This window comes from Cinclus cinclus, chromosome 12 (genome assembly GCF_963662255.1).
Source record: "Cinclus cinclus chromosome 12, bCinCin1.1, whole genome shotgun sequence".
NCBI lineage: Eukaryota > Metazoa > Chordata > Aves > Passeriformes > Cinclidae > Cinclus > Cinclus cinclus.
In genome coordinates this window covers 15023635-15086395 of record NC_085057.1, presented here as the reverse complement: position 1 = coordinate 15086395, position 62761 = coordinate 15023635, and the positions used below count along the sequence as shown (strand labels likewise).

The 62761-nt window shown below is 44.0% G+C and overlaps 2 protein-coding genes across 10 annotated transcripts; one reads left to right on the top strand and one right to left on the bottom strand.

Annotated features, from left to right (window-relative positions):
- Positions 1–2572: 2572 nt before the first annotated feature.
- Positions 2573–31807, bottom strand: NISCH (nischarin). Of its 9 annotated transcripts, XM_062500426.1 has the most exons (22): positions 31685–31807; positions 26253–26336; positions 25380–25562; positions 22070–22118; positions 20284–20447; positions 18836–18931; positions 17106–17201; positions 16636–16794; positions 15394–15462; positions 14759–14944; positions 14421–14549; positions 13880–13993; positions 12964–13072; positions 10258–10379; positions 9365–9420; positions 8804–8874; positions 7558–8290; positions 6965–7139; positions 5605–5758; positions 4953–5081; positions 4451–4612; positions 2573–3973 (listed from the first exon to the last, which is right to left on the bottom strand). In XM_062500426.1, exons 1-22 carry the CDS (start codon positions 31772–31774, stop codon positions 3345–3347), a joined length of 3759 nt encoding a protein of 1252 aa, XP_062356410.1. In that variant the 5' UTR covers positions 31775–31807; the 3' UTR covers positions 2573–3344. The 9 variants fall into 9 exon arrangements, 8 of the variants coding, with proteins under 8 accessions (XP_062356410.1, XP_062356407.1, XP_062356408.1 ...); XM_062500423.1 differs by having other exon boundaries at positions 7558–8874; XM_062500424.1 differs by having other exon boundaries at positions 7558–8865.
- A 5617-nt stretch (positions 31808–37424) lies between these two features.
- On the top strand, positions 37425–43419 carry TNNC1 (troponin C1, slow skeletal and cardiac type). The gene is made up of 6 exons (XM_062500762.1): positions 37425–37448; positions 40775–40805; positions 41113–41259; positions 42432–42546; positions 42655–42791; positions 43388–43419. The coding sequence occupies exons 1-6, from the start codon at positions 37425–37427 to the stop codon at positions 43417–43419; spliced, it is 486 nt and encodes a 161-aa protein (XP_062356746.1).
- The last annotated feature ends 19342 nt before the right edge of the window (positions 43420–62761 follow it).

Sequence of the window (62761 nt, the reverse complement as noted above, 5' to 3'; positions counted from 1 at the left end):
CTGTACATTTTCAAGAACACCTCACTTAAATCCCAGTATTTAAGAACAAAAGAGTACATTAAAATTAGACAATAAAGACAACAGGTTGGCACTGAAGAATGACAGTTTATAAAATTTTTCAGCTTAATATTGCACTTAAACGAACAGAAATGCACACTTAACAAAACACTGACTCCAGGAGGTTCTAACACAGAGCACATGTCCTCTGGAGACTGGCTGGGAGAATTTGAGATGTTCAGGCTGGGAAAAAAAGCAGGTCCAGAGAGATCTTGCTGCAGCCGTATCAGTATTTAAAAGTTGTTTGTTTTTTTTTAAAGGGACTTTCTTACCACAGCAACCAGTGATACAACCATGGGGAATGTTTTTTAATTAAAAAGCAGAGATTTAGATTAGATGTTAGGAAGAAATTCTTTATTCAGAAGCCCTGGCACAGGTGGCCCAGAGATGCTGTAAATGCCCCATCCCAGGAAGTGTCCAAGGCCAGGCTGGATGGGGCCCTTAGAAAAATTATCAAGTGAGTGGCTTCCTTGTCCATGGAAGGGGGGCTGGAATGAGATGACTTTGAAAGTCCATAGCAACACAAACCATTCTGTGATTCTATGAAAGCAGCAAGGGATCAGATATCTGGTAGCAGGAGAGAGGGAGATTTCTTGTTTGGGGTTTGGTTGGGCTGTCATTTCTAATTTCTTTTCCAGGTAAAAATAGAAAAAGAGGTGAAGTATCAGGAAAAAAGCTTTATATAGACCATGTTCTACTTAGCAGAGAATAAAATATGATTTATTGAAAAAATGCCCTGAAAATAAACAATTCTGATAGCACCACAGGTAAGATAGTCAATGGAAGAATGAAAACATACTGCAGTAGGTACTGAACATCTCATTAATTTTAAAATGTGATCAATGCTTAGCAAGATATCAAGGAGGAACTGCAGCTACTTCCTGGATTAATAATCTGATCCAAAGGGACAGTTTCTACATTTTAAACAGCTGTGATCTTAAAAAGAATTTCAAATTCAACCAGAGATATTTTTTTTCTGCAATAAAATACAAAAAAGAGGCCTTACCTGCTCAAAGTATATAACAAGCAGGGGGTATCCCTGCTTACTCTAATATAGGATTCTCTGATACCCAGTACCATATTAAAATACCTTTCAACAGTTGGGTTTTACAGAAGATGCTTAAAACAGAACTCATGTCTGTCTGAAGCACAGGGCACCCCACAGAACAGCCCTTATAAATAAGATGGAAGCATGGTTGACTTACCCAGGAGCAATAACAAATATAACCCTCACATGAGAGACTGATCTGTCCATGTTGGATCAAATCCCAGGCAGTTCCAGACAACTCCTTACAGATTCCCTTTCTATTCACTTAGAAATTCACTTGTAAATTATCTGTTCATCTGGTAAATTCTCAAATGCTTCTGAAAATCAGATTAAGTTGCCACATGCTCCTCAAGTGTTACCTTGGACAATTATTAATAAGTGATTAACAGAGCTACTTCAGAAAGAACTAGTGAAGACTTAAGATTTCTTTTAATTACTTTATTCTTAGGATGTTTAATTTAGAAATTATTTTTTTCTACCTAATGATAATTAAGCTCAAATGAACATAAGCAACCTTGAGATTTCAGAGAATAGAAGATCTCTAAAGTATAGGAAAACTTAGTTTTCTCCAAAAGCCTGCAGTACTTACCTTAACTGTTCAGTTTAGTCTAAGCTTAGGAGTTAAGCTTCCTCTGCCAAACTGGGAGCAGAGCTTCACTACAGTAATGCTCCTCATCTCTGCTTGCTCCTTGCATCTCTGCTTGGGAACTCCACTGCATCCTACAATACTATTTGACTTTGGCTGCCTCTGTCTTTGTCATCCTTGCACTGACTGCAACATTACTGGCTTCTGAATCCAAAAAGCACAGCCAAGCTCTGCAACAATGGAAAAATACTCCATGAAACCACCAAATTCCTAACACCACTGTGGACTTGCCATTCTTGGAGAAAACTCATAACTTGTTTGAACCAGGCCCTGAGCAATCTGTTGGAAAATTGCCCTGTTTAAAGCTAGACTGTTGGACCTCCAGAGGTCTCTTCCAACCCAGATTTCTCTATGTGTTTAAGGGGCATCAGTTTTAAGCAGCATCAGTTGCCACATAAGTATCAAAACTGTTCTTAATCCCATTGGATATAAAACATTCTTTTTCAAAGTCTCAGTATCTGTCTTCATGATAGCAAGTAGGGATTTTACTGCAATGGTGGAGGCTAAAACTCGTTGGGCACAGTAACCATCAAGTTAAACATGACAGCTTAGAAAGAAAATCTCTAATATTTAATAGAGAAGCAAAAGTACTTGAAATAAATACTCAAATTGTGTTTAGAGGCTGCAGATCCTCAGTTTCCATGACTCAGCTGTGTTTATGAACTAGCAGTCTTGTTATAGTAGAATGAACTATTTTCTTTCATCTTGCTCCACATTTCATACTTTACAATGCACTCTAGGAACAGAATCTGTGCTGCTGAACTGCCATATGGTATCCTGGAAACACAAGGTATAAACTTGAATAAAGACAAGGCCAAAAGGAAACTGTCAAATTACACTTTATTTGTATTGACAAGATAGGCAAAAGAAAGACTTTGTGTTCAGAGATACAAATCCATTATTTGCTGACATAATGCTGATATAACCACATTGGGTATTTCCACTTTCAGGACAATACTGAGGGGATCTTTACCAAGCAATTTTTTTATCCTTGGATAAGGAAAATGAATGCCTGTGAAAACAGTTCCATATGAAAATTTGTTACCTGCTTGTGGCTCAAATTTTACTATTAAGTTCATGATTGGCAGCAAATAATTACACTTGGCCTCAAAGAAAAACATATGTAAAACTGTAAGATCATTAAATAATAAGCATTAGCAGCATACCCAAAATACTTCTTGTACAAAGAACATTGCACTTGAACATACACAAGCATTTACCCTTATTTACACATTAGAATTTGTATAGAACAGCAAGACTGATATATACAGAAAAATAGTGGAAACCTTAACAGCCCCAGACGACAGAATATCTAGTGTTGACTCCTTAAATTTTCCATACAGTTTCCCAGGATGTCTCATGGTTTGTTTGCTTTTTTCACTATATACTATTGCATAAAAAATAGACTGTACAAGAAGGTCAGTCCCCAGTTAACACTTCAGAATATTTCTATGTACTATGTTTACTGCACCAGGGAGCAAGGGAGTCCAGGTCAGCTCCTCATAAAAACAAAGAGAACTTGACAGGTGCTATCTACTTAAACACTGTGCTTTACCTTGTAATACACACTGAAATCACTTGGCTGTGCAGTAACTACCCAGTGAGTTCCAAAGGCAGTTCCCTACCACACAGGATCTCCCACTGTCTTGCAAGCAATGAAATTAATTTCTCCCTGCTTTCTGCACTTGGGATAAAAATGTACCACTGGATCTCTCTGCTCCTGCTCCCCTCTTGTTTGGAGTTTCCCTTTGGGACACTATCAGTTTCTCCAAAGTGATCCAGTGTTAAATTCTGCATCAGGTCCTGATTCTGAACGTCATCAAACACAAATGTCAGGGCCTGTGGATATGTCTGATACCCCATGAGTACTCTGTCTAAATCCCGGATTCGTCTTCCATCTGCAAGCTGATACTTATCTCTCTTTGGTGGCTCCTTAGCAAATTCAGGTAGTGGGTAACTGATATAATCTTCATCAAAGAGGAATAAATCAGAGCTGGTCAATATCAGTGTTTTAGGTTGAAGTGAACTAGTGTTCTGAGCAGATCCTTCAAAGTGATTTACTTGAAATGCCAACACATACAGAAGAATGTTGAGGGATGGAAGATTGGTCAAACCATCCATCTTCTCTGCCACTAGAAAAGCAAGGTCCCCAATTTCCTCTTCATTTGGATAAATAAATTTTACTCTGCTAGAGTGAATCAGTTCATAATTCTCCATTTTTCCTGCAAGAAACATACATTATTATATATCTATTTAGTGCTATACAATACTTTTTAAATATACTAGGATAAACAACAATCCTTGACAGCTGGCTGCAGCTGGAAGAATTTAGGCTTTGTATCCATTGATACATGCTTTTGCTTATAAACAATACTAGAATAATTTTTATTTGGATTGCAGATATCTGCTGGAGTCCTTACATTACCAACACACTTTTCTGCAAATTTCTAACCATGTAAGTCAAGGGTGAACATAAGAATCCATCACTAACTTCACTTGTGCAAGACTCTTACATTTAACAATTCTGCTCACATAAGGCACATCTAAGATAATTAAAGTCAGGGAGTTTAGTTAAAGTATCAAATAGGAAATGACTGATGCATAAATGTCCCTCAGAAGAGTTTTTAATCAGTACAGTTTAGGTGAAGCCTTAAGTATGATGCCTAAATAAGTCATGGTGTGTAGAAAAGACCACTCACCTGTGTTTTTACTCCCAAATTCAGAGTAGAAGTCCTTATCTACTGGTTCAGGTGAAGGAGTGCGTGCAAGCAGTGACAGGACTGCCATAAGCTGCTGTATGAAGGTGTGAGTGTTGTAACTGTCTCTTGTCAGGCAGGTGACAATGTGATCTGCAGAATGTCCTGAGCAGAACACAGAACACACTTCACTCACTGATTTGTATGTGGCTTTACCATTTCCTGAACCAACATGCAACTGTCATCACAATTCTGAAAATATGCATCATTATTCAGAAATCTTTCCAATTTTTGAGAACAGCAACAGAATCTTCACAAATCCCTCAAAAATACATAATTTTTCTTCACTTAAAATATGATGCATACTTATGATTCAAATATTGCTCTAGGGATTCAAGAAAAAGAAGCAACAGAAAACCTCTCTTCCATCTAAGACAGAGATACATCTAAAAAAGACAAGAACAAAATAGAACTGGGAAAACTTAAAAGCACAAGATGTACTCACCAGTAATTCGGAAGTATTGGTCGAACAGGCCAACATTTACTGATTGAAGGTCATTAAGTTTTAGCACAAAGCAGCAAGAGAGGAGGAAAGAACTGTTTTCACAGTCTGAGTTTTCTTTGTTCCAAAAATCTGTTAAAGTAGTATATATGATAAAAAGGTTGAAAGAAAAAGATTGTTTGGTCCATAAGCATAATTTTTATATTACAATCTAATACTTATCTCACACTTGAAGAAGGAAATTAAGAAAAAACTGGGTAGAGTGGCTAAAAATTATTGAGCAAAACACAATTTTATTATCAGCATTTTTTTAAACATTTGTCACACACCAGTTTTAAATCAGCACATGCATTAGTAACACACTTTAACTGAATGCCCACCATGAGCTTCATTACTCTTCACTGAAAGGGACTATGAAATGACATCAGAGAAAACCACAGATCCAATGGCAGCTAAAAGGGTCTGTGCGAGGAGAAAACATGACTCAAGACCTTGTTATTTTTTTAACATAAAAGCCTTATGCAAATACTGACCCCTTCAACTAGGAGGTCTAATTAAGAATATTGGCCAATACTGGTACTTAGAGTGAGGACAAACACACACACACAGGGATTAAGTTTGTAATGTGGTGAAAGGATCAGTGCAACTATTTTACCTGACTGGTGCTCATCTGCATGAATAAAAGAATCATCCAACAGAAAGTAAATAGCTTTTGTTGAGAGAAGCACACAAGACATCACTTCTACATTGGGAGTCTTGTAAAACAGAACTGAAGACCACATGAGGTGTCTCAACTCTTCATTTTCCACCTAAGATGTAAATTTTATTTCATAAACAAATAAACTTTGGTATTTCAGAGTTTCGTCACTGTAGAGGCAACTTAAGACCCCCAGAGAAACAATTTCAACATCTTAAGCATCTGAACATGCTCTGGTATTTCACCTCCACGCTGCTAAATGAGGTCACAATGGCCACCACTGAAAACATCTTGTATTTATATAAGAAAATTATTTTTCTGTTATAAGAAAATTATTCCTGGTTTTCTGACCAAAATTGGGGGGGGGGGGGGGGGAAATAAAAACATCTCATTTATAAGAAAGACTTTTTAGGAGAGACACTGCAGACAAAACTTTGATCACCAGCTGAGCAGTGGCATCCCAAACCTCAAGTCTGCTGAGCCTTCAGGTGCCCCTGAGGGCTGGATTCAAAGACCCTGGAGAGAGCACAGGAGCACACCTTGCCACTGCAGGTGCTGTTCCAACTCAGCATCTTCCCAGCTTCTAACTTGATGGGCTTACTGTGAACCCTTAAATGAGTCACCCACTTTTTTTATCAGCTTCTCCTGATGTAAAAAGAGAAGCACAGCTTGTAACTGTGCTCACTTCAAACATTTGGAAGAGAGGTAAGAGAATAAGAAAAATGTATCTATTTCTCAAGCTTTTCAATTGACATTTGTACCTAGATCATAGTGATTTATCAGTCAAAAAAACATATTATAAATTTTGGGTAATATTTTTACTTTTCAATCCGATGTTCCCCAGATACATTTTAATGTTTTTCAGAAATCAAGTTTATCTCTTCCTGTTTCTGCAGTACTTACAGCCATGCACATGCGTTGCAGTCATGCACAGTATTAAAAATACAAGTCAGAACACTTATTGATTTACCTAAGAACCATTCCAAAATAATTTAATTCCTGTTATTTTCTTTCCTTTTGCCACTTTAAAGAAAAAAAGAAGAACATTCTTGGAGCAATCACATCTTCAAGACATACACTAGCATACTCTCCTGTTCAGCACCACAGATCCTAAAAGCAAAATATGCCTTGCAGGATCCCAGCTGCTGAAGCAGGGAACCCAAAATGGAGTAACACACAGATTCTTTATCAAAATGCTTCCAGATTTCCCAGAGTCTAATTCTTGTAGCTAAATTTGATCAGGAAAGTTTTTATAGATACTGTGCAGTACAGAAAAGTCACAAAGCATGTTTTTGTACACTTGGTTTAGATATGATACCTCTGCAATGTTGCTATGGAAAAATTCAACAAGGGCTCTTCCCTTCAGCCCAGCCACATACTGCAGAGACACAGAAACATGAAGGTGAACAGGAATCTGGTTGTCTTCTGTTATCTTCTGCATAAGAAACTCAGATGGGTAAAAGGATGACAGTGTCAGATGAGGCTTGCAAAAACTAGAAAAAATCCAGAGCACAAATTATCTAAATGTAAATATCTACACACCTTTTCCCCTACAAGAATATTTAGATTTAATTCAAAAATTAAAACCAGGTAACTTCCATTTTTAATAGTTTCAATTATTTATATCTTGAGCATAGCTGTCAACCTGCCATGACCTCACGCTGCAGGCACATGAAACAGGAAGTTTCCTTCCACCAGAAATTACATTTTAAATTGCAGCAACAAAACAGATTAAAAAAAAAAGATAGACTGCTACAGTCCAGGATAACCATTCACACTTACTCCAGACTAGCATGATGCAGAAGTATTTCATCAATACTACAGTCCAAACCCAACCACAGTGACAGCAGCAAAGACAGGGGGCAGGCCACATCAAGCACTGTGCCAGAGACCTTTGACAGGAATAATTACCTGGCTGCCTGACTGTGTCTGTTTGCCTCCACAAAATGATTTTTTACAGCATCCGATTTGCTTGAAGCTTTGAAAATAATAATAGTCTTAACATCCTGCAGGAGTGTCCTTAAAAGGCTGTAGATTCTTAGGAAGTGGAATTTCTCATGAGGTAGAACAAACACTGCTGTAACAAATCTGTATCCAACAAGCAACTCCAGCACGTGTCCATCCAAAAATGAACCCTTCTGCTGGGTGGCACTGTGAGTTGGATGCAGCACAAGTGATGCCAGTGGAATTCTATTCAGCTTAAAAACACTTCCCAACTCTTCTGTGCCTACCCTTTCACTTGGCAGTAAACTGAAATCCACCTTTACTATGTACAAATGCTGGGGTGTTAGAAATATCCAACATGGATGGACCACACAGGGACCCTGGTCAGAAGATTTATACACTGAAGAATAAAGTGCAGAACACAAAGCATTCTTTGACCATTCGTTCTTATTGCTAGCTGACTCTGGTTGATGCAAGACTTTCTGAATACTGGTTTTACCCCCATAAACAAGATATGTTGGGAAACAACCTTTTATTTCAACATCTTCAGCTGAAATGCAATTGAATTCCATGAGCTGACAGAGAAATTCTTGGAGATTTGCTTTTCTACAGCACCATGTGGAGCTTGGTAACACTGATGTGTAGTGTTGAGAGCAACATGTTTGTAAACAGGAATAAAAGTCTTGAAGATTCTGGGAGTCTGAAACAATAAACAAGCAGTGGTCACTGTTTTTCAGCTTCAGAGTTAAACAGATTTCTGGCAGGAGAAAGCCAAATTCTATTAGATCAGTGTAGGGAAAACACAGTGTTAATTTCAAGGCAGAAGGGATATGCTGGCAATTTCCTCTCAATTCCTGATGAGGAATCTCAAATACAGCTAGCATCTCATCAGTCAAAACCAAACAGGAAGCAAACTGTCTGAGTCCTTTATGAATGTGAATTGAAAAGCTCCAGAGAATTTTGACTATGTAAACACCCTCCACTGCTATGTTGTCAGATGATTGGGTATCCCAAGTAGTGCTGAACTCAAAAGTCTGATCTCCTTCATGAAGTCCCATTTCAAAATATCCATCTTCTTTGTCTGTGGTTGTGGAATTACCAGTAGGGCTTCCTTTGTTCACTGTGAGGGAGGGGGCAGATTTCTGCACAGCCTGCACTATCAAGGCAGAAAGGTGCTGGATAAAGTCTTGGTTGGTGGCAGTGTAGGACATACAATTAAAAGGCAAGATGATTGTGTTACAGGGGTCAGGCACTGCACAGTGCTCTTCCTCCAAACTCTCCAAACTTCAAAAGAGAGAAGAAACCACAGTAAATACAAACTTGAGTTTAAAAACAGTTGTTGCTACCTACAATTCATGGTGCTGCCTCTCAGAACTCTGATATTTGTTCTTGTTAATACAGTTAAATCAGTGTAATTTTGTAGAACATCTTTGTACTGCACAGCCATTGCTTTTAAAGGCTGGTAGTGTGTAATACTATAGAAAGTAAAAACTAAAATGTTTAACTCCTCTTTCCTTTCCCATCCCCAGGAAGCACAATCTCATGACCTAAAGGACTAGACAATGCAGCTATTTCTGGTTTTGAAACCACCAAGAGCATTCGAGGGTTCAAAGGTTAAGAACACTGCACACCTTATTTTGGTACAAAAACCCAGAGGCAGGATACAATGAAAGAGACTGTTTTGCCTTAAAGGCTGGGCTTAAGAAAACAGTATCCACTGTTATTACCCAAAAGCTAACAAGGATTGAAACCAGAATTTATTTATGCAGCTTACCACACACGATGATCACCACCATACTCTTTGCATGAAGCCAATAAAGAGGCAGGTGCCTAAGGAGAAGAAGTAACATCAGGAAGCTGTGAACTACTTAAGAGTTCAGTACACAGGAAAAGCAAAGTTAATGCTGGCTCATGCTTTTTAAAGCTGGTCAAGCCTTGCTGTACTCACAGGCAGCTTAACAGCCATGCTTTGAGGGCTCACAAATACTGTTTACTTTAGCTTGGCATTCAAGGCAGAAGAAGAATGAACTGTGCTGCTGACCTGAGAACAGATCCAACCTGTGACCCAGGTACTTCAGCACTCTACAAACTTTTACTGAATTAGTGTAACATGAAGCAAAATGGTAAAGGAGCCTGACAAAGACCAACTACACTGGCAGTAAAGGAAGAGACACCCCCAAGTCTTGCTGTCTTATTCCTTGAAGCCATGAATATGAAGAGTGCTTCCAATACCACAAATGAAATCTCAAAACAGAAGTTATCAGACAGGAGGATATTGAAGAAGACAAATTAAGGCCACTGCCTATTGGCAAGGAGAAGATTCTTCCACTCGGCCACCAAGAGAACTGCCTTTCAAAAACTGATACTGTGATATGATAAGACACAATTCTTACACTCAGCATCTAAATGGCTATTAAATGATATTATACAAGTACTGGGTAAACATCTCAAAGCCATAGTGGCAACAGTTCTCTACAACTCTGGTAAAACTTGGATTCTGCATTTAATTTGTAAGCTGGACCAAACCCCCTTGAATGAAATTTGGGGCTGCCTCCTTTTCCATTAAAATAGCTATAGATTACTAAAATAATCTAAGTTTAATATCAGAAAAAAAGTTTGCAAAAGCTTTTTAAAATACTATAATATAAACAGAAGTGTGGCAATTACCTGAATTTTACATCTGGAGTCTGGTATTTCAAAGCATCTCTGGGGAACTGTATGGTCTGTAGGAGTCAAACCACTGGATTGCAAAAGACTGCTGGCTAGGACTGTTTCTTCACAAATTATTTCTAGAACAAATACAAATGGCTCTTCAAATCACTGAATTAAAACAAAAATAAATACCTAATAGTAACTGCCAATCAAGTGCAATTAAAACTGTACCATCAAGATCTAATAATAAATCATTAAAGCTGAAAGGTATCTTCACACAACAGCCAGGACAAAAAAAAAAGCAGAATTTTAATTAAAGTAGTAACTGAAAGTTGCATTACTTTCTACAGCTTGTTTCTCAAAGTAACAACCAATTTCAATCTCAAATTCTGGTGTAAGCAATCTTCACACAATTCAATTTGAACAGAACTAGTTAGCTGCTAGGCTGGCAGAGCATTCTTCATGAACTTCGTAGCATACTCCCAGATTTCTGCAAACTTCAAATTAACAATATCTGTAATGTCTGTGTACAGCCTTCAACCAGACTGAGAAGCTCTGGTCTCTCAAATGCCAGCTATTACCTCACCTTATGTGGAACCTCTCTCAAGGGTTCAAAGCTGAATCATCAGTAAAAACGTATCATGAGTGAACACAAGGCAACATTCTCAAGGACATTTGAATTTTTGCCAGTTTGTTGTTCACAGCATTGAACTGACACAACAGAGCAAATCAATGTGCAGTATTGCCACTGAGTCCAGAAGCTGAAGTATTTAAATATGCAAATAATCAACAAAATTACAGTGTGGACATGTTTCTGGTTTGAGCATAAAAACTCCTGTAGGTATCTTTCCAGACTGATGGTAAAGTTCAGCAGATCATCATAAAGTTCACCAAGACATCTCATGGTCAGAGGAAACACAAAAGGTATTTATTACTTGAACAAAATACTGTGTTAGCAAGAAGGAAACTCAATTTGACAGGAAAACCAGAACAGGACAGCATTATTTTTGATTTTCTGTTTCCTATATAAATATTTAATCTTTTTCCATAAGCCATTTCCCAATGACATTTAGTATGAATAATATGTTACGGAAACAGATGGTGTCTAGAAAATGCAGAGAAAACAATTCATAGAAATAGCATATCAGGAAATTAATTACATTATTCATGACTTAAGGTCTAACAGTGAAATTAACTGCTTAGCATATTTCCATTTTTTAAAACAGATTTCTCAAAACTGGTGTTTTGAAAACAACCCTGAATAGTTAGATATGCAGCAAATAATCAATTTTTATTGTTGAAGCTGAGAAATAGCCTGCACAGTCCTCATTTTCCCTTTATTTATAACAGCCTTCCCCAAAATTCTACTGAAGGAATCTTAGGAAAAAGACTACAGTAAATAAACCTTTAACATTATACCACTCTATAGAAAGTCCTAAGTCCTTTAGAAAGATCTACATTTTCTTTTCTCCCAAGATTCTTTCGCTCTTTAACATTTACTGTAGTAGAAAAAAAATCTACTGATAAATAATTTAAATAGTCCCAGAGGCTGCTGACATGCATTTTTAGAGCAAGTCCTGTATAAAACTGCAGGTTGCTATATAATTACACAACTGAGACAGTTTGTCAAGTGTTTAATACTTTAAAGCAAGCATTGACTTGATTTTGGAAAAACTGGCATTTTTTTCTGCAGATGAAAAAATATCTAGAAGGGCTACAAAGGCAAAGTACATAAATAGCAACTAAATCTGCATCAAGGTGTCTGCCCCTTAAAAACAACTGCTATCAGAACAGTTTCATTTTTCTAGAGTGACCTAAGAAGCCTCTGCTGATTCTGCAGAAGTCATAGCAGTGGACTTTTTCCAAAGATCAAGCACCTCAGGGATGTTTCTCTCACTTACCCACCAATCCAGAGATTAATGGTAAGAGGAAGCTGTGCCACCCCAAGAAACTGAGAAGACAATCCCTGCTCTTTTAGATGGGTATGAAGTCTTCTCTCACTATGCATGTTATACTGCACTTTCCAATCAGACAAAAGCCAAAAACAGAAAGTATTTTTATCCTTTTTTCAAAGTCATAAGTGAATATTCATATGAAGTCAATCCTATGGGCTAAAGAGGAAAGTCAAGTCAATTCTCTAAGTTCCTAATGCAACAGGCATATTTATTTCAAACATAGATTAAAAAAAATCTTGAGGTGAGGTCAGCAGGTACTGTAGAGCACAACAGATGTGCTGAAATCACCAGCTCAGCCAGAACACTAATCCCACAGGTCTTTTCCTCATCTCCTTTATCTTCCACCTGGTGTGACAGAAATGCAGCTCTTGCAAAAAGCACTAATGGAACATATGCTGCTTGAGCTCACATTTTGCAGACCAAGAATGGGTAGAGAAGCAATTTTAAAATATGTCTCTGTATCCCACAGTTTTCCATTAAGGCATGACTCTAGACCTGGAAATGGCATCTAGTCCTCTGCAGGACGATGCAGTAAAAAGTCCTGTACCCAAACTCTCACTCCAGGCATTTACCACTGCTGGGAACTACAGGTCAGTTCTGCTGAGTCACATTCCATACACCTTTCATTTTCAAAGCCAATTTACAAGGTCTTTGTGCTTGTCTTTAAAGTCCTAAATCCATGCACATAATATTCATGTATATCAATGCAGCTCAGAGAAGCAGAACCAAGAGGCTCAGCCCAGCAGCACGATACATACATGATTACCTTGGCTGGAGCTGACAGGACGAGGCAGAGAGGGAGAGGAAGGACGAACAGTAAGAGAAGAACAGTTTGATTTGGAGCTGGCAGCAGTGAGCCTGGAGTCCTCACTGATCTAATAAAGAAAGTATGCAGCAATTAAAGGAAAAATCTAAATACACAGGACACATGAGATCCTGAACTAAAATAAGTCTACACAAGCTTTCTTAATTTTAGTAAAAAGAAAGTTAGTGCCAGCTTTTTTTTTTTTTTTTGTGGGGGTTGTCACCTCCTCTAAGTCTCAATTTTCACACTAGATGGAATTCCATTAAGAATTCTTTTAGAGAAGTCATTCTGTTCACTGACTAATCACTGCATTTATAGAATCAGCAGTTTCACAAATCAAAAGAATGAAAACAGGACTTCTGCACTGTAGGGACAGAACCTCTTATGTCCCTAAGTTGATTTCCAAACCAAGAATAACCAACTACACAACACACAGCCAGGTATGAGGGAAAGCGAGGAGAATTCAGATTTCTGCTTCTCTCCCACTGCTGAATACCCACAGGAAGAAAGTTTGGGGAAGTAATTTCAGTATTCTGTAATGCAAGCAGTAAAATCACAACTCTTCAATACTTCTATAAGATATAAAATATGGCTGTTAAGGACTGTGAATTCACTGTGTACACTATTAAGTAATTTTATCTTTTTCTCCCACTTCCTCTCTCCCAAGCCAGCCCAAAAAATGAAAGTCATATAACTGCAAAACTGCATTGAAAACTAAACAGGAAAAAGAGGCAACATTAAAAGTTCTTACCACATTATAACACAAAGTATAAACATTTTAATTCTATGGAAAATTTAGTGCATTCTGCTTACACCTAACTTGTAGAAATCATTTTGTGTGCTGCACGTTCTGCTTCTCTCACAGCACCAGACTCACCTTTTTATCAGAATTGCTGAGTTTGTACTTCACCTCCTTTGCTTTTTGAATAGCTTTTAGCACTTCCACTGTGTCTAGTTCCTTTTCTGTGGTAACAATGTTATCCAAACAAACCTAAAAAGAAAAAAGTTAAAATATCTAAAAGTACTGAAAACTAGACATTCTGCATTTTTTATTAATGGAACAATCAAAAATTACCACATCTCAAGGCAAACCACTTGGATCTTTGTAACCATTACACAGAAACAAGTATCACACTAGACCTTGAGATAACATCAATTTAATGCAAACTCAGCAAGGTTTGGTAAGTGTAACACACTTCCAGCACAAGAGTGTTTCAATATTAACAGACTGTTAGCCAGTGAGGGCAGGGTAAAATGCCATTTACAACCAGGAGCACAGCTGAGTAACATTAATGAGGTTTCATTCTTCAAACACCTTCTCCAGTATACACTAAAAACTCCTCAGGTTTTTAGAACAATTGCAGCACTTTGCCTCACCAGGCTGAAAAGGGGATTAGAAGAGCAGCACTGGGGCTCACCTCTGAAGCCCTGTCTCCAAACTGAGCGAGCACTTTGGTCCGGTAATCAGGGATGATGCTCAGTGGGTTGCTGGATAACATCACCTTTTCTAAGCACGGGAGGTTGCCGATGTTTTTTACTTCATCAATCTGAAAGTATTTGAATAAAACCATGAATTCATACTGGCAAAATGAAAATGAGCACATTTGAGCATAAAATGAGCATTTATCCCATAGATTAACACGTACAACAATCAGGAAAAATCACTACAGCCACTTTTATTTATTTGCAATTTAATCTACTAAAAGAAATGGCTTGTGAGCTAAAACACATTTTGACACCAAAAGTCAACAGTTACCTGTTCTATTTTGTTGCTGCTCAGATCCAAGTTGACCAATGAGTACAGTTTGTTAAGACCACACAGCCTTTCCAGCTGGTTTCCTGCTAAATTCAGAGTTTTGATGTTTCCAAGTTTTGTGTGAACACCTTCTAGTGATGTAAGTTTGTTGTAGGATAAGTCCAGGTGAACAAGGTTGTACAGATGCTAAAACAGCACAGAAAATTCACGTCATACACCAATTAGAACTGAATAAAGACACTATCTTATGGCTGGTTCATTTTATTGTGCAACACTTACTTTTCACAGGGGACACTATGTAGTGTGAAAGACATGACATGAAGCTGTTCATTGCAAAGATTAAAGCTTGTAGAAATTGAATTTCCTCCACTGCATTTTTCTTAACTCATGGATACAGCTTGCAGTGAATGAATTTAGTTAAGAACTAATTGTATGTCAATATTGGCAAAGAAATTAAAATATCCAGGAGCAGTAAAGAAATGCACCATTAAAAGAGTATTTGATGTTACAAAGAAGATATTTGGGCTTAAACTATCCTCCATGAAGATGAGTAACAAAATTCTGAAGCATGAAAACCTGTGTTCTAAGGTCTCAGGCAGTTGGGTTAAAAAAAAACCTTCAAATGCATCACTCACCTGTAAATTTTCTACCAGAGACACCCCATTGTGACTCAAATCCAAGAACTCAATCTTTGGAATTAATTTCTAGAAGGGAAAAAAAAAATACAAGCTGTCATCTAACGCAGTGTCTCTTCCCAGCTTTTGGCATTAAGAAAACAGAATGTTTTCTGACTTGGTGCAAAAAAAAGAGCTGATTCCTGCTCTTAAAAAAACCAGGTTGCTCTGAGAGGCACAGTTCAAGTTTTAATCTGAAACCAGGTTTCCTGCTGAAGACAAATAGTTATCCTAGTTTATCCCCACTAACTATAGATCAAATTCACTAATGATGCTTTGGTCTTATCAAACAGATAAAGCAGGGGATTTATGCTACACACAAACCTGGATAAAGACAGCAGTACCAAAACCCAGAACAAGTCAATTACTGATTGTACCAGCCAAGAACTACAAGGTCACACAAACTTGTAGAAAATGCACTTAGAAATCCTTTTACTGCTGGAGGTCTCAAACCTTGAACTTGATGCTGAACTCTGACATCAGTGTTTTGCATCTCCTTTATTTTGGTTGCAATCTCAGCATTGATTTGCCTTATTGTTAAGACCTGCACACAGACCTGAAGCATCTTAAATATACATCAAAAAATATCATGAACAACATAATCATGCTCCAAGTCTATGATGTCTGTTTGAGCTACACATGTAACTATTTCCTGCTTCACAAAAGTAGCTCAAGTAAAAAGCTGTGTTCATATTTTACCATGTTCTTGTGATGAATATTACTTTTTTTCTTAATATCTGATTTAAAAAACAAAATTCTAAAGTACTGACAAAGTACCCCAAGTTTTGTTTTCATGCACTTCATATTATTTGGATTTCAAGAAAGCTGCCAACAAGTCATAAGTTTTTAAGTATTCAGGAAGCTTCAGCCTTGATAACAGCTCCAAAGTCCAGCCATGAGGGGCTTTTTTCTTTTCTAATTGGCTCCTACGGCCAAGGCAAATGGTAAAAGCATGCTTCAAAAAGTGAGAATTCATGGAAATGTTGCCTACAGAACACAAAATGACAAAACTATTGTCCTTTAGCAAAGAAAATTAAGTTCTTATAGAACAAATATCCTATGCAATAACTTGGGTAGATAACCAACATAAAGTGCAATTGAAAATTCCCAGAAAAAGCAATAGAGCAAATCCAAAATCATTGCTGTGTATAAAATGCCACAGGTAAGTCATACTTTTTTCCACAAATTAAAAATATTTCTTACCACTGAGTCATCAATCTCAGAGATGCTATTGTGACTCATATCCAAGGTCGTTAAAGTTCTCCAGGTTGGGATAATTGCTGTCACTGGACAATTTGAATTGTCCAGTGCATCCTCTGGCTCCCACTGATCAAACTCAGAGGCCTCAGGTGCCAGGATTTCCTATTTAAGAGAAGGACACCAATATTTGGCTTACATCTTCATGGAAAGCTGATGGTTTTGGAAACTATCCCAACAATCTCAGCAACCAAGCATCAGCAGTGTCCCTGTGATGGGACACATCCAACACTTCCTTCACTGAAACTTGAGACTCTGTAAAGTTAAAAAACCCTTAGAGTTCCATGGTTTTAAAAACAGAACCTGAAATAGGCAGGACAGAAAACTCCATGGACTCCAAATGGATATTTCCCCATTGTGCATGCTGGGTTTGCATGTGCTTTGAACACTCCCCAGAAGTAGGAACTTGCTCTTACCTTCATTGATGTTGCTGAAAATCGAACACTTAGTGTGGCCAGAGCATGTTTTGATGAAGTCAGCCCTTTGATAAGCTTTCCTCCACAATGACTGATCTATTTTTAAAAAAAATCACATTACGAAGTCAGAGATATTAGGACAGAAAACTGAGACACAAAAGAGGCAGCTAAAAGCTTCAACAGCAGATTCTACAGCAATCTGCAAAGTAGTTACAGCACTCCCTTAAAATCTCCTGAGATTATTAGGTCAGAAATACTGACATTTGGCAAAGCTAAAGGAAGAAATTAGAGACGTAACTACAGAAAAGTGAAATTCAAACACATTTAAACAAAGCTTCTCCACTGACCTTCCACCTGTCCCATATATACAAGGTGAACTACCCAGGTGATTTAACAGCATTTCACTGTTACCAAACGGAGAGGAATCTCAAGCTATGAATCTACCTGCATTAATTTGGATATCAGATGATCAGATGCCATTTTTATCATTAGAAAAAAGAAATGCCTAAAGAGCGAGGACACTAATCTAACAATTTAACCCTCTAGTCAACTAAGTACACAGGCTAAATTTAAGATTACACAGTCTCTTTTTCTGTAGCTCAATTTGAAACATTACTGAAAACCTGCTACAGTGTTTGTCCATGTCTTTCTCTGTAGACAGTCACAGACATTGTGCAACCATGAGAGTTGGCACATTTGCTGGTGTATCACAGAAAACACACTCAACTGACAGAGCTCCTCCAATTCTTGAAAAAATTCTTCCCACATTACCACTGTTAATTTTTGGACAGTGTTTACTTTGGGATGAAATTCATCTAGTGCCAGTCAATTCAAAACTTTTCATGAACATGCAATTTTCAAAAGTCTTCAAGATCTAAAATCCTTTTTCCCCACACTCATGCTCACAGAAAAGCAGAAAATTAATACAATTCTGCAATATCCTCTCTGCTTTGTTAGACTCTCTCACTCTACAGCCCATTGTAGTTCCCTTCCCACATGAAAACCACAATAAATCACTGACTCCAGAAATACACTTCAGTTCTCAACCAACAACAATCTCGTATCAATGAGAATGGCATCCACGTACTAGAAAAAGTACAGCACCCACCAAAAGTACACAGAATACAGACTGTGTGACAAAACTGAATATTCTCTCTCTCTGGAAAGACCTGAAGTGGTCAAGAAGGTATTTCAAAAAAATACCCATTGAAAACTGCTAGAAACCCTGGTATTTACATTGCAAGCAGAGCAACAAAAAAAAATCTGCATATTATGAAGCAAGCAGCACTACACCCAAAAGTGCACTTTCACAAACAAATTTCATGTCAGGACATTTTCACACATATTTGACATACTTTCATTTTCCAAATAAAAAGTACTTTGTAATAAGGGATCCTACTAGAACCACTTCTTAGGTTTTTAAGGCAGTGGAAAGGTTTAATTCGAGTATAGGTTTTGTGTAAATACTGGAAATAGTTTGGTTTTTTTTCTTTTTTTTTTTTTTTTTTGGAAACACAGTGCAGGCTCTTCCAATTTAAATGTTGTGTCCTTATTTACAAAACTTATGAAAAAAACCCACTGTTTCATAAATCAAACGGTCCTCCTAAACCCTGCATTCCCCAATTCCAGCTGCAAATTAAAGCAAAGAATCACCAGTTCTGAAATATATGCAGCAGGCCTGGCATTTGCAGAGGACCTATGAATTTATAAGCAGTATCTCACAGCCCTACCTCTATTTGATGAAGTGATTTGAAAATAGACAAATCAAAAGGCAAAAGATGCTCCTGAATGTTACTGGTTCCAAAAGGTCCCCCTGTTCCAGTGACCTGGTATTTAAGACATTAAAGAACTGAGTTAGTGTACACAATCCAACTTGTTCACATTCCAGTCTTACACAGGCAATGGCCCAAGGGCAGTGGCTTGGAAAGACAGCCAAAGTTCCAACCCACTTTTCAAATATGTTATGATTCACAACATTTGCAGGTTAACTCTTCAGGAAAACAAATACTAGCTGTTCCAGCTAAGTGCTCTGAACTTGAAGTGCCACCTTGTGCTTGCATTCTGTAGCACATGGGGCATGCAAAAAGCAGTATCAGCAAGGCTGACCAAGGCTCCATTCTCAGCTGAAAATCAGAGTTACATTCACTGAAAACAACTTCCTTGAAACCTGTGAACCCTCCAAGTCAGCAATGTCTTTAATTCCACTATAAGGGATGAAGTCCAAGGCATTGGCAAGATGGGCTTGAAGAAAATAAGCATTACACTGATATGCATCAATAAAAATGCATCCGGTACTTCCATGTGACCAAAGGATTCTGGCCTCAGAGCATGTCAGCAGTGTAAAAAGCAAGTGGTTTCATTTATGTTTGCTGAGAATAGAATTTTGAGAGAAAACTCTAAGGGTTTTCTCTGGTTATCTCTATCTTACAAGCTCTGAATGTGCCCACTCACAAGCATTCAGAAGGGCTAGAAATTCTGCAGATGGCAATTTTTCTAAACAATAAGCTCTTCTCCAGCCAGAAAACTCTCCCTTGTGAAGATTCTATACAGACAGAGAATGACAAAAGCAACTGAGGAGCCCCAGGAACACCAGTATAGCTGTGGTTTTGCTTCCCCTGATCCACTACTTGATTTCAGCTCTGAACACACGACACACTTAAAAGGCAGCTCCTCATGCAACAAATGGGCTAAAATGAGTTTTTGAGTCATAGCAAGCAGAGTTAAAAAATTACTCAGGAAAAGTATAATTCACTTATTTGCTAGGAAAAAAAGAAGTCAAATTGTCTCCTGACAAAAACTATCTGCTCTGAGGCCATTTTACTTACATTTATTCTGAAATGGCATTTTAGCTAGAAATTCAGGGCCATCTATGAAACTGAGGAGCTTTTTAGGGTTTTAATTTTAAGTTTCAGATGCAGGCAGACAGTGAAAAGGGGGGACAAGGTTTATATAGATGCACATATACACATATATGCATATACGCTGGCCTACCCATAGTGCCTGAAAAGAAAGCAAGGTTGAAGAGGTCAATATTTATTTCTTTACCCATCCCTTCTGGCACCCAGCAAGATTCTGTGGCTGCATCTATACAGAGAGCACTGCTGAAAAGACACATCACACAGCAAACACTTTGGCTAGAAGGTTGGCAGCATAAACACCGATTTAACACTGAGCTCACCTTTAGATACTTGAGTCTACAAGTGAAATCCAGAATATGCCCTAGATCTGTTTTGGCATCTCCATTAGCACAGGTAGGTTTGCCCTGCAGCAGCTGCTGAGTGACAGCATACAACTGCAAGGGCCTGATGGTGAAGACTTCTCCAGCCATTAAGAGCTGCTCTCCTGAAAAACAGAGTACCTTAGGATCAAACACAATGCTGTAAGGGTTTACACAGGAATAAATGGTACATGGAAAATGTAATGATACAAATTTGTCATTTATACTCCAAGATGAAAATTGAGGTAACAAAATTTTTTTAATGCCAAAATAATTCAGGTGTTCAGGTGGGCACTCATCACAGAGGCCCAAAGTTTCTAAAGCAACTAATGGCAAATTTCCCTCAGTCTCAGGACTGGGATCAAAGTTCCTTTACAAAATGTAAGAGTAAAAAATCTTTTTCTGAAATATTTCTAAGTTAATAGCAGTTAGGTTTTTTTTTCTATTCAGAAAACACAGCACCTGCTATCTAAAATACAGACCTTGGATCTCTTGCTATGCTGCCTAAATGCAGAATTGTAGCAAACATGTTTTTTGGAAAGTATGGGGATCTTCTGCACACCAATACCAAAGCAAACACCCAGAACAGAAAATGCCTTATCTAATTATAACTTTACAGTCCCATTTAACAGTAGGAACAGCAGGAAGCAGCATATAAAAGCCTCTCTGAAGGCACCATAAGCTAGATGTAGGCTACAGCAGCTGGAGCACACACATGGAATGAATATCTTTCTTCCTTTTAGGGACACCAGTTTGACTTCATGAAAGCATCAGCTTTCATGATAAGCAGAGTTCTCAGAAATGCTCTGAGGACTAAAATTCCCTTCAGCTTCAGTGGGAGCAAGTCCAAGAGTCCAGCTGCACATACATTACTGGAAGGTTATGCTAATACACAGCAGTCAGTGACACATCAACAATTCTTGTATCAGTGAGACTGTAGTTAGAAAGCCAGCAAAGATTTCTTCACAAGCTTCCTTAAGATATTCCAAAATTCACTGAATGGACTCTGAGACAGCTTCACCTAAAGGTAACTTTCTGCCAGAAGAAACTGAAATGGCATTGCTGAAACATGCTTCACCTATCATGCCTACCATGCCTCGGCCTACTGGAATGATACAGTAACATCTTGTATGTCCTTCAAAACAAAAATAGCAGGGATTAATCCTTTCACATGCCTCCTGCTGTTAATGGAGCAGCTGGAGCTGTTGTAATTACAGTAAGAGCATTTCATTTTCATCTGCCAGCCTCCGAAAAGCACACCCTTAAATTAACTGGCCAAAAGGTCTCCTGTTTCCTGAATTCTAGCAGAATAATATTTAGATATGTAAAGTGATCTCTTGCATTTAATATAAAGCCAATCAGGACTCACTGACACAGACCAAGCTTCCTTACAGGTTACACTAAAACACACTGAGACAGAGAGCTTAGCAAAAGCTCCTGATCCTGTGACTACTGCCACATCCTATCCCTCAAAGACACAGACTAGGAGGCCCTTTTCAAAACATAAATTCACCAATTTCTTGTTTCCAACAGTGGCTGCAAGACTGCAGACTCACAAAATGCAGCTTGAGTTAAAGTGCAAGCAGCTAGAAAAAGACAAAGAAGGGGAGAAAAAGTATCAGAGTTGAATATGGAATATCAGATTGTCTGACGTAATATCATTGTCTGGAGGTAAAAATACCAAAGGTATGTGAATGCATGAACACAGAGGAAAACACTCCTGGATAAATACCTGAAAGTTCCTTACCTTTGTGAAAGAGCTCTTCAGCCAATGCAGCAGTGATCCCATTGATCTCCTGCAAACAATAAAACATTGCAATCAAGTGTTACTTACATACTTATGGATGCAATTTGTTAATTTGCACCTTTAGTGAAATATCCTTTTTTTTTTTTTGTGGTAGAGGACTAGTTTTTTCATAACTGAAATCAGGGGCGACTATTTTACACATTTCTTTGCAACTTGAAAATGCTTCATAAAAGTTACTTGAAGTTATTTTATTCCATATGATTTTCACTTCCAAGATGAAAGACAGATGAACCATATTTAAACAGCCCCATCCTGCACACATTAGAAAAGGGCAGCAGCAACTAGAGCAAGTTATTACCAGCCATCATTAGCCCAACTTGGAAGACAGCTGTTTTGAAGAAAATATTACAAGTGCAGTATTCTTTAAATTTTAACATCAAATGCTTCAAGCACTCAACGTTTCTTCAGACTATCACTAACACAGAGAAAGCTTTAGATCAACAGGTCTACAGAAAAGAAATAAACATAAAAAGTAGCTAGTCTTCTGGACTTAACTCTCCTATGGTCACTGCAAAGTAATGCAAGCCCCTCCTATTCTTATGATCCCTCTTCCCCTTCCTGGACCCACGCAGGTGCTCAATCTCCATTCCTGGCACTGACAGCCACAGGATGAAAGGCTGAAAACTCACAGTGCAGGGATCCGTACTTTCTAAACCTGTAGGTGCACAAAGATCAGTATGAGTATTTCCCACCTGGGAACACCTCTCTCCACAAAAAGCAAATGCTCTGTGCAAGTTCAGAAATAGTTTTGAGCATTTTCAACAGTTCCCTTTCAAAGGCCCACAAAAAGAATAAAGTAAAATTGTTTGTGAGGGTGAAGCTTCCCCTAGACAAACATCTCATTTTAAGGTAGCTGCAAAGTATAAACAGATATTATGGATCATCACCACATGAATATTTCACGAGTTTACTTTGCTGACAAATACCTCATGATTCATAAGAGGGAATACATCCACAGGACATCTGCAGCAGACAGCTCAGCTCATTTGATGAGGCAAGGATTTTAGAACATCACATTCTTAGTGCAACTGAAACCCCATTCACTGAGGATGAACAAAGCCCCTACGCCACAGTTTTGAGAACAACAAGCTCCAAGCTGTATTCCAAACAAAATTAAACAATTCTGATTCACATTTGAATAAGCCAATTACACTCATCTGGCAAGCACAGACTTAATTGAAAACTCTACTCTGTATCTCTTTTGTCATCTGGGACACAGAGCCAAAATGTTTTTTCTACATTTATAACTGGAACAAGATTATGACTTAGACTGTTCAGCGATTAGCAAGTAAAAAAAAAAAAAAAAGAACTCTATTCCTCTGTCAGATGTACAAGAGACTTCTGTCTCAGCTGTAACTACTTAAATGCATCACACCCACAGAGGTCCACTGTTTGCAGGTGTCTCTGAACAGCAGTTTGTGGGTACTCAATGCCTTTCCTGCAAAACCTTCTACATATAAGTTAACAAGCCTAATCTTCTAAGATGACAAAGATCGTGCAACAAAATAAGCACTCCCACATCACTGCAGAAATCCTTTACAATGTCAAAGTAACAACTAAGTTCTACATTGCTGTCACATGCAACAGTTTCTCTTTGCTAGGCTGTACCCAAGAACAACTGAAGGCTTTAAAGTGAGTTTAATTTATCTATGGCTGGCATTTCTACTGCAATCAGTTCTATTAAACTGGGAAATGAAATTAAATAATCCTCATTGGAAATACTACAAAAAATAATAGACAAAAATATTGCAGCTTTCCTACATAAATTAATGAGGCAATATCAGGGATTACAATGGCTCCAGGACGTACATGGGTTGTCTGGTAATGAAGACATTTTAAAAGATCAAAGTTCTGCAGAAAGGTAATTTTTTCCAGTAGAACTACTGTGGCAAATATTTAGTTTTTTTCCTGAATAATTAACACTTTTTTGGTAAATATTTAAAAGTATTCTAAAGTTCCAAGCAAAAAAACCAATTTACTACTAAGTGAGAGCCCCCTAAAGCAAAGAAATGCAGATTAAGCAACATCTTTGCTTTTAATATCCAAGAGCAGTTTAGAAACAGGGAAACACTCATATCCAAATACTGCTAGCTCTTTGGAAAAGCAAAAAAAAAGATTACATTACAAGAGGGAAAAAATAGTCCATCTCAGAAATAAGTCAGGGGCTAGGAAGAACTTCTGGCTGCATAGAAACCATGTGGAAGTTGCAACACAGACTTTAATGAAAGAGATATCATTTATAAGACAGAGCAGGCACAGAACAGAAAAATGATGCAATTTGTTGGTGATCCCTGGAATTTTGGTCTATTTGAACAGAATATTCCCTACATTGTCAGACATTTTAAATATATTTAAAACCCCAAATCCATTTCAGATGGCTTGCAAGTTACAAATCTGTTTCTACTGTTTTTATCTAAGAAATTCTGAAGTCTCACCAGGATAATTATGTTTATGTAACATAACTAAAACAGGCTTTCCTTTGTTGCTAAAACTTCATTAACAGCCAATGGATCACTTGTGACTAATTTCTGAAGCTTTTCTACAAAACCATGAAGGGCCTTCTCAAAACATCCCACCCCAAAGCAGTTACTGCTCCTTCTTTCCATTCAGTTCTCCAAGTGCTTTTTCCTCTTTCTGAAATTCATTCCCCCCTTTACAACATAATGCCATACTGCAAAAAAATAAAAAGGGCCTAATTATACACAAGAGATGAACAAATTGCAATCTGAACATGAAATCGAGTAATTGCTTTTTGCTTCAAGTATCCTTTACGGTAACATTCTGTCTGCTGGAGCTATTTCTCCAAAGGCCACTCCATCATTGTGCTTCCACAGAGAAGCATCATTTTTCTTCATTTGGGCTACTGGAAACTGTTTCAGTGTGAACCACAGCTCCAACCATTAGCCACTAAGTAGGGGGTATGGATCCATTATGCAACCTTCATTTGAGAGCCAGCACTTTTGACTTCAGCCTAACCAGTTCAGCCTCGCATTTATTCACAGCTTCCAACTCTCCTGCCAGCACTTATTTTCTCTTCTTAAGAGTCCCTGCCCACACTACTTCCTAGTACAGCATCTACTGCAATAAAAAGTGATGTCAAAAAATCTTAAAAATCTTTTTTAACATTTTTCACAATACAACAAAACAACTATTTTAGCAAATTAAGGAAGATTCTACAGAATTCTCTCCAAGTCAGAGAACTGGGGAAAGACACTCAAGTCCCTATTCAGACACTAAAAACATAGCTTACATATAAATGAAAGTGTAGGAAGTGTGACAAAACTTTTGGTGCAGTAACAGGGAACTTGAGCAGCAGAGTTTGCAGGTAGATCTCCAGTTCCTTTTGTCTTTTCTCCACAAGGCTCTTGGAATTTTTTCCAATGATCTTCTTTGGAGGTAACAGATTTTTATCTATTTTCTTCTCTGAAACAAGCTGAAAGACAAAGACCAGAGTTAATACCTGACACACCATCTGAACTTGCACAAAAGATGCAATGGAACACATTAAATGCATGTTGCCTGATCCTGAGAAGATCCAAAAATAAAATTACTTCAGTAAATTTAGCTACTGCCTTCAAAGTATTAGGTATTTTCAGAAAGAACATTTTGTCATGGAATGATCAGATTTAATAACAGTGGCTGCTCAAAGAATCACTCACAGTACCAGGGTAGAATGTAACAAATGTGATAAAACAACAAAATAACCAGTGCATTTTTGAGAAAGCAAAAGGCTCTCAAAGTAGACTTTTCCTCATTTTTGTTTGTTTTTTATCATCACCACTGGTTGGTAACTATCCCATGCTACTTTGAGAACATTTTTATCATCTACCCTGATGAGACTTTGGTCACCAAATCAGCTGATCATAAACATCCTTCTTAGCAAAAGGTTCAATGACTGCAGCCTGGACTCTCCTCTCTGACACAGCTTCCACCCAATGCTGAAGTTGTCCAGATCAACCTTCCCCAGTACATAAGGGGACTGTAACAGGGGCAATAATAACATTCTCATAAAAATGACTAGTCTGCAGTTCAGATGGGATGTGTAAACCATTCTGTAGAACAGAACTACAAGAACTGCACATGGTTTTGTAAGAGATCAAGGTCACAATTTTAACATTCTTACCTTTTCATGCAGGTCATGGAAATCACTGTAACGATGTTTGACTGTCCATTGATGATTGCCAACACTGACCTGAATAATGTACACCTGAAAGGACAAAATTCAAGTAAGTAAAATTCACTGCAAAACACTTGCCTTAAAGAGAAGCTGTGAGACCTGCTGGTTGATGGAGCACTGTAAGGTGGGTCTATATTCTGCAAGAAACAGAGCTAAGGAAATGCTAACCCCAGCTCTGAGGTGACTTTGCTGATATGGGATGCCTGATCTCACTCATGAAGCTACTCCACAATAAGAACATGCAGATACCTCAGTGTAAAACAATGGCTTTCATTTTTGCAACTCAAAGGTTAATAACCAAGGGTTCTAAGACACTTCTTTTTCTGAAGGTTTCTGCTAACTGAAGTTGGTATTCATACTACCCACAAACCTGAGACAGCAGCATCCCTTCTTCCACCTACCAAGTTCCACAATGGGCAGAGGAACTTGGCAAGCATCCTGCTGTCACTTCAGTTAAGCAGAAATCTGGAGCTTAACCCTTGAGAAAACTGAACAAATACTTTGGTTGGGTGGATGACATTTTATTCCTTTTAGGGTAAAGCACACAAGACATCTTCCTGTAGAGTTACTGTGCCTAAAGCATCACTACAAATATGTAAAGCAACCCAACATCTCCTAATAGAAAACTAAGTATTTTTAGCCATACATGTACCAAACAAAGATTTTCATTCTAGGTGACTTTCTGGATTGAACAGTACTGGTTTTGCATACCTTAAAATATGCCAGAAACAAGCTGTCCCGAAGACATTTTAAAGGTACAATATAAAACACAAACAGAAAACAAACAAGGCTCTGCAAAACCAGTTCCACAGCTACTGGAATACAACAAATTAAATAAACTATATTATCCAATCCAACAGTATTCTTTGGGGAAAACACCAACTTGTAATCAAATCCTGAAAGCATTTAATACAGTTGAGAACTTGCTTACTACCACAGATCACCCAGAGCTGACTCATCGCTGCTGTGAGGATGATACACATCTAGTTGCTAAACCCACTTGAGAAAACAAAAAGCATCAACAGTTTCAATCTGTTACATAAAAGACCAGTTTTCACTTGCTGCAAGTACAGAGCAGCACAGTGTCAAACATTAAATAGAATACCACCTGCATTTTGGAAGATGAACTATAGTTCATGCCAATTTTAGTTTTGTAAGCCTCTGACACTGGCTCACTGAACAAAACCCAAGCCCTAGAGAGAACCAAACCAAGATGTCTGACTAGTGCATGCAGTGGGTGACACGTCAGGGCTGGGATGGGCACTGAAAACACAGAAGGATGCCCACACAGAATTATGGACTCAATTAAGGCCTGTGGCTGCTTTCCTGTCACATTCAGTTGGGAAACGGTAGATTAGGATTAATCACTGTGCACTGCTGACAAACCAGAACAGGAATAACACCAGCATTCAAAAGCATCTCATAACCCTAAGGAAAGCAAGGAGACACTCAAAGAAATTAAACTTTGAAGTAAAGAAGTACTACATTCATAAGCCATAATAAAAATACCAGTTCTCTTGAAAAGATGACTGTGTTAAACTATAGCAGAGCAAGCAGCACATCTAAACGCAATGCACATTGAGCACACAGGGCATGGAACCTCAGATTGGACACTGCAAACTCAGTAACTTCACATATCCCAACTGAGAACTCACCAGCTGAGCAAGGAAACCCTCCTCTCTGCATAAAACACTGAGTAAATTTGCAATAAAGATTTAATATCCTTTTGCTGAAATGGCAAGCACTGACCACTTCTAGAAACACAGCATTCAGTGAAATGAAGAGTCTGGTTGGGAAAGTACCTGTTCAAGTGAGTGTTTGCATGCCCTGATACAATCCCTTAAATTAAGTCTTTAAAAAGCTGTAGCATTTCCCATCTAGAAGGCAGCCAGAGCAGGCAGAACACATTCATCACCCAAACAGCATCAGTATGCAGACACAGCAACTGATTTCATATCAATCCACAAGCTGTCATTATCTTGAAGAATAAATACATAAATGCAATATGCTGATGTGCATATTATGACTTGTCTTAATCTAGAAACAAATCACTTTAAAGCAAACAATCCCCTTTGATATCTCACTGTTTTAGGCACTTAAGTTCATCATCAACAAATTTTGAGTGCACTAATACAACAAGGGTGACAGCTTAAGGTTCTCCAAAGGCTGCTTGTCACACCAAGCACTAAAGGAATACAGGGATAAATGATTACATCCTCACACTGCACTTTCTTGCAGACATAAATAAAAACACCACCTGAAATCCCCACCCATTCCTACACCACAAACTGCACTTCTATTAAGCTAAAACATAAAACCCTTCACGTTCACAGGATTTCCTCTTCCACCTGTCTCTACCAATCCCTTCTACAAAAACTTTTGTCCATATTTCCATAAATCAGTTATTTTAGTTACATTCTACTTTGTAAAGTTTGGCATATTTGCAGTGCTGTAAGTTCTTTGTTCTTTGCAGTCAAGAGCACATATCAAATAGCATCCCTTCATCTTCCTAAATACTGAGGGGTGAAAGACCTACTAAACATTTTTAAACCAGCTATTAAATGAACAACAGCGATTCCAGACTGCTGACTTCCTATAAACAGTACAAAAACCTGCCCACCTTGTTTTACATGGAGAACTTGCATTTCTACAGTGTGTCTCATCCCACTGCACATGCTTCGGTACTGTAAGAAGAAAAACAATCCAAGACTTAAATGACAGAGCTCTCCACAGGAAGCCTAGAACACAGGAGTGACTAGATCCAGTAAGTCCCAAATTCCAGAGCAGTGATGCAGCCACATCTCCTCCCTGCCTCATCAAGCAGTTTACAACCATTCAAGGAAGCAATAGTATTTTCCTTCAATATCAAAATTAGTGTTTACATTAAAAAGACAGGAAAAGCAGGAAGGCAATTTTAGGCCAAACAAATGCATAGCATAAAAAAAAATGAAGCACTGACAGCCTTGAGGCCTTCTACTCAAAACCAGTCTTCAGTCAGCATCAGCTGGACCAGCACACCCAGGAGAAACACCCTGAAGAAACGCTCATGCCTTACTAACCCAGCAGAAAACACATCAACCAGTGCAGGATTTCTTCCTGCTGCATTTATGCATACCTTGCCTTTCCTTCTAAAAACTCCCAACAAGAATCACCTTTTTGAAAGTACCTTCAACAGCACATGGATCTGTGGGCATCCCTGATATATTATACAGGATCTAATATCACAACTCCCAAATGGATGCCACTACAGTCCCCTTCTAATGAGACTGAGCTCTGAAATACAGAGTACAACAGGAAGCTCATATGCCACAAGGAAAACAACTCTTGAAAAAAACAAGATGTAAATAGGATCACTGCCACATGAACACATGGTAATGGATAAAGATGCAGTTTGGTACAGCTGTATTTCCTTTCTTACCTTTACCAAATCTGACTTTTATACCTTTTAACAGCCTCTGTCCTGGTGCAGGTCTTTGTTGTGTCCTTAAGGACTAAACTAATTATGAACACTAAACACGTGCTATTTTTTTCAAAAACTGTTTGGCCCATGATGAATTTTGTAAAACTTCTGCTTTCATTTTGATCTATTCCCACATTTCTAATGCCTTGGGCCTGTCATAAAAGCTGACAGCTGCCTTGGAGTCCTGCTAACAGCTTCAGGAGGTTTGCACACAGGCAAGCTTAGTGCCAACATGCTTTCAAAAATTCAGCAAGAGAATCAAAGTAGGACCAAATACTGGTAAAACTTGTCTTTTATACACTGTACTTTTAAAGTTCTCAAGAAAAATGGCATTAAAGTAGCATGGTATTTCCATAACCACTAAAGAAAAAAATCAGGTCTTGAAAAAATAAGCTTCCTAGGGCTTAGCTGCAGCAGCTTGAAAATGTCATCCTCAACTATCAGCTGATCAGATGAACACTACCTGCAGAGTTACACACCTGAACTCAGCTCAGTCTACAACATTAAAGGCATTACCAAAAAAAGGGTGGCCTTACCACAGCACTTGTTTGCAGGCTGAAGCAGCAAAGGAGCTCCTGTTTCACCTCCTGCACCATAACTTCCAGAGGGATAAGGGGGCAGAGGACACTGACATTTTGTCAACTGAATGCACTTGATTTTGTCATTCACAGGTATTGCATAATACTGACAGAAATTCTCAATAACAGCACTGCTGAGTCTTGTTTCACATCTGGCATGGAAGTTTCCAGTCCCCAAGCCACAGATCTCACTGTGTCTCTTGGTTGAGGGTTGAACCACATCCCACCTCAACAGCAGTGGTACCATTTCTGAGAATACACATCATGCAGCTAAGAGAATGAGCTTAGGCACTCCTCAAAAATTAATTTCAAGCTTGTAGCCAACTCCTTCACAGAATGCTCCATACTCTTTGCTTGTAAATATGGCAACTCACCACCTGAAAGTCATTCCCACAATCGTGTTTCAAGGCTCATCATCTGAAAAGCTCTTCATGTGCCACTGCTGTGTAAACCTCTGTCCTATTAACAGCTCAGAAACCGCTCTCCTGTTGCTCTTTTCCCTGGATACCTTTACAGAGGCAGGAGCATGAAGTATTACTTGTATCCATCACACAACTTTCCAAATACTGTCTTTCTAAACCACTGCTCCCCTCTCCCTTTTCTTTCACACAATAGGAAGCCTGATGTCATCCGTGTGCATTCTACCAAAAAAAGATCTTTCAATTCACACTAAAAGGCAGGAGGAGAAAACACTTTTTAGTTATATAACTAAAGGGTGGTGTGCTCGAGACGTTTTCTGTCTGCAATTATACTGAGGTTTGTTTTAGGATGAGCTTCTTCCTGAAAAACAGACCAATTAACTCTTGGTAGAATGCGACCAGATTAAAAAACAAGTTATATATCAATAGCTTCATTCCTTCCCCAAAATAAAACACAGCTGGCTTTTTTTTTTTTTTTGGAGTGGCAAGTGACAAGCTGTCTATCCCAAATCATCTGATTTCCTCTGCAAATAAGATCAGAGGATTTTTTAATTATACTTCCACGAGAAGTAAAGATTTCCTGCTTTGCTTAGCCCAGATTTGGAAGCTCTGTTTACTCGGCAGCACTCTTCCACAAACACACGCACATACACATAGATGTGGATGTGGAACACGACATCTGCTCACGGAGCCTCCGCCTCTCCCAAAGGACCGAGGCTACGCGGAGCTCGGGGCCGCTTTTCCCGGCTGAGCCCCGCTCCCACGCGGCTCCCTTCCCCGAAGCCCCGAGGAAATTTAAGCCAAATATCTCGCTTCGTCCTCAGCGCGGTCACAGCCCCGGAGGCAGCCGGCACCGAACCCGGCCTCACCCGCTCCCATCCCCGCTGGCCGCACGTCCCGCACGGCCTCCCCGCTCCGCACCGTGTACGTCTCCACCAGCTCGGAGCCTAGGACTCGGGCTTCCCGCGGGGGCTCCTCGCCATCCTCGCCTCCCGTCGCCGCAGCCTCCATGTCGCCGGGAGGAGTGCCGGGGCTCAGCCGCTCAGGCCGCCACGGCTCCCCCGCGGCCGCCGCCGCCCGCACCCGCCGCCCGCCCGCTCCGCACTGCCGCCGCCGCCATCTTGGCTCGACCCCGTGAGGGCGCGGCGCGCTCCGCCCGAGCCGCTTTATGGGCACCTGGGGGCGGGGCTCCGGGCGAGGGGGCGGGGTTTTTAGAGGGAGGGGCTGCATGGGGCGGTGCTTGAGGCTGTCGGGGCGGGGCTGCAGCCGAAGGGGGCGGGGGTTAGGCCGTTAGAACGCGCATGCGCTCGTTGTGCTGGGGGGGGCGTTGCGCAGTGCGGTGCGGCGCGATGGAATGGAATCCAATGGGATAGAATCCCGTCCGATGGAATCCAATGGGATAGAATCCCGTCCAGTGGAATCCAATGGGATAGAATCCCATCTGATGGAATCCAGTGGGATAGAATCCTGTCCGATGGAATCCAATGGGATAGAATCCCGTCTGATGGAATCCAGTGGGGTAGAATCCAATCCGATGGAATCCCATGGGATAGAATCCAGTCTGATGTGATCCAATGGAATCCAATGGGATAGAAGCCAGTCCAATTTGATCCAGTGGAATCCGATGAAATAGAATCCAATTCAATACAACCCAATGGAATCCAATGAAACAGAATCCAGTCCAATGCAATCCAGTGGAATAGAATCCAATCCAATGCAATCCTATGGAATCAAACTGAATAGAATCCAATCCAATGCAGTCCAATTCAATACAGTGTAATGCAATGCAATCCTATGAATCCAACCCAACCCAATCCAGTGCAATCCAGAGGGATGCAATCCCTGGAGTGCAGAGCTGCCGAGGGCTGAGTCCCCTCCCAGTGCTGTGGCTGTGACTGCCCCAGCTGCTGGCAGCCTGAGGTGCATGTCTGTGGCCATCAAGGACACTGGACACTGTCACTCTGGGCTGAGGTGCCACCACAGTGGTTCTGTGACTGAGCTGTCTGGTGCCACCCCAAAAACAGCTGAGGAGCTGGGCTGCTGGGCCAGACCTCAGGAATGAGCCCAGAGTGAACTTGGGGTGTTGTTTGGGGTGATTTACCAACAGCATGGACTTTACTTTCACTGTCCCACTGAGCATGGGAAAGTGTTTCAAGCTTGTGCACACTGAAGGATCTTGCCAGGAATTTGTAACAGAAGTGGAGAATTGAAAAGATGTGGCAAGCAAACCCTCCTCCACCTTTTCCCCTGAGCTGAATCTGAGTTGCCCTGAGGGGGAGTCATACCATGACAACCTTTCTGACAGGCTCAGTGTTCACCCCAGGAACAGAAAATTGCAGGAGAGAGGATATAATGAGTTTCTTTAGTAGTATCTGAGTGTATTAAAATGGAGAGGTTATCTAGAAAGATTATGTTTTGGCAGAAGGATGCATCAAGCATCCATCAGGGCTTTGAAATACACTCTGTTCTACATTACATACAGAGGGATTATGTTTTGGACTGTCAAGTCAAGGAGATTTTGTTAAAAAGTATATTCCAGCAAAATGAAAGCAACATCTGTCTGCCCTTCCTCATGCTACCTTAGAGAGGATGCCATTAGCTCAGTATGGTGCCATTAATTACAAGGAAGTGAAAAGGCCCTGGCTGGATATGTGGAGCTGGAGGGGCAATGCTGGTGTCTCACAGATGCCACCAGGACTGTGGTGGCAGATGAGCAAACACACCTCTGCAAACAGAACTGGAAAAACCTATTTTGCTTTATTTGTTCACTGAAAAATGTTTTCCCTTGGTCAGGATGTAGCTGAAAGATGATGTGTACAAGGACAAAACACAGAGAGTACAGGCAACCCAATAGGGATTTTCTGGTTCTGTCCCAGCATCAGGAACTGCTGCTGAGCTCAGCCTCTTCGTGAGATAATAAGTGGATTTGGAGAGCAACTTTAATTAAGCTTCCTCTGAATGTCCCATCCCCTTAATTAAATAACAATTTGCAGCCCTGGTGCGGCTGTCGGGTTTGATCAGAGCCCATGTCCTCCTCAAGCAGTTCCTGCCTGCAGGCACAGCAGTGGCCCATGGTGTCACAGCCCTGCTCTGGCTCACAGAGAAGAGGAAATGACAGGAGCAATGTGCCTGGGGAATGGGGAGAATGGGGCCTCCCTCAGCTAAAACGTTTGAGTAGGATTTAGGAAGCAATAAATTAAAGAATTTTGCTGTTTTTGGGTTTGGAGTCTCTCAGGGTCAGGTGCCCAAGGCAGGGAAGGGGGATGCTGGAGCATTTTCCTGCAGTTTGGAGCCACGACACAGCCCAAGGAGTTCTGCAAACATCCCTGATTTCAAATAAAATTGCAGCTTAGTTGGGCTTCTGTCTTATATTTGACTGCAAGAATGCCTCTGCTAGTTTTGCAGTGGGTTACAGCTGCTTGGAAATGAGAACCTGAAATGAAGTTTTGGAGGAAAAAAGCTTAGTAAAGCTTCCCAGTTGTCTTGATAGCTCAGAGTGACTGACAAGTGGGACAGCATGTCAGGATGCAGCTGGAGCCGGGGCTAACAGGCTGTACCTGACCCCAGTGACAGCTCGTGTGTCACCAGCCATGCCCAGATTAAGGGCACTTGTGCTGGCAGCTCCCCTCAGGCCATAGATAGCCACACTCCCTCCCTGCCATGGGGCTCATGCGAGGAGGCAAAGGACGCAGCAGGAGAGGGTGCTTTTCCCTTAGAACCCCCCATCCCTGCAGCAGCCCCTCCCCGTGCTCTACACGGCAAAGGCTCTGCGTTTCCCTACAAAACCCCAATTCCCAATTCTTTTGTAAACAAACAACTCAGGAGAGCCGGGGGATGCTGGAAGCTTTGTCTCCAGGCAGCTGGCAGGGAGGCAGGGGTTGGCATGATGCTACTCACCTGCAACTCCTTCCCCGGGAGGAACATCACCTTCTTCTGCCAGATGGGATTTCATCCTTTCATCTGGGCTCAGCTCAGTCTCTGCTCACATCAGATGTTAACAGAATTGCAGCTTTCTCATGCCAGAATGTAGGGTGGCAGTGGCCCAAATTTCCCCTCTCTAAACATACAAGAGACCCTTCCTCCACATCCCAACCTGAGTTTCATCCCAGCTCCCTCCAGCAGACCTTTTAAAGGCAATGTTACAGTCCCCCCTCCTGCACTACATTGACCCTAAAAATATTCTGATGCCTCGCAGGGGCTGTTTTCAGGGTGACTCAGAGCCATCACTTTCCAGGATGGAAGGACATGGCCAGGCATGCCTCCTCAGCCCTGCCCTGGTGCCTGGTGGTGCCCAGAGCTGGCACCTGCCACCCCACTGTCTCTGCAGTGAATCCCAAGGGGGGAGAAGCAGTCAGGGGCTGAGGCTTGCCTCGGGACAGCAATTCCTTGGGAAGGTCTCTCTGGGGTTGCCAAGGAGGTTTTGGGTGATGGTTTTGCTCTGGGGGACAGCAGGTCTCCCATCCCAGCCTGTGCCCTCAGCTAAGAACAGGCTCCAATGCCCTTTAACAAAATAGCTACTTCCCTCTGCTGCTTTTTCTGACTTTCATGTGTTAAAGGCAACCAAAATATTAAATACATTCAAATTAGGAAGACTAACTGCTTCAAAAATCAATTCCTTAAATGTAACAATTTTCCTTTTTGTTCCATCTACTACCCCTATGCTGAGCAGAGGCAGGGCTGGGCTGAAGCCTGGGCAAATCAAGGACAGAGGGTGTTCACAGGACCACAGGTCCTATCAGGCTCTGTAGTGAGTTAATCTTTCAAAACCTATGAGGATTTGATTTGGGGATGGCTTTGTGCTCACCTGCATCCCCACTTTGTGCTGACACCACCTGCCTCCCTGCTTAATGCTGCTTTGGCTTGGGCATTCCATAGGGACTGTAGCATGATTCCACTTAAGGGGGGGATTTTCAGAAAAGATGAAAACTAACAGTTGCATTAATTACATTTTCAGTTTTGCAAGCTAATACTTAAATAAAGCAGCTGGAGGTGAGGCTTTGCTATCATGAAGTGTCAGAGCCCTCTGGACACAAGTGGTAGTCCTGAATCATAAAAATGAGAGGTTTATTTCTGGTTGCTGGGGATTAAAACACAGCACTGAGAAAACTGCTCATCACTTGGATGCCTTTGGTGTGTTTTGCCCTCCACCATGGCGGGATAAATCTGTGGTAAATCTACAGTAAATCCAGAAGTGAGGATTTTAGCTATTTGCAGTGGGGACTGGTCAGCTTGCTGGGTGGGAGAATACTGATTTCCTAAAGCACTGAGAATTATCCCTGGAATCAGAGTTTATACCCCCATTTTAATAGCTGATCCCCACATTTTGCAGCCCTGGCTGAAAACAGAAGATTGGGGCAAAGCTGCATCTGTCTCCACACTTCTGTCCATGGCGCTGGGACCGCACACTGCCCCCATGCTCCGTGCCTGCCCACACACACCATCAGCCTCAGCTGCAAGTCCCCTATGGATTTGGGGACACCCAGCAGAGGGGACCAGGGGCTCTGACACCCTTTCCTACTGACACCACAGTTCCTACTGCCCCGGGGGACATTTGCTGCTGGACAGGGATATTCTGGGACACGTGCCTTTCCTGTAATACTACTACTAAAAATTCGATTTGGCACAGGATAATCCCTCTAAGGCAGCTCCCAGGGGGAACGCTCAGGAGGTGGAGGTGACACGATGGCACAGGTCCAGTCAGGATAGCCAAGAGCTGCAATACATCAGCAATTTCGGCAGGTCCCGCTGAAAAGCGGTGGCTCGATGGCACAACAAAGTCACGAGGAGAGCTCCAGCTGCTGGGGAGCGGGGCTGGGGAAGGGGATGGGGATAGGGCAGGGGATGGGGATGGGGCAGGGGATGGGGCAGGGGATGGGGATAGGGATGGTGCAGGGGATGGGGCAGGGGATGGAGATGGAGAAGGGGATGGGGATAGGGCAGGGGATGGGGATGGGGATGGGGATGGGGAAGGGGATGGGGAAGGGGATGGGGAAGGGGATGGGGAAGGGGATGGGGAAGGGGATGGGGATGGTGCAGGGGATGGGGCAGGGGATGGAGATGGAGAAGGTGATGGGGATAGGGCAGGGGATGGAGATGGAGAAGGGGATGGGGATAGGGCAGGGGATGGGGATGGGGATGGGGATGGGGATGGGGATGGGGATGGGGATGGGGAAGGGGCTGGGGCTGGGGAAGGGGTTGGGGCTGGGGATGGTGCAGGGGATGGGGCAGGGGATGGAGATGGAGAAGGTGATGGGGATAGGGCAGGGGATGGGGCAGGGGATGGAGATGGAGAAGGGGATGGGGATAGGGCAGGGGATGGGGCAGGGGATGGAGATGGAGAAGGGGATGGGGATAGGGCAGGGGATGGGGCAGGGGATGGAGATGGAGAAGGGGATGGGGATAGGGCAGGGGATGGGGCAGGGGATGGGGACTGGGGCTGGGGATCGGGCTGGGACTGGGACAAGGAATGGGGCTAGGACCGGCCCCGGACATGCCAGCGCCGGGCTCGGCGGTGTCCCCATGGCCAGGCACGGAGGCGAGGCATTCCTGGGAGGCCGGGCGTGCGGGGCTGCCGTGGGCTGGTCCCAGCCCCCGGGGCCAGCACCCCCGTCCCTATATGAGCTGTGCCCGCGGGGCAGCGCCGGCAGAGACCGCTCCAGCCATGGATGACATTTATAAAGCAGCGGTGAGTGCCTCCCCTCGGGGCTCTGGGATGGGGAGAGGGGTCTGAAGTGGTTCTGGGTATGCCCCAAAGCTGCGATAGCAATAATTCAGTGGAGAAATGGAAATGAGGAATAATTATAGGGCAGCAATTTTTAGTCAATGTCCTAATCCAGGACAGAGATCCTTTCCTCTCATGGCTCTGTAAGTTTCACACTCCTCTTACAAATGTGGAACTCTCAACCTGCTGTTAAATTATTTACAATGACCCCCTGGTTCTCCACTGTAAAGCAGGGAGATGGCTCCTAGGTGAAGCTATAAATCTCAATAAAACCTTCATGGCATAAGAGACGACTCTTGGTTTTAGCCCAGACAAAGCAGAGGAGGATTTCCCAGGAAATAAACATTATTTGTATGGGTAAAACTCACTCTCTTCTTTCTCTGTCATTGCTATGTTTCCCCTGTCCTTAGCTGAATGTTTTTCAGGGGATTTAAAAAAAAAAACCAAAACAAAACTTGTTTTTTTTCTCAGTTATTTCCAAACTTTCTCCTCTGCTTTGCTGCTCCTGGCTCTGTGTTGTGCAGAATCCAGAATGTGAGCTATGCCCTGGGGAACGTGGAGCATCCTCAGGCTATTTTAACTTCTACAGCTGCATGCTACACTCACTGTGTAAACCCAAACTATTTGGCCTGTAGTAAGAACACTGCATTATTCCGTAACATAGACAGACAAAGATGTGTGAGCAGAATAAGGATGGAAATAGATTCTGGATTCTGTGGATTACCATTGCATACATAACTAAATTTACAGTAATAGCTTTTTGGTGCTTCCCCCCCTTTAAATATACAGCTGATCAAATTTGACTTTAAGCAAGAGCACAAAAAATGCATCAAACAAGTCTTATTTTAATTCCAAGGTTTTTAGAGGGCAGGAATACCTTGGTAGGTAATTGAAGAAAAAAAACGCCAGTGCTCACACATCCCACGTCCTTTGGTCAGCCTTGAACCTCAGAAAATGGAGCCCCTATACTGATTCTGATAGTGTGAAAGGCTGAGTCCCCCAACCAACACCTTCAGAAGGGAGAAAAATGGAACCTGTAAAATCAAAGAAAATCCAGGCCTTTCTAGTTAAGGTTTTTAATTAAATCTGTTTCTATGTAACTCAAGGCAGAGGCTCTTTCCTCATCACCCATTAATTAGGTAAATATAGGGTTTGAGTCCTGGGCATTAACTCCCAACACCTTTAGAGAGGCAAGCCAGGCACAGCTGAGACAAACAGCTCTTTTATGGAAATATGTCCCACAATTTAGACTGTAAGAAAACACTTACCTGTGAAGAAAATAAATTGAAGAACTTCAGTTTCCCCTGTCTGACTTCAAATGGAACCATGGGATGGAAAGAAGAGCTGATAAAAGCAAAATACAGCAGATTTGGCATTACCATGGCTGCTGCAGTGCTGTGAGCTTAAAGCTTGCCTTCCCACACTTCAGTCAGGAAAACCTGTTCCTGGAATGATGTAGAGAGAAAAGAGGAATAAGGCAGCAAACAGCACCCATGCCCAGAGTGAATTATGAACAGCTTAGGAGACATCTCTGTGACAAAAATGTCACTCTATAGCAACAAGGCATTTAATTTATATACACATCTATCACTCAGTACTCAAGGAGGCTTTAAAAGTGAATAGTTGTATATTTTCTGCATGATAGCATATATTAATATTACATTTATGTCAAATCCCCGACATGCAGCCAGAGAACCCAATGGATTTTCATCTTACCCACTCATGCCTAGATAAGGCTGCGCAAACACAAAACTATTTTGGGAATATTTTTAGGCTCTGTTAGGGGGTGCCTATATCAGTGCCAGGGACAAGTGTCCAGATAAAGGGCTGCAAGGATAAATACCAAAGCCTGGGAACAATCGGGGAGCTCATCTTTATCTCCAGCACCTCTCTCACCCAGGCTTATAAATAGCTGCAAAGAGTGTCGTGTTACAGAGCAGGACGTGGCTGTGGCCATCGTGGTGGTGGCTGTCCTTGCTCTGCCCAAACAATGTCTACAGAGGGACAGCACTGCCTGCCTGCCTTCAGCAGCACCAGAAACACACTGGGCTTGGGTTTCCTCCAGCAGTGGGGAAAAATCCTGCTGCCATCCTTAGTGTTTTCTGACAGGTCCTCACCTCCTGGAGCATGGGGAGTGGGATAAAACACTTGCTTCCCACAGGCTCTGTCCCACTAAGGAAAATTGCTTTCTCTTCTTCTTGCTGCAAGCAGGAAGAACCAGCTGGGTTTTGCAAAACCATTGCCCTTCAGGGCAAAAGAATCAGCTTTGGCTCAAAGACAGAGCCACAAGCCTGGGTTGGCTTTGCCCCAAACAAAATGTGGCAGGGATGGGTCCTGGGGGCCACATGCATAGGGCTGGCAGAAGGAGACTTTAGTGGGGTCAGACAGGGCAGGCATGGGGTCCTACGTGGCTGGATCTAGAGGGGTTGTTGACCAGAATAGGAAGGAAGAGTTGATGTTTTCATGGATACTACCAAAGGGGCAGTTGGACACGATGGTGAGGGCAGCAAGTTCAGCTAAGCAGTACCTGGAATGAAGTCAAAGAGAGAAATGCAGTTAAACAGGTATGGCACAGAGCTGATCGATTCCCCTTTGCCCTCCTTATTGATTATTTTCATTAATTCATGCTGTCTAATTAGCTCCCACTGATTGTCTGTGGAGAATGAATTAGGGCAGAGTTTGGGAACAGTCTGGCAGCCCATGTCACCTCATGCCTGTTGGCTCCACAGGCCACTTCTTCAGAGAGATTCCCAAAACAGGCTGAAGGGAATAGCAGCTCCCTTCAGAGCCAGACACCTTTGTAATAACACGGGCTCAGATGGAAGCAGAGCAGTTAAGCTCTGGATAGGCAAAGAGTTTCCTGAATCTAGGGCTGAAAAACAAGTACCATTGGCCCACATGCAAGCAGCCCTCAGCAGTGCAGCCACCCTGCAGTGAAACCTGCCAGCAACAAGAAATTATCCCCAAATGGTTGACAGAGACATACCCTTTTCCCAGTGGGCTTTCCCTGCTTGTACAAAGGGTATTTCTGCCGTGTATTAGCATCTACTACTCTAGAGAAGTTGTTTGCTTCAAAGGAGATGCGAATAATTTCTTTAAGGGGAAGAATCTCTTAGAATATAAAAATTTGTGGTGTCAAAACCCCCTTGGCTATACATTCCCTAGGCCACGAACTTGCCTCTTGTGAGGTTTGGTTGACCCTGGTAAGGGCTGTTGAACAAATGTGTCCTTTTAACAATTAGTGATGCTGACAAAATTAAAATGACTTGATGTCTGTGTTTTCCTTACAGGTTGAGCAGCTGACAGAAGAGCAAAAAAATGGTAGGTGCATCTTCAACCTGACACCACAGCCTGAAGTGGAGCTCCCCAGCCAGCAGCCCTGCCTGCCTCAGCAAGGACGCTGGAAAATGCTTTGGCCAGCCCGGCCAAGGCAGGCATGATCCAGGGATTTTGATCCAGCATTTCTAGCAAGGCAGTTTCTGTGGTGTGCCTGGGTGTCCCACAACACCATGCCTGGGCACTGCTGGGGTGCACAGTCAGGGGAGGTGTGCTTGGGATGAGCCTCCTGCCTGCAAGGTCGAGGTGCAGGGCAGGGCACCCTCACATCTCCTCTCCCCTCTCTCTCCAGAGTTCAAGGCTGCCTTTGACATCTTCGTGCTGGGGGCAGAGGATGGATGCATCAGCACCAAGGAGCTGGGGAAGGTGATGAGGATGCTGGGGCAGAACCCCACCCCTGAGGAGCTGCAGGAGATGATAGATGAGGTGGATGAAGATGGTGAGAAGTTTGGGTTTCTTCTACTCTCCCAAGCATCATCCCTACATCTGGGGGTGTGGGGACCATCTGTGCAGTGCTGGCAGGATCCATGCTGGGGACAGGCACAGCTGTGGGGTGCAACCTGCTGTGAGTTCAAGGGACACTAAACACTCACCAAACCTCAGCATTGTTCCTTTAGGGAATTTCCAGGCAAAGAGAAACTATAGAAATTTTTATTCCTACAATGATCAGACTGTTTGAACTTACTTTGGGGGGTACTATGAAACAGTACAGATCCTTTTAAGAAACAAAAATATAGGCTGAATGTAGGAACTGCCATTTTAGAAATGCCTCTTAGAGGATTCTATCATTGGGAAACTCTTACTGCTCAAGTGTATACACTCCCACATAACTAACTGTCAATACTGATTAAATCAGTGTACTGATGATCACATATAAGAAGATCCACTGTGGGCATTTGGGCTGAAATACCACACTAAGTAACTGGAAAATAAAAAAGCAGTTAAAAATCAGGCAAAAAAGGAAAGTATCTAAGTTATTGAAAACAACACTACTATACTGTGGGTGCAAAACCACACTGCATAAATACCTGCCTTCTGGAGCTTTCAGTATTAATACCTAAGTGAGATGGACAGGTATCTCCATAGCAGCAATTTCCATTCTTTGGTGCTTCCAGAAGGGCTGTTGCCAAGGCAAAATGACTGTGAAAGGGAAAAATTCACTTACAAGGTCAGAGAAGGGTCTCAGTCACTTATTCCAGCATCCTGAGGTGATTCAGGACTGCTCTCCTGAGTTTTGGCCCTTGGTTGCTGAAGGCAAGTGTGATCCCTCATTGGCATTGCCCATCCACCCCCAGTAGCTCCAGCTGATGGCTCCAGATGGGCTCCCCTTCCCTGCATTCCTCAAGCCCAGTATGAAAAGAGACTGAGGCATCAGACCTTGTATATTCTTCAGTTTGACTTGTAGAGACACTGTCTGGTGGCACTCTTAGTTTTTAACTTCAACAACACTGGCTTTAACACCACCACTTAGATTTTAGGGTTCTGAATTAATGTGGCTGTGCAGGGAAGCTGGGTGGGCCAATCTGGTGGAGCTACTCATGGAGAAGTGTGGGGCTTAGTCAGGGTCCTGGTGCTGACCAGCTGGCCACACAAAGTCCATTCTTCCCACAGGCAGTGGCACTGTGGACTTTGATGAGTTCCTGGTTATGATGGTCCGGTGTATGAAAGATGACAGCAAAGGAAAAACCGAAGAGGAACTCTCAGACCTCTTCAGGATGTTTGATAAGTAAGAGCCATGAGCACAGTGTGGTGGGGTGGTGGGAGGGGTGCAGCCAGCCCAGCTCCCCCTCCCCAGCAGTTCTGTCTGGTCCTGAGCTCTCCTGTCCTGGCACAGAAACGCTGATGGCTACATTGACCTCGAGGAGCTGAAGATCATGCTGCAGGCAACAGGAGAGACCATCACTGAGGACGACATAGAGGAACTGATGAAAGATGGGGATAAAAACAATGATGGCAGGATTGACTATGATGGTAGGACTTGTTCTTGCATGTGGTTTGGTCACAAGCTCTTGGTCACCTCCCCGGGCAGCTCCCATGGTCTTAGTTGCATTCTCATGTAAGCATGAGCTCATGCAGGCAGTGCTGGGCAATACATCTGACAGGAGCATGTGTGCACAGGGATGGGGGTTTCTTATGCTCGTGAAATGGGAGCAAGGACCTGGGGCTGCCTTGCTGCACTGAAGCACTGCCACTTTTCACCAGTCCCTCCTGCCCCCTGAACACAAGCATCATTTCTGAGGGGCTGGATCTTTGAATGTGAAGCTGACAAAATGACCCCCAGACCATTTCTGAGCTGGCCGTGTGTCATCCCCCCCCCTGCTCCCTCCAGCACTTACTTTCAGTGTTTTGGTGGCAGCTGAGGTCTCCAGTGACATTTCCAGCAGGAGTCACAAGGAGTCCTTGCCACAGTCAGAGGAACAGTAGCCATCCCCCCTTGGCCTCTCGCATATTGTGAGGGTGGAAAATGAGACAGGGCTGGGAAAAGCTGCCAAGAGCACACTTGGCAGCCATGAGGGCACTTGGGTCTCACCTCACACCTCTTGTCTCCAATGTCTTCCCCTTGGCAGAGTTCCTGGAGTTTATGAAGGGGGTTGAATAAATCTGAGGCCAGATGGACAATTTGAATCTCCTAAATCCTCCAGCTCTGCGACTCATCTCATCTCATCTCATCTCCTTGACTAAGTCCCCTGGCTACCAGCATGAAGACTGAGTGCTGAGAAGGGTGGCCGGGGGAAATAAAACCTGTTAATACCCAGTGCCTCAGCTGCTCATTCCTTCAGTGACAGCTTCACCCTCCTTGTGTACTCATGATTAATGAAACCAGTGCTGGGGGCTACTTCTGGCAAGGTGACATCACAGCTGGAGCTTTAAGTCTCCAAGGAGGTATTCTGCTGCCAGCCCAATGGCAAAGTCCATCCAACAGTGCCATGGGTGCTCGGTGGGGTCCTCACCCCAGGTGAGCAGGCACTGGTGCTTGCTGGTTTAATTGGAGCATTGACGGCATTTTAGCAATGAAATATGAATTAAAATCTACTTCAGCCATCACTGAAATCTGTGTGCAAGGGACATTCCCTCTCCTCCCTACTCTCAGCCTGGCTATCCCAAGGGTACACCCCCTCCTGCTCCCCCACAGGCTGATTGGCACCCTGTGATGCCAAAAGAAGACCTCAATTTGCTTTGGAAACACGAATAAAAGCCTAGCTAGACTGGATGCTCCTTCCTGTCTCTCCCAGCCTGGTGGGAGGCAGGTACTAGCCCTTCATGGTCTTCCTCAAGCCCTTGGTTTGGAGGCTCACTACCTAGAATAAGACACCCAATTTTCCCTGCCAAATGACATCGATTTGGGCCACTGAGAAATGCACAACCCCCCTCTGGGTCCCAGCTCCTGGGCACAGGGTGACAGCAGGGCCAAGGAGCCATGCTATCCCCAGGCCTGTCTCCTCTCATCCCAAGGAAGCACAGCATTCCTGTGGCATTAGCAGCTCTCCCTGCACATAGCTGCCTCCTCCCATCGAATTACAGCCCCAGCACAACTCACACATTGCAGTCGTGTTGCTAAAGTCAATCGTTTACCCAAGCAAGATAAACATTGGCAGGGCAAGGCACAGGACTGTGTTGGTGCAAGCCCTGGAGATGCTGCCTTCAGCCCTTGGTGGCCACACTGCTGGCCCAGTGCCCCAGGTCTGCTGGGTTGTCCTTCTGCCTTTCCTCCCCAAACCAGATTTTTTTCCTCCCCGCTTCTGTGGAAATAACACCTTAAAGCAGCTGTGACACAATATCATTTATAGTAATAATGATCTCAATAATGTATTCTCATATATAGCAATAATGAAATATTGCCGTTCAGGGCAAACAGGTCTGAGGTGAAAACAGGGATGAGAGAGGTGGTCAGTTGTTTGGAAGGACATGGCTGTGTCTTTCCTCTGCACAAGCAAACTAAATATTTTGTTCAATTAACATTTATAACAACAGAAAAACTAAGGAAATGAACAAGTCAGCTTGGGTATTTTGGAAACAGCTCTAATGTAAACATCTGTTTGACCCACACAAAGGGGTCTCCCCAAGGGTTCTAAGCCCTTCGTGCCATAGCTACTGCAGATTCAGAAGGACTTCAGGTGCACCAGAAGGCAATGGAAATATGGGTCTAAGAACCCTGTGACAGGGAATGCTCCCAGGTGTCTGGGTTTGAAAGACAGGTGTCTGCTGAGGAAGGCAGGAGCCCCTATTTGAAATGGAGAATGTAAACCTCCTGCCTCCAAATTACTATAATTTTGAAATTAAGTGGCTCTCAGGCAAAGATAAGGGAAATAGGAATAACAGTCCTTTACTAGGAAAATTAAAATAGAAATACAGTATTACAAAGAGCAAACCCAAACCACTGACAGAGTCAGAGTATAACCTGACACCATCAGTCAGTCAGGGTGTTGGCAGCAGTCCCATTAAATGGTGGCTGCAGTCCTGCAGTGACAGATGTGGTTCTGTTGGAGCAGTGCTCCTGTAGAAGGTGCAGTTTTCCTCCAAAGGTCCAGTGATGATGTAGAAGGATCTGGTTTTCATCTGCAATCCAGTGGAAGGAGACTCCCTTGGTGTTCCAAATCTCAGATTTTATCTAGGTAGGAAATGCTCAGCTCTTCCCTCTGGGTAGAGCATCTCCCAATGGGATGCTGTGATTTTACCAGTCATGCAGTGGGACTCAATGGCCATTAACAGGAGATATCTTCCTGGAGGAAGGATGGGTTGTGGAAAAGATAAATATCATTGCCCCACCTGGTTTTAACAGATGGTGACAGAATACATACTTTTGGTCACATCCTGTATTGCAACCTAAGATTCCAGGCATTAACAGATTCTGTTTCCAACTAATCTGTAGCCTAGAGATGGAAAAGAAACACTTTCTGCCTCCACAGTGTAGCAGCAGCAGCAGCAGCAGTTGTTTCCCACTGAAACCTGGGAGGACACAGGTTCACATGTCCTCATGTTTTACCCCAGGCCTGGGAACCTCCAAAGTTGCCAATAGCTGGGTTTCAGCCAGGAGCTGAGGTGATGCCAGCTGTCCCCACACCCATAGCCACCCAGCCCACGGGCACCCACCCCTGCACTCACATCACTGACAGCCCCCTTATCCTCCTCTGTCCTGGCCAAACCCCAGCATCCAAAAAGGACTTCTCCAAGACATTCTCCACTGCTTACCAATAGGCTTTGGCTCCCCTGGAGGGTGAACAAGAGAAAAAATAAGGTTAACCCCTTCCCTGCAGACACTGTGCTGTGACCCAGGGAAAAGGATGGCTGGGAAGAGCCACCTGGCTTTGTGTCTTGGCTCTTCCCCCTTGGCTCAATGCACTGCAGAAGAAAGCCACAGCTTCACTGGCTGCACACTCTTTTCCAAGAATAAAGCTGGGAAGGTGGTGGCTGGAGAGAGAAGACAAAGGTCTTGTAGCACCCAAAACTTGTCTTTAGAAGAGCAGATACACTAGAACTATCTAAGCTTTTTCTGTCCTTAGAACAGGGGGTTGGGAAGCCAGGAAATCTGTTGCCAGGCTGGACTGCCTCAGCACACTGTCTGTCCTCCCAGTGAGACACCACATGCTGCAGGGTGAGGAGCTGTGGGTGGATTTCACTGTTGGCTAAAATACTGGAACAACTGCACAAGGAATGTAACACAACATGACAGGCCAGCGAGTGGGTGAGCAGGCTGAAAAAACAGCCACTCCTGGAGGATCAGCCTGGCTGAGCCCCCACACAGGGGATGTGCTAACAGTGAATGAAAACCAACCCCAGGAATCCATGTATCTGTGCAACTCCAAACCAGTTCACAGTTTTCACTGCATGTGCAGTGAACATCTAGTGCCCAAAAGCATTTAAGGAACGTGACACAAATCCACATTTTCTGGGGGAAAAAAGAAAAAGAAGCAATTAACTGTTGCTTCTTCAATCAGGCAAAACGTCATTGACCAGTCTCTAAAACAGTTCCTAGACCTGTGTGCTCTTAAGTCCCCAGCAGGGACAGGAGTTGTGCACACAGGTGACAGCAGCCCATGCCTCTGGACACTGCCATAGTTCTCAGGTCATTTATCTGCTTACCTTTGCTGTAGATTTAAACTCCTGCCCTGGTTTGCAGCTTTATCAGTGTATTTGAGGCCTCTCCTCAGCCCTCAATAAAACTTTGCTGTGTGGACCAAGTGACTGCAGGAAGCTCTGATGAAATTTTGTACACACTGCCCTAATAAAATCTCTGCATAAATGCGCCAGCAGGGGAATGGCAGTGTAACGTGAGCTAAGGTACAGCAGATGAACACTTCACCAAGCCCCTGTGGTGTAGGAACACCTGCAACAGCCTTGAAACCTGGGCAAAGCAGAACTCATATTCTCTTGCTGTTTCTTTTTGACCACACTCTTGAAAGGTAGTAAAGGGGGACAGAGTAACACGTGTCCAGCCCAGTATTTTATTTATCATTGCTGTGAACATCAATATTCCCAGTGAATACCTTGCCTGATCAGAGCACTTTGCAGCATTTTGGTCTCCCCTCCCCAGTTCTGTGCTCGTGGCTGTCAGAGCAATGGCTCACCTTTGCCAAATGAGATGATTTGGTATTTGGTTACACGCCCTTTGCTCTTTTTCTTTTTTAAATCAGAGAAAGGAGCCAAACTGGAACTTGATACTGAGTCCTCTTAGTTGCAAAGGAGAAAAATAATCTGCCACAAGTATGATGTCAGCAGCAAGCACGAGATGTATAAGCTGATGTACAGCAGTTGTTAAGCATTGAGATGCTTTTGAGCTCTTTGTCTTCTTCCAGGATACCAAACATTTAATCATAAGAATTTTGAAGTTTTTAAATGCCAAAGATGAGAGAGCTCTGCGTAATAGGAATAGTTTCAAGTGGGTCACAGCTGCCAGCTCCCCCTCCTGGGCTCTGTATACCTAATGCCCCCAAAAAGGATCTCCAACCTCACTTCACCAAAAGAACTTAAATGATTTCACAAGGCAGGAGAAAGAGGATGGAGACCCCTCCCTCCCTCAGAGGCAGTCAGTACAAACTCCCCTTCCCAGCTTTCCCTTCTGGGCTAGGACAGCTGTCTAAAGAGGAAAGCTGTGAGCAGAGGTGTCACAGGGTTAGCAAATGCAAGAGCTGGTCACTCATGTCCAAGCAGTGTCCTGTAGAACCATGACGTGTGCAGGGAGCACACAACAAACCTGACACCGAGTGCTGTGAAAGCTCACAGAATTCCTGTATCTTGCCACACAATGATGCCTGGATTAAGGTTACGTTCCTCTGGGCTGCATTTTGTCACGCAGCCGCTATTTTGGTCGGAAAGTCAGCAAGCCCTTATTTGGGAAGTTGTCCCACTGAAGGGCAGCATGAAGGGCAGCAAGATGAAAAGGCTGCTCCTGAAGGCAGGCCTGGGGGAGCTGCCTGGAGACACAGGAAGCCCAAGTCTTGCCCTCTGCTTCTCATTAACATTCCAACATACTTTTCTTGCCTCTCTTCCCTCTTGTGGGTTAGCTACTCCCACAACACAAGCGCTCTGGGGAAGACATCAAGGGAGTTGAGATGAAATGTCCCTTACAAGTTTTAGGGTTAGAGATTTAAAATGCAGAACTTACAACCGGGTAGAAAATCTGCACACAAGTAAAGGTGTAGACTGACAAACATCAAGGGCTCTGCTCAGGATTTTTTCTTTTGCTCTTGTAACACACATCTACACTAGACTGACCACACTCACCCTCACTGGACTAGCCACTCCCATCTCCTTCAGTACCAGCAAAAACTCCACTCTGTGCGTGCCTTCATTTAGCAAGCAGTAGAGTGAACCTTGCCAATAAACTGTCATGCTATCACTTAATATTAAATCTGGTTTTTACTGATACCTTTGCTAGTGATCCTTTAAGTTCCTCAAACACTTATTTGTAACAGGCTGACAAACCCCAACCTCCACAAAAGCCCAAGAGATGAACACAGCAGGAATCAGACAAATGACAGCTACAGACATCCCTGGCTTTACAACCCCCTTGGACTTGTGGGTTTCAAATTAGTAAATTGCTTTATACTGCTTGGTTTGTAAGAGCGGGTGTGTTTTCCTAATCAAAAAACAAGAAGCGGGACCTGGGAAAACTTTTGAATTTAAGCCAGAAAGAATTCAAACTAGCACACAAAATTTTGGTAATTGGCTAAACTATTAAAAAAATAAACATGAATTTGGACGTTCCAGTTAAAATTATGTTTTTCACCCAGCAAGTGTTTTGAACTTCCAGCTGCCCTGCGGCTCCATGGATTTACCCCACCGGGTGGATAAGCGCTGGAACTGCAACTTCAGAGCAGCTGGTTGCATTCCAACAGGTGCCTCGAAGAGGAAAGCACTGCCTGAGTCAGCTTTGAGGGGGCCCTGGAAAGTGAAGCCCTCTCCCGATGTTCAAAACAGCAGGAGCAAAACCCGGGCTCAGCTCCTTCTCAGATTTTGCACATTATTCCCCTCATCTTCCCAAGCCAGCACATTTCATCAGACAGTACTTTTGTTACTGGAGCTAAAGACATTCCCTAAAATCAGTCACTATTAAAAAATGTGCATTTGGTATATTCCTAAAACCTTACATGTTCCCATGGCTAGCTCCATTAATGCTTCAACATCTACAAGTATTTCAAGATACAACACACACTAACTCTTAACACAAACTCCTCTGGTCTCCAACACCACAGCCAACACTCCTTGCCTCTCCTATTTCCTGGGATTCTCACAGCTGTAGGAAACCACACAGCAATGCAGCAGACATGGAACAGGCCTTGGAATTTTCACCTTGCTGTAACAATACCAGGAATTATCTCGGTACCTGAGAAACAAAATGTCACCCCAGTTTTCAAAAGCACAAGGAGGACCCCCAGGGAACTACAAGCCAGTCAGGCTCCCCTGGATCACTATTCACAGGCTTGATGCACAACTTGCAGCTAAAGGACAACTCAAGGCTTCTGGAGGGCACTCCTCAAATTCAGGAGGTGAAGGCTTTGTTACATACAATTTTATTTTAAAAATGCTGTAACACACACACCAGTAAGAAAACTAGGTCTTCTTATTAAAGCACATCAGTCCTTTTTCTGCTGAGCTGCCTGCTTGGCATTGTTTGCCTGCATCTTCTTCAGCCCCTTTTTGTTGTGTTTCTTTGCAAATCTCATGTTCCTCAGAAACTTGGGATCAACCTATAAAAATAAAGGAAAAATAAGCCATATTGTAGAAGAGACATATATAAAAACATTTATAGTTCCATGTTGTTCCAATTATTTACAAGTGCAGGCAGTGACTAGTTCAAGCTTTTTTTCTTTTAACAAAATTATTTTAGTCATCTGCAACCAGGCTTTAACAGCTATTTTCCTTAACTGCCATAAACAAAACAAAACAAAAAAATAAAAACCCCAAACCCCCACAATAAACATAAAGAAAGAATAGGATGGGAAAAGCTGCAGGAGAGGCAAGACTGAACCCTCACTTGAACTTTGCAGAAGATAAATTTTTACATCATTTCCAAAAGGCTTGTAGATCACAACATCTACAAAGCAAATAAAATCACAACCCTCCATTAACACCAAAGTTTCTCTTTTCACTTTCACGTGTGGAAAAGGATCCTGCTGCACCATTTGGACAACCTCAGAAAAAACAATATATTGTCACTTTTATGTGCTTATCTGGATCAGTATAGACAGCAAAACAATAGAGAAGGAGAGGAGGGGGAGAGGGGGAGAGGAGGGGGAGAGGAGGGGGAGAGGAGGGACAGCAGGACTCAAAAGGCAAAGGAACCATTTAACTGGCAATTGTTTGTTTTTTACTGGGAACAGCACTTGGTGACAGCCACCAGTACAGGACAGGGACAAAACTGGCCACTGACTAAAATGCAGTTTTATAGACATACAAGGGCAGATTTCATGGGGTTACAAATATCCCAGCTGCATGTCAGGTAAGTAAAAGAACTGAACCCCACAGAAGAACTGTCCCACCTGGGACACCAGCCCCTGTCTATAAAAAATGTGTCACTCAAAATAATAATTTTTTTTTCTTTTTTTTTTTGTTTTTCACAGTTAAGCTACAGTGACAGCCTGAGAATACCAGTAGAAATACTCACCCCTTTGAGAGATTCGTATCTATGGGTTTTGGGCTTCTTGATGCCATTTCTGTGCCACTTACGGGCTATGAGGAAAACAAGACTATTACTTAAATTACAGCTTCTGCCATCATTTAGCAGCTACACAAGTTTCTTCTTAAGTGTAAATGACTATCAAAATGATGTGGAATAGACAATTTTCAGACCCTTCCTATCCAAACTACATTTGAATTAAAAACACATCTCTATGCTTATCTCTCTGCATGGACTTCCAATCCAAGGATTTCAGGCAGCTCATTAACTAATGACACACTAACAGCACCACCAGCAGATTAAAAGGCCTCACTCATTAATAAATTCAAGCACTTGTGGTCAGTGTCAGAGGGCAGTCACTCACTGGGCAGGACCAAGCAGAACCTACTTGGGACCTCTGCTATGTCACAACACTAATGGGAAGACCCCAAACATGAACTATTTCATCACTGCAGCCATCTCTGGCTTGCAGAGGATCCCAGGGATGAAGCTTTTCAGGAACACCAGAGAATGACAGGATGGTTTGGCTTGGAAATAACTTTAAAGACCATCCTGTTCAACCCCCCTGCCAAGGGCATCTCTCACTAGAGCAGGTTGCTCCAAGCCCTGTCCAACCTGGCCTTGGACACTTCCAGGGATGGGTGCCAGGGCCTCACTACCCTCACAGGGAACCATTTCTTCCTAATATCCAACCCCAGCCTACTCAGTGTGCAGCCATTCCATGTCCTGTCACTGCCTGCTCTGGTAGAAGAGCTCTCTGCCTTCGTAGCTAGTCATGATCACCACGGAATCACTCAGGCTGGAGAAGACCTCTGAGATCTTCGAGTCCTACCTATGACCCAACATCACTTCTCCTCTCTGTGCAGCCCATTCCAATGCCTAAACACCCTTCCTGTGAAGAAATTCTTCCTGAGGTCCAACCTAAACCTAGCCTGGCACAGCTTAAGTCTGTGTCCTGTCACAACCTATTGCTGGTTAACTGGAAGTAGAGGCCCACCCCCAGTTTTGTAACGTAGATGCTTCTATTTTTCGGGTTACATATTAGTTCTACGTTGAGCCCAAACAAGTCCCGACTCTTACCACACTCCTTTAACCCCCCCCCCCATCCGATCTCTGCGCAGGACCACCTTATCGCGCCGCAGCCCCCCGGGAACCGTGCTGCCATCACCGTGCCGGTCCCAGCCCCCTTAAACCCCCCTGGATCCCCGCCCCGCTCACACTGGTTGTGCGTGGTGTGGTTCTTGGACTTGGCCATGGTCGCACCTGCGGGAGAAACACACACGGCTCAGCCGGGCCGGGCTGGCAAGGGGCGCCCGGCCACCGCAAAGAGCCCGCCCGGTCCCGAGTATCGCCCTGCTCCGACTGCCCCAGCCCGGCCCGGCCCGCGGATGGGCCTGGCTGGTGCCGGATGGGCGCGGATGGTGCCGGGGCCGCCCTCACCCGAGCCGCGCTCACCGCCACCGCCGAACCGGAAGAGAGGGAACACCGCGGGGTCTGCTGGGAATCGGGGCCGGGCCGGAACCCCGCGTCCTGTAGTTCCGCCCGGCAGTGTCCCCGTTGCCTTTCCGCACCGCTGCTCTTTGCCCTTATGCTTTGCACCGCACCGCCCCGGCTCTCGCACCGCCCCGGTTCCCGCGGTCGCCGCTCCCTCCCCGGGAAGGCCCCGCCGCGGCAGGGCCCGCAACACCCAGCGACGTGGCGGACCCGGTCCCTCGGTGACGCGGTTCCCCCTGCAACACGGTCCCCACCAACACGGTCCCCCCACTAACGTGCCCTCCCACCATGGCCTCAGCCGTGGGGGCACAGGGAGCAGAGAGCCGAGCCCCCTCTGCGCGGCCCTGAGGGAGCTGAGGCCCCCGGCCCCACCGGAATCCCCGCGGTTTATGTGCGGTGTCCCACGGCGCTCGGGCAGCTCAGTCACGCACGGGCAATGCTCCTCAGGGCGGGTTCATTCAACGCCGTTCATCTTTATTTGTATGAAGCACTGGAGGCTCGAACAGCTCTGTTTGCTTTCTGACAATTGTCAGCTCTGGCTGTGCCGCCTCGGTGATCCCCCCGAACCCCCCATGGCCAGCAAAGACATGGCACAGTGCAGGAGTTTGTGCTGTGTTTGGCCATGCTGCAAGGTTAAAATGTCACTCCTGCAAAAGATACAGACTGAGAACTAAGGTATTTTAGTATGTGAAAGACACTGAAACAATGACTACGATGGGAAAATTTCCTCATGGATAGAGCAGACATTGCAATGGTTTGCCCAGCGTGGTGGTAGAGCCACTGTCCCTGGAGGTGTTCAAGGAAAGACTGGATTTGTGGTCATAGATTGAGGCATCTCCCATGATGAACTGTCACAGAAATAAGGCCAAGCTTGCCCAAGCCCCTTGGGTTGTATCTGTTGACCAACTGCAGCATTTCTGGCCGTGACTGCTGTGATTTCAAATGAGAACCTCTGAAAAATGAGCAGAAAAGACCCAGGCTCTTCTGCATTGTAGGAACATACTGCCATCTTTTTATGGCATTTGCCTTTATTTTACAATAAGAGGCACAAGTAAATTGCTTGAAATAACCCAGAGTGAAAAAAACAACCCAGAGACCAAAAGCCCCATGAGCAGTAGAGAGTGAACTGGACATTTTTTTCAGTGGCAGATTGCTTGCAGAGGAATTGCTACTCTGCGTCAAGTTCAGATACCTATAAATAAGCTCTTCCTATTACAAAACCAGGGGAAAATAGACTAACCTTGATATTGGGCAATGCTGATGAGAGTGAAATGAAAATAGGCAGGTAAAAGAAAGCTAATGCAATTTAATTTCAGTATTTCTCTTATTTTGAGCAAGACCTAACATATAAAGTGTATTTGGCTTCATTTCCCAGCCCCATTCCCATTCTGGGCAGCTGTTGTGTAAAAATAGATGAAAATAGCAATATTCTTTTACTGGCATTTTGCAGCTGGAATATGAAGGTCTGCCCAAAATCCTCCTTGATATGCAAACATCTGACTTTTAAAACGGTTGTTTTTAAAAATTCCTTCCACTGTAGTGAGCTGCAGTCCTAAAATATTTGCACATCACTGTGGCCAGCAAATTGCAGCAACAGTAGAGAGAAATCCTGACTTTCCTGATAACACAAAGAGCCAAGATCAGTGGAAGACAGAACTGAATCCCTGAGGTGTTTGCCTCCATTGCATTGCAAAAGGCAGAAAGGCTGCCAGCCCCCTTAGCTTGGCCATTAGATCATGAAAACTCTTGATCTTTTAATGCAATTTCTGAGCCTTCCTCCATAGGAAGAAACAGAAGAGTTTACTTTAGGGTTCTAGCTACGTTTTCCAAGTTTTTTCAGGGTCTTAATGCAATTACTGATTTTGGAGCTCCCTGGGAGTTTTTCCCAGCTGCTGCTGGGCCCATTCAGATGAACAGTCGGACAGGTGGGGATTAGAGAAGCTGTGCTTAATGCCCAGATGATTACAAGATCCATAAGCCAAATTATTAAAATGAAACTGTGGAAGAACATTCAGTTCATGGGGCTGAGTGTAACATATCCAGGGTAGTTTATAAATCACTTCAAACCAATGCAGAGTATGAGGTGAAAAGGATGATCCAAGGCAGGATCAGGACCTGTGTACACTGCTGGGTGATCAAGCCCGCTTGAATTTCTCCCATGCCCTGATGAGCTGCTGTGCCTCTAATTATGGTGTTTCTGAGAACGATTGGCCAGTTCAAAACCTTTAGTCATGCTTCTAGTGATTACAGACTTAATTAGTGCATGTTAGCCCAAGTGTCCTCTAGTAAAGGAGCTGTGCTCATTAAATAGGATGGCAATTACTTCAGCTGCAAAACAGTTATGAAAAAAATGTAATATAAAAATCTCACAGTGCCTTTGACAACTGTATCTCAGTCACTGTCCTTGCATCATTCATACTTATGCTGATTGATCTCTGTCAGGTTTGTCATGATGACACCACATTTCAGTAGCCTCCCCTAACTTGCCTCCTCCTTCCCTGTGGGGTGACTTCAATTTAGGGTAAAGAATTACTGTGGCTTCCCCATTCAGTAATGCCAGGGGCTGTCCATTGTCCAGCATGGTGCCAGAGCTGAGCCAGGCTGAGTTTTACAAGAGCTTGAACAGAGGCTGGGTCTGGTCATTTCCCAAAACATGAAGAAATTTCTTCTCCATTTCCACAGGAAGAAGACAAAGAAGGGCCATGTTCATGTAGGATGCTGGACACAGTGGGACAGCACAGCTCCCCAGTGCCCTGAACACAAAACTAGTGAGAAGCACTTTCAGGTGTTGTTCAGGAGTCTCACCTGACTTTGGCACAGACTGTGGGGCACCCCTTCAAACTGCTCCCTTATGGGGAGCAGCAGGGAGAGTGCAGGGATGCTTTTGGCTATCCCTGATGGCTCACAAGGAAGAGTCCCACCCTGGGCTGCTCCCAGGGTAGCTCGGGCACTTCACCCATCCCACCCATTCCCACCTCACTCTACAGACAGCACCGAGGTGCAGCTGCGGCGTGCAGGGCTGTGCCTTGTCAGGGGACCACCTTCATCACCCTCCTTCACCCCAGCAAGCAGAGACAGGACTGGGCTGTCTGGCAGATCCCCAGGAGGTCCCTGCTCTGATAGGTGCCGGTGGCTTCGGGACGATTTTAGGGCTGTTCCCAGCCTGTGAGCAAACAGGGCTTGACTGTTCTGTAAAGCCGAGAGATGCTGGAGAGGAGCGAGGGCGATGGGCAGTCCCGGGGACAAATGCGCCTCCAGAGCAGCCAGGAGCAACGGGGCATGGAGGCACTAGAGGGAGCCTGAGCATAACAGATCCCGCTCTGGCTCAAAGTGGGTGAATTGGTCCCACTCGGGGAGAAGGGACATCACCAGCGAGTAACAGCGTGTTTCACACAGCTATTTCCCCCTTGACCTGGCATCCTACCTGGCTGTGCCTTCCCCCCCCCCCCCCCCGGCAGCTGTTATAATTTCCTTGAAGGCTTAAATAAATAGTTTTATTGAAGGAGAGTGCCAGTCTACCAGCGGAGAGACAGCTGGCTCTGAGCGCTTGGTATAGGAGGTGAGAAAAATCACTGGCAGCTGGTGGCAATTGTCAGATGGGAGGTTTCAGTAGAAAAGGAATTCTTGCAAGGCAATGGAGAGCTGAAGTGCTGCTCCACAGCTGTAGGTATCCCTAGGGAAGGGGAGCTGTCACAGCACAGCCTTGCAAGTGCTCCCGGACTGATGGCAGGGACATGGGAACGATAGCTGAAGTTTGCGTCCTCCACTGATGCATTCCAGTTTGCACCAGTTAGGAGAGCTGAGGCACCAGAAGAGGCTGGAAACCTGCAATCTTTTATTTTTGGGTGTGTCTCTTCCCAGTATATCTGAAAAGTGCATCTTCTTTTATAATGTTTGCAAGGGACCAACATTTGCTTTTAACAGGGTACTCAGGTTCAGCTCAGTGGAAATCAGAGGAGATGAGTGAGCAGGTGCCAGAAACAAATCCTCCATCACCCCTGGCTGCTGTTGGAAGCTTTCATTTTCCCCTCAGAGCAGCCCAGCCCCTCCATACATACTGCACAAGCTGTAAGATAGCTTCCTACCATGAAGGCAGGGGAAAAATCAGGCAGCAGCCTGTAATGCAGCCCTGACCTTTCTCTCCAGGACTGCCACCTCCTCCCACTCTCCCCAGAGCTGGCACTACTAACAGCTGGTTTCCTCTTGTTATTTTTCCACCTCCACTCCTTCCTCCAGAGAGGAGGCTGTGTTGGTGGCCCACGTACCTGTGATTCACAGGCTGGGACCTGTGAGGAGCCAGCTAAGCCTGACCAAACTTAGAAACATCTCATTTTCCATTGCCTACACCCTGGATGCTGCTTCTGGCTGGGTTCATCGCTGGAGACCTTCTCCAGCTACCTATGTGGTTTTGGAGGACCAGTAGGAGTTGGACTGAGATGGAGCAGTCCTTGATGCAGATAAATTTCATCTTGGTCAGTGTTTATCCAGCTTGCTTACAACTGAAACCCATGAAATGTTCTGGACATCAAAGAGGGATTTTCATGCTTGGGAAACATGCAAATAAAGACTTATCTACAGGACTGCATGGTCACTCAATTTTTCTGGGAACATTTGAATGATTTGAGGAGAGCTTAGGGGTTTAAAATCTGATTCTCCATCTGTGTCAGTCAGCCCAGTCCATCTGGCTGGATGTCCTCAAATCAACAGATGACAACTGCAATCACAGAGCCGAACCCGGGGCACCTGCAAGGTGGGGAACGACGGCCTGCAAAGATGGAGGCGCTGCTGTGGCTGGAAGCTGGGATATGGGGAAAAGCTGGGTGATGACCAGGCTGGCAGCAGTGGGGCAGGCAGAGCAGGGAGACGCAGCTGCCCAGGAGCAGGAGCTCCGGGTGGGGCAGGACCTGCGGGTCCGTGCGGGGGACAGCGCCGGGAACGGAGCAGCCGCGTGCGCGCAGCCCACGCTTGGTGCTTTAATGGGATTTTCCAGAACGCTTTTTGCCCCGGTAATGGGAAAGGAAGCTCGCAAGCCGCTTCCGAAGGTTGGGGTGAACGTGTGCAGGCGACGTGACACCTGCTGGAGCCGCACTTGCCGGGAGCGCGGCTGTTCCCAGGAGGGAGCGGAGCCGCAGGCACAGCCGAGCAGCTGATCGCTGCGGGAGGAGGCGCACGGAGGCGGCGGGGAGAAACGGAGAGGGCTGACCTAAATAGATGCTCAGCTAATTTATTCATTTCTCTGCTTTATTATTTAACACAACTTCGAAACATCTCAGGAGTTCTGGTTCCTCTCAGCTCTGCTGCTGACGTTGGCACGGGGTTATTTTTTACCTGATTTTGCTGGCTTGCTCAGCACCCCTCTCTCCCAGCAGGCAGGCCAGGCACACTATGGGAAAGCTCCAAAACAACCACTTTCTAGCCCAGAGCACAGAAAGGACTTATTTTAAGTTATTTTGAGCTTTTGCTTCACCTCCTGCCTAAGAAGCTGTTCAAATTTTGGCCTGCTTTATGCATTGCTAATAGGGAGATTTATCTCCAACTTAGCTGGCTGAGGAGTGGATTGGTGGGTTCATCCAGCACGAGGCAGCCTTCAGCCTCCACCGACATCTTCCTCCAGGCAGGCTGCCAAAGGCAGCCCCAGGCTCTGCAGTGCAGGGGTTTTCAAGGATAAACCTGGAGTCTGTCTCGCTTCCAGCCAGCCTCCTCTCTCCTCAAATCCTAGCAATCCCCTAAAACACTGTCCAGGAGGAGTTTATTACTAGAAGGACGTGGAGCCTCAGCTGCTGGGAGAGCTGTTCAGGCTGTGGTTCACCCCACAGGCTGCACGTGTCCTCTGCAAGCCCACATCATGTTTTAGCACTGCTGAGCTTGAAAAGCCTCAAGCTGGGGAAAAAAATGGATGGCTGTGCAGGTTGTCTGAACACCTGAACCATTTCTGTGGAGGCATGAGGGACACGGGCACAGCTGCTCCATGTGAAGCAACTGCTTCCTGGGATTCAAATCATACAGCACCCAGCTTGTACCAAGCAGGGTGCTTTAATTTTTCATTACAGTTCCTCACTTGATGTATGAATTTAGGCCAGTGTTGCATACAGTTACCCAGCACCTCTGTTATGACTTTTAAACTGGATTATTCATCTGGATTATTCATTATTCATTTACTCAGCTCACCAACATTCATACTGCTGGAGAGTCTGGTGATGTTTCTGGGAGTGGGATAGTGCAAATTAGCAGAAATGAACCAGTTAAAGAGGCTGCAATTTAAAGTCTTCCAAAGCAGCAGGCACAGAAGGGAAATAGGTGTGGGGCTGTGAAAGCAGGTGCTGCTTCCCTGGCACAGTCAGCTCCTTCTCCTGCCTTCACTGGTTAAATTGGGGCAGTGTGAATCCTGGGCAGGGTCTTGTGCTGGTAACCCACAGGGTGTGCAGCCTGGCCCATGTCAGGCTTTGACCTGAAGGGCTTTGTGGCAGTTGTTTTTAATACAAAGTGATACTTTGGTCCAAGAGCCTTGCAAGGCCAGAAAGAATGAACATGGAAAGGACAGAGGCAGCCCAAGTGATCTGAAGTTTCTCTTTCCCTCCCTATACCCTGCACTGGATCTGGGTGGATGATGCCCCAGATTGCCTAATGAGGGCAGAAGGGCCCTACATCCCACATCCTCTGGGGCCTGGGGTTTTGTTCCCTGGCACCTTAATTGCACAGGGCTGATTAGAATGGAGCTAAGGGTACTGAGTGTCACCCTGGTATTTAGGATCCTTCATGTGCACACAGCTTCTGCACTGCAAGAGAGGGGAAAGTCCCTTAATGAACCAGAGTGAGCAGCAGGCTTTAGGTGAGAGGTCCAGTGTGCTGCCAGCTCATCTTTGTCTGCATGGAGAGGATTATTGGGAAGCCATGTTGACAAATGCTGTGGCTAAAAAGGAAAATTAACTTCCTCACAAAGACAGTTTATTTGTGCAAAGTGGAGAGAGAATAAAGAAGCTGCCAAAAAAGCTGACATTAAACCTGCTGCTTACCTGCAGCTCATCCAATTCCATGGCTGAAACCTCTTATTTGCAGCAACATAATCCAAGATGTTCTTTCTGCAAAGCAAAAAAAGTAGGTTATTGCTCAAGCAGAGCTGGGGAGGGATAAAGAGACAAGCAGGGCCTGATCCTGCCAGGTTCTGTGTGTTCTGCCCTCTGAGTAGGATTAAGACCCTGGCTAGCAGCCTGATCTGGGGGTTTTGGAAAAAACTTGCACACAATTAATTTCCAAACCTTTAGGAAAGTGTTTTCTGTGCTCTGGAGGCAGAGCATGGGGCTCCCAGTCCTGCCTTCAGCTCCTGCCCCTCGAAGCCAGGCAAGAGACACAAACCAGTAATCCTCACCACTCTTGTAGCACATCTCAAAGTGCTTCTTTGGGACAGAATTAATGACCTTTCACAAAACTAGGACTGGCCTTTCCCACCCCTCCCCACTTTCTTTTGGATGCATTACCTGCTCCAGCCACTGGGTCATCCCACCTTTCTCAGGATGCAGAGATGCTGCACATAGGCTTTACTCAGCAGCAGTAAAATCCTCCCCTCTGCATCACCGAGCAGATCTTGTTCTATTTCTTCTCCTGCCATGAGATGTGCAAAAATCCACTTGGCTGTGTCTGCAGATTGATTTTAGCCATGGTTCTGTACCAGGATCTTTTCAGAATGTCTTGCTAATTAAGAAATCCTGTCCCTGTTGAAACCACTAATGCAAACACCTGTTGGTGTGATCCCTGCACCTTTTTGGGGCTCACTGCAGCCACCCTGTCTCTCTTGGAGAGCTGCTTCTTATCCTGGGTGGCAGCAACAGAAGGTTCCACAAACACTGTCCTTGGATATTAAAGACATAAATTACTGAGCAGCTCTTCCACAAAAAAAGTGCTGAGAAATGACTGACACTGTCCTTTTTACATAACTAAAATGAAAACCTAAATGCACCATGGCTGCAGGGGAAGGGACTGGGATTGGCAAATAGGTTTGGTGCAGAGTTCCCAGTTCCCACCAAGAAACAGGGGCTGTGCCGGGGCTATCTGACTGCTTTAAATAGTGCTTGTGCCCAGCCTGTTGTGGAAATGGTGCTCAGGGGCACTGATTTCAGCCTGATACCAGCTGCTTCCCTATGACAAAATGGGCTTTATTAGGAAAATAATATGGGCTGTGGCAGCACTTCCATTAGCCCTGCTGCCACCCCACCCCCTCGACAGCCGAGTACCAGAATAACTGAGCTGGTCCACACAGGAGTGATGCCCTGGGACACAGGGCTGCCAATGTAAGAGAAGAACTGCCCTCCCCTCATATCAGCCTCATCTCACTTGTGTTAGGGATACCCTGATTTATGATTTGGCTTGCATTAAAACACATTTCCTTCCACAGTAGCTTTACTCAGGTTTTTCAAACACTTAATGAACCCAAATAAATCCTTAGGAAGTCTCTGGCAGGTGGACACCTTCAAATATTCTTGGCACTCAGCAAATCTGATACATCCAGAGGGGATGGGGAGGGCAGAGTGTCTGGCTACGATCTGGAGGCAGGTGAACTTCAAGTATTTTTCACTAAAGCTCCAAAACTGTATGCTCTTTCAAGTGTTTTAGCGTACGACATCAAGCCATGCTGGCATGTAGTCAGGAAGAGAATGCAGGCCAGACCTCAGGAGTCCTTACTCTCTCCAGACACACAGAAGATCTCTCTTTTCCCCCCTAACCTGCGTCATCATGCTGCCACCCCTTCAATTGCTGCAGAATCCTGAAAAATTAACAGCTAAAGGTTTTTCTTGCCTCCTCTGGCCACCTGAAACAACCTTCTGTTCAGATGGAAGCACTGAAGTGTTTCTTAAAACAGCTCTTCCTCCTGTCATTAAATATTTAAGAGAGCAGCACCAGGGGAAACCATGAGCTTTTATGGAGGCAGAATGGCACAGTGCTGGGAACCACGCGGAGCCCGATTTAAATAGTAATGAGATGGCAGCAGAGCTCGGTTTTATCCTCCCATTGCTCCCCCTCGCTCTCCCCGCAGCATCCCCGGTATCGCATCCCCGTCCCGCCCGTGGGGATCTGCTCTGCCGGGCTGTCCCGGGCTGCAGATCTACTGAATGGAATTTTAATGACCTGGAGAACAAGTGCTTGTCAGGAGCGATGGGAACACAGCGGTGTCCGAGTGCTGAGGTGGGAGCAGAGCGTGGAGCAGTCGTGGCTGCCGAGGGAGGTCCCCACCAGTCCCTTGGCCTCTCCAGCATCGCTGTCCCTGCTGTGCCTTGTTTTGGGGAGCGGAGGGTGGCACAGGGAGGGTGTCTCCGCGCTCTGCAGTTGCTGTAGCAACTGCGGTGTCTCTGGAGGCAGAGGACACGTTTCTTGCAGCCAGCCCAAGTGTGAGCCGCTGAACTGAAAGCACATTGATTTTTTTTTTCCCCTGGAAAAAAAAAAATACAACAAAAAAAACAAAAAACAAACCAAACTCCTCTGCCCTCCCCGCCCCCAGGAGGGCTAAAACAGCACCTGGGCACCAGCCCAGAGCCGACCCGCAGGGATGCTGCTGCATTTCGCTGCTCCCGGGAAATCTTCTGCACATGAGTCAAAGCCACAGCACCTTCTTGAAACCCTTCTCGGGTCCCCCTCGGCTTCTTGGCAAGGACAGGCTGCCTTTCCCTAATCCAAGCACCCATGCAGGGTGGGTTGCTGCAGCCATCCAGGCTCATCCCTGGGGCAACTCAGACCTGACTTCATTTCCACATGAAACAGAGAATCTGCTTTGGTGGGGAGGGACCAGTCGTGATCAAAACATTCTCAGAAGAGGAGGATCAGCATAAGCTTTGCTAAGTTACTTCCCTGGGAAATGATTTTTAAATAATAGAGCCTTTATCACAGGTGGGATTCATTTGGTGCCCACTTCCTGCCACCTGGTAAGACTTTGCCTCCTCAATACCGTTACTCCCCCATTTCCATCACCTTTTGACATCACAAGCCCTGACCTGTTCTGCCTTCATTTTCTCTCTGAGAATCCAGAGAAACGGAGTTCCTTGAACCAGGTCTTAGAATGCAGTTCTAAGAGGCTGGTGCCTCCTCTCTGAGCCTCAGCCCCTTGGCTGTCGCCCTGGTGTTTGATCCTTGCACATTGTTCTGGTGTCCCAGCATTGTGTCAGGACCATCCTCTGGCCACTCCAGGAACCAATTCAGAGCCCATCAGCCTGGTTTGGGCTCCATTCTGTATGTGTACATCTCTTTTTTTCCTTCACCACTGACTTTATATTTGTTTCAAATAAAGCATGTCTTGCTGGCCAACACATCCACCAGTTTCCATCAGAAGGTATCTACACAGTAG

Excerpts from the sequence above, each read along its gene's own strand:
- NISCH (XM_062500423.1), bottom strand. The coding sequence starts at position 31,774 with ATGGAGGCTGCGGCGACGGGAGGCGAGGATGGCGAGGAGCCCCCGCGG. Across the intron at positions 26,337-31,684 it reads AGCTGGTGGAGACGTACACG|GTGTACATTATTCAGGTCAG; the intron begins GTGCGGAGCGGG and ends TTGTCCTTTCAG. Across the intron at positions 4,613-4,952 it reads CCAATACTTCCGAATTACTG|GACATTCTGCAGATCACATT; the intron begins GTGAGTACATCT and ends TGTTCTGCTCAG.
- TNNC1 (XM_062500762.1), top strand. The coding sequence starts at position 37,425 with ATGGATGACATTTATAAAGCAGCG. Across the intron at positions 41,260-42,431 it reads AGATGAGGTGGATGAAGATG|GCAGTGGCACTGTGGACTTT; the intron begins GTGAGAAGTTTG and ends TTCTTCCCACAG. Across the intron at positions 42,792-43,387 it reads TGGCAGGATTGACTATGATG|AGTTCCTGGAGTTTATGAAG; the intron begins GTAGGACTTGTT and ends TCCCCTTGGCAG.